The 70,652-nt window shown below is 41.8% G+C and overlaps 4 protein-coding genes and 1 long non-coding RNA gene across 10 annotated transcripts in view; 3 read left to right on the top strand and 2 right to left on the bottom strand.

Annotated features, from left to right (window-relative positions):
* LOC127640214 (uncharacterized) overlaps positions 1–24 on the top strand; it is a 13,998-nt gene extending 13,974 nt beyond the window's left edge. Inside the window, exon 18 of the mRNA XM_052122669.1 lies at positions 1–24. This exon is cut by the window's left edge and continues 967 nt beyond it. The gene's annotated coding sequence lies outside the window, so the exon portion shown is untranslated.
* A 9,241-nt stretch (positions 25–9,265) lies between these two features.
* On the bottom strand, positions 9,266–10,203 carry LOC127640261 (uncharacterized). Its single transcript, XR_007970084.1, has 3 exons — positions 10,068–10,203; positions 9,809–9,926; positions 9,266–9,725 (listed from the first exon to the last, which is right to left on the bottom strand). It is a non-coding gene; the product is annotated as an uncharacterized LOC127640261 (long non-coding RNA).
* Positions 10,204–19,739: 9,536 nt separating this feature from the next.
* On the top strand, positions 19,740–43,189 carry LOC127640215 (uncharacterized). The gene is made up of 12 exons (XM_052122670.1): positions 19,740–19,757; positions 19,839–19,958; positions 22,023–22,151; positions 28,677–28,826; positions 29,075–29,100; positions 29,364–29,398; positions 35,149–35,233; positions 37,376–37,420; positions 42,506–42,563; positions 42,714–42,789; positions 42,946–43,087; positions 43,156–43,189. Exons 1-12 carry the CDS (start codon positions 19,740–19,742, stop codon positions 43,187–43,189), a joined length of 918 nt encoding a protein of 305 aa, XP_051978630.1.
* Positions 43,190–43,233: 44 nt separating this feature from the next.
* LOC127640247 (NACHT, LRR and PYD domains-containing protein 12-like) lies at positions 43,234–51,655 on the top strand. 6 transcript variants are annotated; one of them, XM_052122700.1, is made up of 10 exons: positions 43,234–44,473; positions 47,800–47,973; positions 48,157–48,330; positions 48,601–48,774; positions 48,954–49,127; positions 49,397–49,570; positions 49,750–49,923; positions 50,194–50,367; positions 50,547–50,720; positions 51,083–51,655. In XM_052122700.1, exons 1-10 carry the CDS (start codon positions 43,239–43,241, stop codon positions 51,192–51,194), a joined length of 2,739 nt encoding a protein of 912 aa, XP_051978660.1. In that variant the 5' UTR covers positions 43,234–43,238; the 3' UTR covers positions 51,195–51,655. The 6 variants fall into 6 exon arrangements, with proteins under 6 accessions (XP_051978660.1, XP_051978661.1, XP_051978664.1 ...); XM_052122701.1 differs by lacking the exon at positions 50,547–50,720; XM_052122704.1 differs by lacking the exons at positions 49,750–49,923; positions 50,194–50,367.
* A 13,955-nt stretch (positions 51,656–65,610) lies between these two features.
* On the bottom strand, positions 65,611–69,581 carry LOC127640258 (E3 ubiquitin-protein ligase RNF19B-like). The gene is made up of 4 exons (XM_052122718.1): positions 69,424–69,581; positions 67,029–67,132; positions 66,783–66,932; positions 65,611–66,699 (listed from the first exon to the last, which is right to left on the bottom strand). The coding sequence occupies exons 1-4, from the start codon at positions 69,500–69,502 to the stop codon at positions 66,247–66,249; spliced, it is 786 nt and encodes a 261-aa protein (XP_051978678.1). The 5' UTR covers positions 69,503–69,581; the 3' UTR covers positions 65,611–66,246.
* Between the last annotated feature and the right edge of the window lie 1,071 nt (positions 69,582–70,652).

Consider the following 70,652-nt stretch of genomic DNA (forward strand, 5'->3'; position numbering starts at 1 on the left):
ATGTAATGCTGAGAAGACTGACTATTCCACTGAGATGGAAAAAATAACATAAATGTACCTTAATAAATTATGAGTTTTTTTGAAAACATTCGTGATGTCCTTTTATTTATTTATTTATTTTATTATTTTCAGTTGTATTTTAATTTTTGTTCTTACAAAAAATAGCATAAATTAATATACATTTTAGTTCATATTTATGAATAGGTTAACTTAAGAGAAATCAATATGAGGACAATTTTCTTAAGATCATGCAGGTCTTACTAAGAAGATTTATTATGGCATGGAAATTAGAATCTGATTAATTTCATCCAACAATAACTGATTATTAGTACCATAGTCCATAACATTTTTCCTGACGTTTTATGTTTGAGATTAAGCTTCTTGTACATCTTGTGGCATTCAAACTTACATGGCAGGTCTTGTGTTCAAAGATAATACTGATTAACATGAATAGTTTCTCTTCTGAGAAACAGAAACTGAAGACCTGCAGTCCCTGAGTCAATGTTTGTTATGTCCAGTGAAAGGTTTTTTCTGCTGGAGGAGTGTTTCTACAAACAGGAAGTGACCTTGATTGAATCTCGTTCCCTCTGTTTGTGACACATTTGTTCCTTCGTCTTCTTGTATTACTGGTTCCTAAAAATGTTACTAAACAAGTAGGTAAAATTAGCTTCAGGAAAGGTGAATTTGGCTGAAAGGTGAGAAGTTTTCATCCCTGGTTTAAATATCAGCCCAAATCTGATATTTCCTGTCAGAGAGATCTGTTTGAGTTTGATGGGGTGAAAGATTTAATCATTTAAGCCAAAAAATGAATGCTTCAATGATACCAAACATGGCACAAACCAGAAGCGACACAAACGATGGAGACAGACACGAGTGATTGACATGGGTTTTAGCCTGTGCAATTTCACGGCTCCCAAAAGCTATCTTTTTAAATACAAAGAAAGGAATATGGTATGATATTTCTTTTAATGGCACAAATCGAGCACATATTAACAACACAGGTTCAGAGCGATTTGGACTTGGAGACTGACGTCACTGCTCCCAAATACAAGCTGTTATTTCTAGATTGGAGATTCAAGATTAATTTTAACAGCATAACTCGAACACAGACGTACAACACCGGTTCGAGGCGATTTGGATGATATGAGGTGAAGAGTGACGTCACACAGTCAAATAAAATTACATCTCAAACACCGAACAAGCACAAAGAATTGGTATAGATTTGATAACTAATTAATTATATGGGGTGCCAAATTCATGAAGGTTATTAAAGCAATTGCCTCTGCACAGCCGGACCTTACAGCAATTGACTTGTTTCATTACTGTATGACTGCTCTCTCTCTCTCTCTCTCTCTGCCATATTTGTGAACAAAGCCCATATAATGTACTTCTGTGCACTGTGAGATCATCGATCATAAGCACTGGGACACAATGAAACTTTGCTAAACTGTTTCTGTTTAAAAAGCTTAATAATGTGTCATCTTTCATTTACACAACCAGAAGGTCTTTTTTTACTTCCAGTAAAAGATGTTAAGTGACTGTTCCCCTTCTGTAACTCACTCGACATTGTGTCGAATGAAGTGACACAAGGGGTCTTCCTGGGACGCCAAACGTACCTCTGAACCTGAGAAAAGGCCAATGTCAAGTTGGCAGACAGAATTTGCATGCCCCACCCCGGACATACGGGTATAAAGGGAAGCGGGGCAGCGAGTGCCAGTCAGAATTTTTCTTCGGAGCCGAACGGTTGTGCAACAGCAATCTGAGTTCACCACTGTTCCACTCACCTCTACTGGCAATAAGCACTGCTGTTGGATCTATGGCGTGTTTCCAGCTGGCGTTGTCTCTCTCTCTGCACGCTGTGCAGTCTACACCCCTGGGCACTTCGACAGCGCTTTCATTGCATGAAAGAGTGTTTCTCCTCCTAAAAAGAGTTTATTTCCTCTAAAAGAGTTTGAGTTCCCACTCATAAAAGAGCAATACACAGTAGGCGTTGAATGTCCAAGACGCGTCTTTTTAAAGATGTCTTTCCGCCTCTGTGTAGTTCTTGGATGCAGTTGATTTCTCTCCACTTCTGACGGTCATAAAAGCTGCCTCACGTGCCTGGGCTGCGATCACACGCAGGTAGCATTTTATGAATGGTTCAAGTTCTCAGTGCGAGAACATAGCCATGGCAACATTGCTGTTGTGGCTTTCTTTTCTCACGAGAGAAAGCCACTTCATCCGCCCCTGCGTCGTTCCTTCTTCCCACGGGATTGAGGACGACCCGGCTGGCGATGAAGGCGATTTGGGGATGGCGACAGGGTTGGTTTCGCCGGGTAAATCTCCACGAACCACCCGCCCCCGGCACGCTTGCTTGCTGACGATATCGCTGCTGCATCGGAGAGCATGCTGATGAATCGTCTGGGCTGCCACCTTCAGGTCTGCTCGCCCAGCCTGAGGATGAGGGGAGGAGAAGCCTTAGGGCTGCGGCACACACATTCTCAATAAGGAGCGATTTCCTCACTCCCTGGGTCATCCAGCCAGTGTGCGCCGTTCTCACGGCACCCCATCCCCAAAAATCTACAGTTGTGGCTCCCCGGACGCAGTTCCCTTGCCTCTGGCCCCACGACTGCTCACCCCTGGCAGGCCAACGCTGACGAGTTCCGAAGATGCCTCTCTAGGACCTCTTCCTCAGTCTCTAACCCGCCCCCTGCCGGGTGCACGGAGCAAGGTAAGTGCTTTGAGTCTTTTCTCAGCACCCAAGCCTCGGGACCCTCTTCTGCCTCCCGACACGCTATTATCTGCTCCCCCCCGCCACAAAGCCCCGCCCGTGTTCACGAAGATCGCAGAGGCAGCACTTGCCCCGCTAAGGGAAGTGGGGATCCACATACTCTACCGCATACACTACCTCGACGACTGGCTCATCCTGGCTCACTCTCGAGAGTTACTGTGCGCTCACAAGGCCCAGGTGCTCAGGCACCTCAGCTCCCTAGGGCTTCAGGTCAACTGGGAAGCAAGCTCGTCGCGGTTCAAAGCATCTCTTTTCTCGGCATGGAGTTAGACTCAGTCTCAATGACAGCACGTCTCACCAACGAGCACACTCAGTTAGTGCTAAGGTGCCTTGCTCTCTTCCAGCCTGGCACAGCGGTTCCTATAAAACAATTCCAGAGGCTCCTGGGGCAAATGGCATACTCAGCCGTGCCCGCGCCACTCGGGTTGATGCATATCAGACCGCTTCAGCACTGGCTAAAGACTCAAGTCCCGAGATGGGTGTGACAATCACCCCTTCTTGCCGTCAGACTTTCAACCCTTGGACAGACCTCTGCTTTCTTGTAGCAGGTGTCCAGACATGTCCTGGTGACCACAGACACCTCTTGACAGGGTTGGGGCGCCGTGTGTAACGGGCACGCTGCCCCTGGCCTCTGGACAGGACCCCGGCAACTGCCTAGAGTTGTTGGCTGTATCTCTTGCCCTACGGAGGTTTCTCCCACTAATCCGGGGCAAGCACGTCTTGATTCGTTCAGACAGCACAGTGACAGTAGCGTACATAAATCGCCACGGTGGCGTGCACTCTCGTCATATGTCACAACTCGCCCGCCATCTTCTCTTTTGGAGTCAGCCGCGACTCAGGTCGCTGTGCGCCATTCACATCCCTGGCAACCGCAACACAACGGCAGACGCGCTGTCACGGCAGGTTTTGCCCAGCGGAGAGTGGAGGCTCCACCCCCAGATGGTCCAGCTGATATGGGACCAATTCGGCAAGGCACAGATAGATCTCTTTGCCTCCCAAGAGAACTCCCAATCTCCGCTCTGGTACTCCTTGACAGGAGCTCCTCTCGGGACAGACACGCTGGTACACAGCTGGCCCTGGGGGCTGCGAAAGAACGCATTTCCCCCAGTGAGCCTTCTTCCACTGGTGCTGTGCAAGATCAAGGAGGACGAGGAACAAGTCATCCTGGTGACCCCTTACTGGCCCACCCGGGCCTGGTTCTCGGATCTTATGTTCCTCGCGACAGCACCTCCATGGAAAATTCCCCTGAGGAAGGACCTTCTTTCTCAGGGACGGGGACCCTCTGACACCCGCACCCAGACCTCTGGAACTTCCACCTCTGGCCCCTGGACGGGATGCGGAAGATCTAGTGGATCTACCACCTGCAGTCGTGGACATGATCAACCAAGCCAGAGCTTCCTCCACCAGGCAACTTTACGTCCTAAAGTGGCGCTTGTTCGCGAATTGGTGTTCTTCTCAAGCCGAAGACCCACAGAGGTGCGCAGTTCAGGCTGTCCCCCTCCAACATGATGCAGTAGATGGATTATTATCCATTGATTATCAGGTTCCTGAAAGGCGCCCGAAGACTGAACCCTTCCCTGCCTAGCCTGTTCCCCTCCTGGGATCTCTCTGTGGTCCTCTCTGGCCTTCAGAGACCCCCCTTCAAGCCACTTTATTCAGTTGAGCTCAAGAACCTTTCCCTGAAGACGGCACTCCTGATCGCGTTAGCCTCCATCAAGAGGGTTGGGGACCCTTTGAGTCTTGTGTGTGTGTACAACGGACACCTGCCTGGAGTTCAGTCCGGCACATTCTCACATTATCCTGAGGCCACGACCAGCTACTTTCCCAAGGTTCCTACGACCCCCTTCGGGGACCAGGTTGTGAGCCTGCAAGCAAGCTGCCCCAGGAGGAGGCAGACCCAGCCTTCTTGTTGCTGTGTCCGGTACGTGCTTTGCATATCTATTTGGACCACACGCAGAGCTCTTGATGTTCTGAGCAGCATTTTGTCTGCTTCGGCGGACCGTGGAAAGGGAACGCCGTCTTCAAACAGAGGTTAGCTCACTGGGTCGTTGATGCTATTTCCTTAGCTTATCACACCCAAGCCGTGCCCGCCCCCTTGCGGGTTCGAGCACACTCCACGAGAAGTGTGCTGGGCAACACCCAATACCTTTGCCAGATTTAACAATCTCAGGGTTGAGTCGGTCTCATCCTGTGTTTTGTCAGGTCTGAGCCGGTAGAACTCGGTAACGCAGCACAACCGACCGGTTGTGCCGCTTGCACACAGCGCCCTTAGCGGAGCAATTCGCGGCCAGACACACTACGAGTCACAGGTGCTCTGTTCTGGGGTCTGACTCCATGGGCTTAGTTCCCTTTTCAGGCAAACTCCCTGTGATGTATTTCCAGTGGTACGGTCCCGCTGCAGGGAACCTAAGGTCTGTATGTGACACCTCTTTGGGGGCGTTGGGGAGGGCTACGTGCAGCCGACATGGAATTTAGCCTATGTTTCGCATCCGTTTCTTGTGCGCAAATCCAATAATATCACGAAAACTGCTCGTACTGTCGTCCAATGACAGGCCATCTTACATCCTCTTCGAGTGACATGTGGGGTCTTATAACTGAGTCAAGTTCATTGTTGCGCCCATGAGTCAACAGTCCAATGGCATTTTATGAACTCGATTCTCAGTTGGTTAATGAAAAGGAAAAACAATTGGCAAATGAATAAGAAAAGAAATAGCCAAATACCTTTTTACAATGCAAATGGTGCTTTTATAAAGCATTAAAAGGTGCATTGAAAAGACTCATTAATGTAATAATTTATTGCTACATTTAATGACATTTTAAACATTAAATAAATATAATTTATTAATGCACAATGTTGTTGTTAAATATAATGACATTTTTAAACATGAATTAAATAAACACATTTAAATGTGTCTTTTTATTTGTCCATTTATAAATTGGTTTATTTATTCACATTTTTATTTTCAGATTAATAGAATGACAATTTATTCCTTTATTCTTTTGTAATTGGCACTCTTGGGCTTCCATAATGTTGAACTTTCAGTTTACAATCAATTACTGGAAAACTGGGTTTGTCATCAGAATCATGTGATTTACAAGAAGACTTCTTATACGAGAAAACAAAACTATTTAATCTGTGTTTTGCAGTTGTACTGGGTGTGGTTTGTGTGTCTTAATGTACTGTACAACATCCAGTTATTTGGAATAGCAAATATCCCTGTTCTGATTACAAAATTTCAGTATTATCTCTCAATATTATCTCTGTTATCTCAGTGTTAACTTATCTATAATCATAAATGTTTACATCACATTTACAATCATAGTGCATTAGTTTTGTTTTTATTCTCCTGAATGGTTTTACTCTTTTGATAAACAAAACTGAAATAAAAAACTGAGCACAAAATCCCCTGGATTTCCTGATTAAATGTTTACTCATCGGTGTGAAAAACTTTTTTTTTTTATTTCAGGTTAGAGCTCATTTGTGGTAAATAGTCTGCACTTATATAGCACCTTTTTAACATCAGCAGTATTCAAAGCACTTTACACTGTGTCTCATCCACACACACACACCAATGGCACAGAGCTGCTATGTAAGGTGCTAGCCTGCCATTGGGAGCAACTTGGTTCAGTGTCTTGCCCAAGGACACTTCGGCATGTGGCTGCTTTGAAACAATATGTTTTGTGAAAAGTGTTTATACAAATAAAACTGACTTGACGTGACTCGATCATACACACATACCACAAAAGGGTTCAAATTTAACATCAGATTGCATGCAGAGTCATTTTCATAATTCTAAAGACAGGAGATTCGGTTTGTGCCTGATGACTAGTTAATGTGATTTCTCCACACAATTCCAAATCTCAATTCAAAATGTTTATTAAGATTACATTCTAAAAAATGTGGTTAAAAACATCCCAAATGTAAAAATGGGACAGAACACATATTGGGCTTAACTTCGGGACAGCTGTAGAATAATTGGTTTGTTCTTTATGCTTATGCCTCATTGGAGTTTGTTTTTGCGGAATATTTTTAAGGGACATTAGAATTATTACATCATCTGCTGCACTCATAACAGCCGGCACACTGATCACTTGGTTGTGTGTCCGTGGAAACTGAACGGATTTATATCAGCTGGAATTTGTTTTGTGGAGGAACACACCTTGGACCTTCGTTATTTTTGTTTATTCTGCCTGTTTGCTGTTGTCTGTTTTACAAAGTATTTTCTGTGATGTAATTTTGCCTCACAAAATTTGTGCAGAAACACCAGACTTGTGCAATCCAATGGCAAAGTTGTCACGGGGGCTCTCGTAGGCGTACATGGACTGTTTGAGTTTAGATGGACGGACACCAGTTGGATCTGTCTTGCGCGGGGTTAATGCGCACGTTTTTCTGTTTGTTTTGTTCGAGGGGAAGTTCAGGGTTATATTGTTGCACTAATGGGGAATGTGGTCTGTATAATCTTATTTTTGACACACAGTTTATTTTTTCTATTATATCAAAATGTCAAATGTTAATATGAGTGGGTTGTCTTTCTCCACATGGAATGTGAATGGGTTGGGGCACCCCATAAAAAGAAGGAAGATTATTTATTTCCTTAAACACAAGAAATATGATGTAGTGTTTCTTCAAGAAACACATATTTCACCTCAGGAAGCTGAAGAATTTGGGATGACATGGGGTGGACATGTTTTCTTAAGTGCTGGCTCAAGTAAGAGCAGGGGAGTCATTACACTGATAAATAAATATCTACAATTCAAATGTCTCATACAGATTATAGATAAATTAGGGAGAATCATTATTGTTTTTGCTGAATTCAGGGTCAAAGGTTGATTTTGGCACACCTATAATATTTACACACCTAATGCTGATGATCAGGGCTTTTTTTATAGAGCTCGATAAATGGTCTGCACTTATATAGCGCTTTTTTTTAACCTTAGAGGTTACCAAAGCGCTTTACAATGTTTCCCAATCAACCATTCACACATACACTCATACACTCATACACCAATGGTGGCAGAGCTGCCATGCAAGGCGCTAGCCTGCCATTGGGAGCAACTTGGGGTTCAGTGTCTTGCCCAAGGACACTTCGGCATGTGGAGTTGTGTGGGCCAGGAATCAAACCGCCAACCCTGCGATTGGCAGCTGACCCACTCTACCAACTGAGCCACAGCCGCCCCTGATAGGACGTTACAAGCTGCTGGCACCCTTCATGATGTAATATTAGGAGGAGACTTTAATCTTTTGATGGACTCAGTCCTTGATCACAGTGAAGCAAAAGTAAGTAAGCCCCATAGAGCAACATTGATGCTTCAAAAGATGTGTAAAAATTTTGGTTTTACAGATATTTGGAGACTTTTTAACCCATTTTGAACTAAGTGGTGGCTCAACTTTTAAGACTTGGGCTTACTAACCAGACGTTAGGGGAGCATGGCCGTTAACTACTCCAGGGGTTTCGCATCATGGCTGACCCTGCGCTCTGACCCCAGCTTCTTAACAAAAAGCTGGGATATGCGGAAAAAAATAATTTAATTGTGCTGTAAAAATGTACATGTGACAAATAATAATTAATAAGTTAGACAAATACATTGTACTAAATGAACCACATAAGTGACATACAGTATACTAAATTCAGAATGGCAAATTTCGCCAAAAGATGCCATTTATATTACTGAAAAACCAGAGAAAGCTAATTACAAACTTGGTAGCAAAGCTGGAACTAATGAAGCAAGCTCTAGGTCTAATGCATATGAGCTGTCCTGTTATGATAACGAAATGAATACTTTGCATTTAGTGTACAATAATTACTTTAGAGATAAAAATATCGAAAACCTTTATATCACTGAATACACCAATTTGTAAGATCTTAAAATATTTGAAATAGTCTTAATTATGAGCATTGACTTTTATAATTTATGATGTGAAGTAATGATAAACATACAGCATAAAGATAATCCCAATACACCTAACAGTGGGCACATTTTTTACGTGTTAACACAAGACTTTTCTGTAGATTATTATTAGAAAGAGACCTAATTTTGCCATAACTTTTGCCAACACATGACTTACGAGAAAAAAAAAGTATTTGACTGTATTCCAGGCAGCTGTACAGGGTATGGCTGTCCTATAATGTACTGTTCATCATGTTGTTTTCTACAATATACAATGTTTTATACAAATGTCTGTTATCTCTTAACTTTGAATAGCAGAAAAAGTTCAGATTTCTGCGACTGTCATGATGAAAACTATTTCATTTCACAATTTATGGAACTGAAATCCAATTAATTTTATCCACCAGGAACTGATATAAACGACATGCCATAGTGTCCCACTTTTGTCCTGAGTGACATATGTTTGAGATCAAGCATCTCTTACCTCTCTTTTTGACATTTCAAGATGCATAGCAAGAGCAGATTTCTCTTTTGAGAAAACAAAAACAGCAACAATAAAACAATAAAAATGAAAACATTCTTTGAGTAAATATTTATTTTTTTTTGCAAATCAAAAAATCTTTTTAGACATTTATTTTTCACGTCTATAATGCATACTTCCCTCTCATTAATTTCCCTCTACAAAACGGTTGAAATTTAACATCAGATTGCTTACACAGGCATTTTCATAATGCAAATGACAAGTTATTATTTACAGTGATGAATCTAATTCATTCCAAATTCAAGTAAACTTTCCAATTGTTGTTCCAAAATCATATAATGTTTTTAAATTATAAGCATTACAGTTCATGCATAGGTACAAATCACTGGTTTTGAAGTACACATTTAAAAATGAACTGTCTAAAATCTAAACAATGCATAGTGTTTATGACATCACAACAGAGGTAATTGTAGATCCTCAAACCACATATAGGAGGAATCCACACATTGGTCCACACTTAGCCACATGCACCCTCTCATCCCCTTTCTGTCAGAGCTTTTAGGATCCATGTTTGTGTTCACACATCTAGAAAAGAGATTTAAATGGATATGTATGTCATGTACAATAAGGTCTTGAAATATCTTTGGTATCAGTGATGTAAGACATACCTCCTCCAGGCATCTTTAAAACAAAGAAAAGGACAGACAAATGTTTAATTTTATAAAACACAAGTGTCATGTTGTCTTCCAGAGGGTTTTCCAAAGATAACTCTTAGGTTTTCTGGATCTATAAAGCAGGAAAAACCATCATGTATCAGAATCAAGAGATGCTACCAGTTTAAAGATGTATGAAGAAGTCATTTCAGTAATCAATGCTGAAATATTTAAAGTCGCTTCAATGTTCAACCCTTTCATCTCTTTCGCTTACCTGGTGCTCCAGTAATTTTTTCCGAGAATTTTCTCTTCAGTTGCAAGACTGTGGTTTTGTTAAAATTATCCTCACTGTCCGACACTTCTAGAGGTTTATTCTTTTTCTCATTAAAATTAATAAGCACCTGATAGACCATTTTGACTCAGCAGAGGTTAGAAATATCAGATCAACTAAGAAAAAGAAACCTAGGCTTTATTTATTTATAAATGTGGTGCCACCTACTGTGGAAGAGAAGGAGATTGGTGGAAGGTGTGGCTTTATAAAAGATATAAAGATTTTCAGTTTCGGTTTTTCCGTCACTTACTCAGTTACATTTCTGTCGAAGCGATATGTCCGTTTAATTTCTACCCTTTGAATGCCTGTTTGCAGAGAGACACATGTAGTCTGTGTAGCACATCGTTAAACAGAGGTGGAAACAACGACAACAGATTTTTCGACCAAATGACAACGGATAAACTGGAAACTTGACTGTGATGTGACAATATAAAGGACTTGTATTATTTTCGGGCAAACGGCACTCGAAGATGAGTAAGTCCAAGTTATCATGTCAAACGAAATGTTGCTGTTCAATTGCATATTAGTTACAATGTTGCTTATAAGTTCCGTAGTTCAAAAGAAAGGACAAGATGCCTTGATCTTGATGCAAAAAGAGTGTTGGCTGTTTGTGTGAGTGTGTGAGTGTGTGTGTGTGTGTGTGTGTGAGAGAGAGAGAGAGAGAGAGAGAGAGAGAGAGAGTGTGTGTATGTGTGTGTGTGAGAGAGAGAGAGAGTGAGTGTGTGTGAGAGAGAGAGAGAGAGAGTGTGTGTGTGAGAGAGAGAGTGTGTGTGTGAGAGAGAGAGTGTGTGTGTGTGTATGTGTGTGAGAGAGAGAGAGAGTGTGTGTGTGTGTGTGTGTGTATGTGTGTGTGTGTGAGAGAGAGAGTGTGTGTGTATGTATGTGTGTGTGTGAGAGAGAGAGAGAAAGAGAGAGAGTGAGTGTGTGTGTGTGTGTGTAGAGAGAGAGAGAGAGAGAGAGAGAGAGAGAGAGAGATTGTGTGTCTGTGTGTGTGTGTGTGTGTATGTGAGAGAGTGAGTGTGTGAGAGTGTATGTGTGTGTATGAGAGAGAGAGAGAGTGTGTGTGTGTGTGTGTGTGAGAGAGAGAGAGTGTGTGTGTGAGCGTGTGTGTGTGTGTGTGTATTGCTTTCAATTCTCAGTGAATATAGTCATCAAATGTATGATTACACAGAACTTTATTTCCAAGTGGCCAATACATGCCTCTGCAGAGGAATCACTTTCTGTTTCTAGATTGTGACAATTTAAATGCAGTCACTTATTTGCATATGCTTTTCCCCATGTTTTCATAGGCCACATGTCTGCCAAAAATGGAATGGAAACACAAAATTATGTGCTAAATTATGTAAATATGCTATATACAATTATTGTTGTAAATTAATTTTTATATTTATGATAAGAGGATAGTTTGGCTCGATTTTTTGTCCTGATTTGGTTTCATATGAAAGAAAAAAAAATCCTGTTGTAAAATGATTTTTTTTTTTTTTTTTTCCAAAACACTAAATGGCTACAAAAACTAAAACAGTACGTTTTCTAACACCTTAAATTCAGATCAGCAGTTACAGAAATACCCAAACCGGCCCGTCTGGCACCAACAATCATGCCATGGTCCAAATCACTGAGATAAAAAACGTCTCCATTCTGATGGTTGATGTGAACATTAACTGAAGCTCCTGACCTGTATTTGCGTGAATGTATGCACTGCAATGCTGCCACTTGATTGGCAGATTAGATAATCTCATGGCATAAGTATGTGCACAGGACAGGTGTACCTAATAAAGTGGTCTGTTTTGGCACTTTTCCACTGCACGTTACGGTTCGACTCGACTCGCTTTACTTTTCTGAGCTTGCTTTTCCACTGCAGTTTAGTGCCGCTTCAGCATGGGTGAGATTATAGGCTGATCGTCATAGTTGTGCCGCCTCTACTGCCATAACATCATCTTAAGCACAAACAAACAACAAAGGAGCAATGGAGGATATCGAAGGAATGGTGTTCTTGATTCTCAGCATGTGGCTGTTTTTCACAACAAGACGACAAACTTTGTTTCAAAATAGGCTGACGGCAGCAAGACATAATACCGCTAAAACAACAGGAGAGTTTGGGAAATCATACACCAAAGCGCAGAAGAGGACATCACTGTGCTAGCTCAAAGACAACACACGAGGGTAAGCCAAACTGCCATCTAGCTTATAGCAATGTGTTTAGGGTCTCAATCGCCATACGTATCACTGTCACAAAGCATAGAATGAACTTAGCTGCCAATATTACGCTGGTAGTGACAATCAGTGATCTGCAGGGTTTTGACGTCACATTTAATATCGGCTCGGCTCCCTTGGAACCTCGACCGAGGTGGTACTTCAAAAAAGTACCAGGTACCAGGTACTATCCACAGTGGAAACCCCCAAAAAGCGAGCAGAGTCGAGTCGTACCGTGCAGTGGAAAAGCCCCATTAGTGTATATGTAGTTTAGAATATGTGTTTTTCATTGAAGCTCCACACTCCAGTTCAGTAGGTGGCAGTAATCCACCATGAACGGAGGTAACCATTCAGGCCAGCTCTCAGTGTTTGTTTACTCTACATAAAGCAATAGCTGATAGCATACATTACATTAATGCATTAATTACCGGTGATTATACTTATTCTGGAATGTGAGAGATCTGGGGTGTGAGAAATATGCCTTATAAATCCTACATTTAAAAACTTTTTTTTCAGATCCCTGTGGGTTGATCAATAAAGGGATGACATGCTACTTGAATGCAGTTCTGCAGACACTCTACATGACAAAACCATTTAGGGATAATGTGCTGAGGTAGGAAAACATACAGTATGTCATATATCTAAACGTTATTGTTAAATGTTAAAATTCAGTTTTATACATCATGTTCTTGTGCCCACTGTAGCTAATTGATTTCATTGATAAATTCAATTTTGTTTAGATTGGAAGCACCTGGTTCATCTGTAGACAAAACATCCCCAGAAGAAAACCTCTTTAAGGCATTGGTTAATTTATTCAAGAACTTAAAGCGTGAACAAACAGCTGTTGACACAAAAGAGATCGTTGAGTCTCTTGGCATCATAAATGGTTGGTCTTGTCATATAATTGTTAGTATACTGTTTTGAACTTTCACTGTTAATTCTATTCATTTTAAATGGCCTTGCAATGGAACAAATTATTTTTTTAAAGTACAAATAATATTCCATGTAGTCTCTCACTTACTGTGAGTTCATAAAAGCTGCTTAATAATTATACAAAAGTTAAGAAACTGTGCAATAGAAATGTTATATATGGTGCCTAGTGTGTTCCAACCTTTTTTCCTTGAAGCCCCACTTCCTAATTACAAGAAAGTGCACCCCCACCCACACACATACACACACACATCCCCATCTTAATATATATATATATATATATATATATATATATATATATATATATATATATATATATATATTAGGCAAGGCAAGTTTATTTATATAGCACATTTCATACACAATGGCAATTCAAATGATTTACATATAAATGATAAAGGAAATGCAAGATCAAATTAATGTTAAAACCAATTAATTAGGATAAAAAATCGTCTAGGTTACGTATGTAACCTCCGTTCCCCGATGGAGGGAACGAGACGTTGTGTCAGAGAAGCGACACTAGGGGTCTCTCTTGAGCGCCGAAATATGCCTCTTACTTAGGAAAAAAGGCCAATGAGAAGTTGGCAGACAGTATTTGCATACCCCGCCCCCGGACATATGGGTATTTAAGCGGGCAAATACGGGAGTTCATTCAGGATTTTTCTGAGGAGCCGGAAATGGTCCGGCCACAACAGTGGCTCGGCTCAGCGACATGGCGGGGAGGACACAACGTCTCGTTCCCTGCATCGGGGAATGGAGGTTACATACGTAACCTAGACGTTCCCCTTCTGTCGCTCTCTCGACGTTGTGTCGGAGAAGCAACACTAGGGGTCCCACTTAAATCATACCATGCACTGGGCCGTGTACGTGAACTTCTGATACAGAAGTGGGCAGGTATTCTTACATGCAAACGCGACCAGCTGTATCAGGCTGCACATACCCTTCCCCAATGCCCCATTAAAGTCATCAGAATCCTTCTGGTTACCCTAGTGAGGGGAACAAGGTGATGCTTACCAACCTGGGAATGGGCCAAGCCTGGCTGGGCCTCTTTTCTCTCTATGTTTCTCGCATAGAGCAATCACGGCCGGGGCCCTTACATGCATTAAGGGAAGGGGGTCTTGCCCAGTTTCCTATTCTTTCAGGGGGAGAAGACCCTGCGGAGACCACACCTACCCTGCATTGGAGGTAAAGGTGGTGAATACATCATATGGCCGCTTAGGTCCTATGTGGGAAGGTTGGCGCGGTGGTAGATCCAGCCTCGTAGAGGGGGGAGTTGCTACAGCTGGAACTGCCTAAGGGAGACACGGGAGTCCACTCATGAGGGTACCGTACCGCAGAGATTACACACAGGGGGAGTCCGCGTAGGAGGCCTTTAACCTGTGGAGATTAAGTACCCTTAGTGGATTGGGTCGGCGAGTTCCTCCACTGAACTGCGGACCCACGAGGGCTAGGGAGGAATCAACCAGGGATCCGAGAGATGGGATCTCCTGGGAAAAAAGGCGCACTATTTTACCTTGGCTGAGGGAAAGGGTAGCTAGGCACAAGCAATTCACCCGGCCAGTTCGTCAGCGTGTTACCGAGTTCTATGGGCTCGGACCTGAGAGAACACGAGACGATACCGACTCAACCCGGAGATTGTAAAATCTCGCGAATGTATTAGGTGTTGCCCACCCTGCTGCTCTACAGATGTCTGCTAGGGAGGTGCCCCTGGCCAGTTCCCATGAGGACGCAACACTTCTGGAGTGCGCTCGAACCCGCAAGGGGGGGGGGCACGGCCTGGGTGTGATAAGCCAATGAAATGGCGTCGACAACCCAGTGGGCTAGCCTCTGTTTGGAGACAGCGTTCCCTTTCTGCTGTCCCCCGAAGTAGACAAAGAGCTGCTCAGAACATCTAGAGCTCTGCGTTCGGTCCAAATAGATACGCAAAGCACGCACCGGTCACAGCAACAAAAGGGCTGGGTCTGCCTCCTACTGGGGCAGCACTTGCAGGTTCACTACCTGATCTCTGAAGGGCATGGTAGGAACCTTGGGAACGTAGCCCGGTCGTGGTCTTAGGATCACATATGTGTCTGCCGGACCGAAATCCAGGCAATTGTCGCTGACAGAGAACTCTTGCAGGTCCCCGACCCTCTTGATGGAGGCGAGCGCGATCAGCAGGGCCGTTTTGAGAGAGAGGGCCCTGAGTCCAGCTGAGTGTAGCGGCTCGAGGGGGGTCTCTGGAGGCCCGTGAGGACCACTGAGAGATCCCAGGAGGGGAACAGGCTTGGCCGGGAGGGATTTAGCCTCCGGGCAACTCTTAGGAACCTGATAATTAAGTCATGCTTACCCAGATACTTGCCGTCTACTGTATCGTGGTGAGCCGCGATGGCAGCGACATACACCTTGAGGGTGGAAGGGGACAGCCTCCCCTCCAGCCTCTCCTGTAGGAACAAAAGCACTGACCTAACTGCGCACATCTGTGGGTCTTCAGCTCGGGAAGAACACCAATTTGGGTGTAAAGATGCCTGGTAGAAGGGGCTCTGGCTTGGTTGATTGTGTCTACGACGGTCGATGGTAGACCGGCTAGCTCTTCCACATCCCGTCCAAGGGCCAGACATGGAGGTTCCAAAGGTCCTTCCTCAGGGGAATTCGCCAGGGAGGGGCTGTCGCGAGAAGCGTGAGATCCGAGAACCAAGTCCGAGTTGGCAATAGGGGGCCACTAAGGTGACTTGCTCCTCGTACTCCCTGACCTTGCACAGCACCTGTGAAAGAAGGCTCACTGGGGGGAATGCGTACTTGTGCAGCCACGTGCACCAGCTCTGTGCCAATGCGTCTGCCCAGAGGGGAGCCTCTGTTCGGGCATACCAGAGCGGGCAGTGGGAGGTTTCTTGGGAGGCAAACAGGTCTACCTGGGCCTTGCCGAACCATTCCCAAATCAGCTGGACCGACTGGGGGTGAAGCCTCCACTCTCCACTGGGCAAGCGTTGTCGTGACAGCGCATCCGCTATCACATTGACCGCCGCCTTTCTTTGGTACAATGAAGTAAGGGCTGTAGAAACCCTTCTTCATTTCAGTTAGAGCAACAGGCTCTATCGCATCTTTGAGTAAAAGAGTGGCGATTTCCACGTGCAGGGAATTGGCATGTTCGCCGTGTACTGTGGAAAAACAGATGCCCGCGAAGGGGGGCGGGGGCCTGGCAAACTGAATTGCGTAACCGAGTCGAATGGTCCGGTGCAGCCAGCTTGACTGATTGGGCAGTGAAAGCCACGCCTCTAAACTCTGTGCTAGGGGTACCAAGGGGACGAGTATTTTGGATGTACCTGGCAGGGCTTCGCAGCAGGGTGGAGCAGGTAGTGTGGCGTCGGGAGGCAAGGGTGCGTCCCGAGGCTTTGGTGCTGAGAACAAACTCAAAGCACTTACCTTGCTCCGCGCGCCCGGCAGGGGGCGGGTTCATGACTAAGGAGGAGGTCCGATGTTGGCGTCCTCAAGTCTCGTCTGAACCGGCCGGCCGGGGAACAGTCGCCCCAACAGTCGTGGGGCTGTGAGCGGCGCCCGGACCCCAGGAACCAATCATCTAGCCGTGATGGCTATGGGGAGGATGGAGGGTTCCAATCCAGCCCCACACTAGCGGCGGCCCAGGAAAGCATGTCTGCGCGTCAGCCTCAGCCTGGGCGTGCTGGCCCAAAAGCGGCAGCCCAGGGGATCCCTGGATCGCTTCCAGCACCAGCCACATCGTCCTCAATCCCGTGAGAAGAAGTAGCAATGCGGGGGTGGCTGGAGTGGCTTGCTTTCTGTTGAAAGCAAGCCGTGACCGCAACGTTGTCATGGTCATGCTCTCGCAGTGTGAGCATGAACCATCCACAAACGCAGCCTTGATGTGATCGTTGTCCAGACACGTGAGACAACGCGAATCTGCTCCATGCCATGTCACAGCCACATTAGAGTCAGTTCCATGCCACGTCACAGCCATGTCAGAGTCAACTCCATGCCACGTCACAGCCACGTCAGATTCAGCTCCATGCCATGTCACAGCCACGCCAGAGTCAGCTCCATGCCACGTCACAGCCACGCCAGAGTCAGCTCCATGCCATGTCAGCCACGCCAGAGTCAGCTCCATGCCATGTCACAGCCACGCCAGAGTCAGCTCCATGCCATGTCACAGCCACGCCAGAGTCAGCTCCATGCCATGTCACAGCCATTCCAGAGTCAGCTCCATGCCATGTCACATCCATGGCATGTCCATGTCCCCCCAGCTCCCTCACAGTGAAATTTGTGTTTATGTTTTGGGGCATCGGGAGCTGTCAAGTCCAGAGATGCTGAAGTAATGCTGAAACTTCCACCAATGCTTCCAGAACACAGTTAAGATAGTTGTATGTTTGATAACCATTGGATTCGTTGCAGACAACAATCTTACAAATATATAATGAGCACAATTAGGTTAATGAGTATACAAGTATAGCAGTGGGGATTTCTTTAAGACTGCAAGGGAAGCTCAGCTTCCCCTATAATGTCAAAAAAATAATGGTCAAATATGTACTATTGTGTAAACAATTTATTGACTAAAAATGCGTTAGAACACGCTCATCTCAAGACGAGTTCGTTCAGAATCAGCTACATTACATATAGCAGGTCGGGCTGACTCGATTTACTTCTCATACATTCCCAGAAGCGCCAGTGCATTTCCCTGTTGAAGCCGAGCATCCATTGACTTCAATGGGGCTGCTCTGAACAGTTTTTTTCAGTGCTCCGAAAATAGACGGTCATTGGATAAATGCTGCGATTATGTCCCGCCCACGGACGCCAGCCGCCTCTGGGGGTGAATGAGGAGTGGGCTGGCCCGACTCCGGCTTCCGCGTGATGATTGGAGGATCTGTCGAAAGACTGCATCTCCTTTTGATTGACAGCGAATCTGTACTATAAGAAGTCACTGAAGCTATTTCACGCTCAGTCCCATCGCTGATTTCTCAAGTGTAGTCGAAAGACAAACTGCTGCAACCTATTTCTTTATATTTGTTTGGCTGAAATTGCTAGTCAATTTGCATAATACATTTCACACAATTATACACCACATTCCTTGGTTCAGTTTTACCAAGTTTAATATATTTTGTTTTAGAGCGTTCGTCGTTCGTTCGTTCGTTCGTTCATTCATACAGTAAGCTAGGCTAGCGTCGTACGGGTGAAACTGCGCACGATGGCAGACGGTGCTAATATTGTCGACCTGATTTTGGCGAAGCCATTTGAAAGTCTTCCTTACGAGGAAAAAATTAGAATTAAACAGCAGGGCAGATCAACACCTAAGATTGATTTAGTGCAAAAAATAGGGTAAATAAGTTTATAATGTAGGCCGAATATGAGCTTCCCCTCTTTGAAAGACCAGCAGCCGCCACTGAAGTATAGATCTCTATCATACTGGCATAAAACATTATACTCAAAGCCGTTAATGCTTGTTGATGCTGCAGAATTATGCCAAAATGCTCCGATGCACAATAACCTTCCTTGTGTACATAATGAACTGTCTAAAAAATACACTTAGTGCTAAAACATAGGCCATATCAAAGCATTCATTCAGTTAGTGGTGCAAAAACAACTTAATTTCAATACTTTAGAAGAACTTTAATTATCAAAAGTAAATACAGCAAATTAAAATCAGTTAATCGAATAAAATGCAATCCATCTGTTCAACAATCCAACATCCATTCACTGTTGTCTGGTATGTGTTTCTCCCCTATCATCTGTTCTTGGACTACACTTCCCATAATTCCCTGCTCTCATCACTGCCAGCTGTTCTTCATTGTTCCTCTCCTGTGTTTAATATTCTCATTAGTCTTTGTGTATTTAATGCCCTGATTTCTGTTCAGTATTGTCAGTTGTTGAATGAATGTACCTGAATGTGTTTGACCTAGCGTGTTCTGCCCGTGCCCTTCGTGGATGTTTTCACCTGTTTATGTTTTGATTCCCATCTGGATGTCTTGTTTTGTTCCTGTGTTTACCAGTTCTTTGTTTTGTTAATTGTCATTAAAATCCTTTGCTGCACCTAGATCCAGCTCCGTTGACTTTTTCCCAAGGTTACACCATCAATGCTGATGAAATAGATTACATTTAAATTCTGCATGATAATGGATGTGATGAACGCGAAAACAATGTACCTTTCTCCAAAAAGCTGTGTCTTTCATCCAGTTTTAAAAACTAATTTTAGATATTTAGAAATGCGATGTTGAGTAATTAAAGGCTTAAGAGTCATGTACGAGTTACTTGTGTTATGTAAAAAAAAAAAAAAACAATGGATGATATTAAGTTAATAACTGATTATTAATGTGTAGAAGGGGAAATAAACATATTTGTGGGCTGGGCAGTAACATTCTATTATTTTCAGCCAAATTTACCAAAGTTTTGGCAAAACAAATGAAATTCCAATTCACTGCTTTTCATTGTCCACCTAACATGCTTTGTGTTTCTCATTTAGTTTATGAGCAGCAAGATGCAGCAGAATATCTCCTTAAGATATTACAGATAATGGCTGAGCCATCAAAGGTAATTTCAGACCATGTTATTGAAAAAAAGGCAATTTTCTAAATTTTGACTTAACTGTGACAATCTGCTGGATACTTCTAGATTTTTAAAGGCATCATGGTGACCACCACAACATGTTGTTCCTGCAACAAAGAAAATGAAGCAGAAACAGAGTTTCTGTCAGTACCCCTGTCTATTGATGTCAAAGGAAAATGTGACGTGGTAAGAGCAAAAGTGATGACTTGTATCGAAATAGCATTGATCAGGCAAATATTAAATTTTTTTAAATAAATGCCCCATATTGAACTTGAAACCTGACAATGTGGGAGGTGACTTATACAGAGAAAGGGTGATGGGCCAAGAAGTCTCCAGAATTTGTCAAAAGACATTTTGATAAATAATGATTTACCAAACTGATACTGTTAACTTAAATGATAAACATGGAAACTATGATTCAAATCCTGCAATTTCATTTTCATTTCTCACTTTAGAATTATGCTTGGATGGAGTTAATGGGAATCCATGAAATGAAAGGAGAAGATCAACTATTCTGCGTTAACTGTAAAGCAAAGAGTGATATGGAAACTGCAAGTATCATTGTTTTTATAAACCAAATTATTTTTTTTTTAAATTACCAAATTTGTTAAATAGACTTTTATAAGTATTTTTATTCCAGTGTTTTGTAAGATATGAGAAAATTAGTCTTTAGCTTTAGTTTATACAGTATATTTTCAATACATGTGTTAAATAATTTACAACTCTGTTTCCAAAAATGTTGGGACACTGTGTAAAATGTAAATAAAACAGAATGCAATGATTGCAAATCATTTAAACCATATATTTAATAGTACAATAGTACAAAGAAAATAGTACAAAGACAACATATCAAATGTTGACACTGAGAAATTGTTTTTTGAAAAATATATGCTCATTTTGAATTTGATGGCTGCAACACATTTCAAAAAAGTTGGGACAGGGGCACATTTACCACATTGTTGCATCACCTCTTATTTTAACAACACTCCGTAAGTGTTTGGGAACTGAGGAGATCAGTTGGAGTAGTTTTGAATGTGAGATGTTTTCCCATTATTGCTTGATATAGGATTTCAGATGCTCAACAGTTCGAGGCCTCCTTTGTCATATTTTTGCCAAATGTTTTCAATGGGTGACAGGTCTGGACTGCAGGAAGGCCAGTTTAGCACCCGGACTCTTCTACAAAACCTGTATATATCGTTCCGTGTTAATGGTGCCTTCACAGATGTGCACTATTGCACCATGACGGATGCTGGATTTTGAACTGTGCACTGATAACAAGCTGGATGGTCCCTCTCCTCTTTAGCCCGGATGACACGGCATCCATGATTTCCAAATAGAATTTCAAATTTTGATTTGTCAGACCATAGGACAGTTTTCCACTTGGGCCCAGAGAAGCTGGCAGCATTTCTGGATCTTGTTTATATGTTTTTTCTTTGCATGATAGAGTTTAACTTGCATTTGAGGATGCAGCGATGAACTGTGTTCACTGACAATGGTTTTCGGATGTGTTCCTGAGCCCATGCAGTGATTACAGAATCATATCTGTTTTTAATGCAGTGCCACCTGAAGGCCCGAAGATCATGGCCATTCAATATTGGTTTTCGGCGTTGTCCCAGACTGCTCTATGCCATGTTACAAGCAAGCCTCTGCTCCATGGTCCAGGCCCGCTTCTGCTCTACGTGCCAGCGGTCATGCCTACCATGGCCAAAGAGTCATCATCTACGCCTACCAAGTGAGGATCCTGCCGTACCACTTCTGAAAGACTTTATACCAATCTTGTTACTGACCTGTTGCCAATTAACCTAATTAGTTGTGAGATGTTCCACCAGGTGTTTTTTTTTTTAGCATTACACAATTTCTCCAGTCTTTTGTTGCCCCATCCTAACTTTTTTGCCTTTTTTTTGCTGCCATCAAATTCAAAATGAGCATATATTTTTCAAAAAACAATAACATTTCTCAGTGTCAACATTTGATATGTTGTCTTTGTACTATTTTCATTTAAATATAGGGTTTAACTGATTTGCAAATCATTGCATTTTGTTTTTATTTACATTTTACACAGTGTCACAAGTAAATTAAAATTAAATGCATTATTTGCACATTTTATTTTAAGCATTATTGAATAAAGAAGAATATATTGATACAGTCTAATCTATTTGGAAATAATGGAATCATTCAACAATTTTTGTACACTTTTAAGGATGTTTAATTTGAACATTTAAATAATTATTTATTTTATTTTAACAACAGATAAATGACGTCAAAGAGTGGCCAAACATTTTGACTCTGCAGCTGAAGAGATTTGAGATGATGTACTCAAAAACTGTATTTTATTACTGGAAAAATGAATGCAAAGTTCAGATTTCTTCAACTATTCAGGTAAATAATATTAAATTATTAAACTAGGTTATTAAAATGATCAGGTGGACATTGTGTAGAGTGGGGTCCAAAAGTCCCCATGTTGAAAATCTGGTATTCAAATTGTATTATTTTTTTTTTTAAATGACACCTGGTTAACACGAAGCGCCGAGCCACTGTAACCTACGCTAAGCGCCACTTAAGGTTCAGAAGGCCGCCTATACTTCAGACAGGGACAATGCTACTGACACATAATCAGGGGCGAAATTTCATCAAAATGTTGGGGGGACAATAAACATAACAATTCTCAAGAGCAATTTTTGAAGGGTACACCAAGGTTTTTTTTTGTTGTTGCCCCGCTTGCATTTTGTGAAACGTTTCTCAGAAGGAGGACACTGGAAACAGAGCTTTCAAAAAACCCACAGGTAAGGCTTTAATGGATCTTAGGTTTCTTTCCACAAAACTTATACATATAATAACATGTTCAGCACTTTTCTGGAACACTGAGTTCTCTTGCGCCAGTCTCTCTCTCTCGAGGCTCTATGGCTGCTGCCTTTTTATGCCGCTCTCCCCATGCTTACTGAAATTAGACACAGGTGTTAGACATAATTTAGCTCAGGTGTAAGCGCCCTACCGCTTTTCTCTCCTGGACAGGCGCTTGACCACACCCCCGCTGCCACATACACCCACTGCCCGACTCAGGCCGGGGCGCCAGCCCCAGGAACTGCCTCACCCCCTTTTTGGTCTTGGGTCTAGGGCAAGTCGCAATCACCGCGGTCTTATCAATTTGGGGACGCACCTGGCCATTACCCAAGTGGAACATCAGATACTGAAACCTCCACACGTACAATCGCGCACTTCTTGGGGTTTGCCGTGAGCCCCGCCCGCCACAGCGACCTCAGGATGGCCCTCAGATGCCCCAGTGTGTGGAGTTTTGCTCGAAGATCAAGAACGTACTGAATTTCATTCTTACTATTCAAAGGTCCCTCCTCCCAAGCTTCGCGGATGACGTCAAGTACTCCGCTCGGGCAACGCCCATACAGCAGCTTGAATGGTGAGAAGCCAGTGGAGGCTTGCAGGACCTCTCGTACTGCGAATAACAGGGGGTCGAGCCACTTATCCCAATTCCTAGCGTCTTCGTGTTTGAACTTACTAATCATATTTTTGAGCATTTTATTAAATCGCTCTACTAGACCTCGATCAGTGGAAGGGGGCGCAATGGCGCTTTTGGGGTGGCCGGTGGGTTTACCAGCTGACATTCGCGGCACGCCACACACCACCTGCGGACATCACCGCCAATGCCCGGCCAATAGAAATGGGCTATTAGACGGAGCAGTGTCTTCCTTTCTCCTAGGTGACCCGCCATGGGATTATAGTGAGCCGCCTGGAAAACCATTTCCCGGCAGCTCCGTGGAATCAACAGCTGTGTTACATTTTCCTTTGTTTGAGCGTCCTGCGTCACTCTATATAACCGGTCACTTATAATGGCAAAATAAGGGTATGAAATGGCGATGCCCGTCTGGAGTTGTTGACCATCGATTACTCTCACTTGGTCAAAGGCGTGCTTAAGGGTTTCGTCCCGCGACTGCTCCAAAAGGAAATCCCCCTTAGGGAATTCCCTGTGGGGAGGTGTGGTAGCCCCGCCCCTTCTCTCGTCATTCCGACTTGAAGCGGTCAAGGACGGCCCCGGCTCCGCCTCCCTTGCAAAAGCATCGCACATCTCCTTATTTTAGTGCAGGACCCATCCGTGCAAATTCCCTCTAATACTTTTCTAAAGCACGGCCAATCGGTCCCCAAAATCAGCGGATGAGTGAGGCGGGAACTAACCGCTGCCTCCATTCTATGTTTTTCCTCCCGGAATTTGATCACCAAGGTCACCATAGGATACTTGTGAACATCCCCATGCACACACCTCACCCTCACCAGTTTAGCTGTGCCCAAAGCCCCGGGTTGAACCAAGCGTTGGTGGATGGTGGTCTGATTACACCCTGTATCCAGCAATGCTTGGTAAATACCCCCCTTGATTCTTACCGGAATCCGGTATGCTCCAGCCCGATCAGCCTGCTGGATATCGGAGACCCGCACCACCGTCCCCACCTCCATCAGCGGACACTGATCCCGGAAGTGGTCCGGGTCTCCGCATCTCCAACACGCTGGCCCAGGCGCTACGGCCGTACCTGCGGCGGCACGCACCCCCACCTGAGGGGGAGGGCGGCTGAAGGTTGCGGAAGGGGAATGTGTTGCTTCCCATGGCCGGGAAGCTGGTCTCGGGAGTTCTCCTCGCCTACGTGGGGCAGGAACGGGCCCTGGGGAGAGAGCAGAGCGAGAAGGCAGAGAGGAAGGGGAGGGAACAGGGGAAAATACAGGGAAAGGGGGAAGAGGGAGAGAGAGAGAGGGCGGGCTCCTCCGCCCTCGGGATCGCTGCCATGTAGTCCCCGCAAGCCGGACGGCTGCCTCCAGCGACACCGGGCGGTGGCACTGGACCCACTCCGCCATTCTCCGGGGCAAGCATTGGACGAACTGCTCCAGCACCACCTGGTGGACGAGTTCCTCAACGTTGCGGTCCCCCACTAGCAGCCACTTCCGACAGGCGTCCCGGAGCCGTTGGCCGAAGGCAAATGGGCGGTCAGATTTCTCCAGCCTCATGCTCCGGAAGAGCTGGCGGTTCTCATCCGGACTTCGACCAACCCGTTGCAGGATGGCTCGCTTCAGGTCCGCGTAGGCCAGGAGGTTCGTTGCCGGCAGTTGTTGAGCCGCGAGCTGGGCTTCCCCGGACATAAGAGGGACAAGGCGAGCTGCTCACTGATCGTGTGGCCAGCCCCAAATCTCGTCGGTACGCTCTGGATCGTGTGCTGCCCCCATCTTTTGCAACGCGGGCGGTGGCAACAAGGCGCGGGTGTCTGGGGTCACGGCTGTGGTCGGAACGGCCTCCTGGCTCAGGAGACTCCGGATCGCATGCCGGTCCTCTGCTTGAGCCTGCATGATCTCGAAGAACCGGCGATCCTGGTCCTGCCGGAGCTCAAGCAGGGATTGTTGGTGGGTCTGATGCATTGCAGCGAGGGACTGGAGGACCCCTGCCAACTGGAAGGACTCTACGGGGCAATCACCTTCCATCATTTGATAAATTTGAGTCCCGGGTTTCGGCAACAGTGTGAGAAGGAGAGACACAGGAAACGGAGCTTTCAAAAAACCCACAGGTAAGGCTTTAATGGATCTTAGGTTTCTTTCCACAAAACTTATACATATAACATTCAGCACTTTTCTGGAACACTGAGTCTCTCTCTTGAGGCTCTGTGGCTGCTGCCTTTTTATGCCGCTCTCCCCATGCTTACTGAAATTAGACACAGGTGTTAGACATAATTTAGCTCAGGTGTAAGCACCCTTACCGCTTTTCTCTCCCGGATGGGCGCTTGACCACGCCCCCGCTGCCACACATTTGTATTATTTTATTTCTTAAACAATTATTTTAAGAATATATCATTATATTATTTACAATACACATATTTGAATGATATTTTAGGGGGGGACAACCGTCAGATAGGGTCCTGACCCCCCCGCGATTTCCACCTATGCACATAATGATCGCCTCTTGCGCATAGCCAATGGACTGGTCTTAGGCAACAGTTGGCCTATGAATGCTTATAGACTGAATTTATCGACATTGTGTCTACGGTTGTTCCAGATCCATTTGTCCGTGTAACGTTGTCTTACAATTATTTTAGGATATGTTCCTATGTTTAGTTTGTATAATTTCATTCTCATTTGGCATAAATTACGTTGTGATCGAAGGCTTGTAGCTGGAGGATCACGAGTGTGATATGAATATTTATCACCATTCTACAAGCCAAAATATGATTGATTAAATGTAAAAATTTCATCATTGAAACTTTTTTCTTTAGCATTGAGAAATCTTTCATGATTTCTGCTAATTTATTTGCGTTAACTTCGATCTGTTTTATACAATAGAATTTAATCTGTTATCTGTTTGAATTATTAATGAATTATAATTTATATTTGTTTTTAGCAAAGGCGTGCTTTTTCTTGCAATATAAATGATTATAATATAATCGAAAATAATTGTAGTGTAGTGTGACTAATAATAATCATTTTTGTGCTGTTATTCGTAATTAAATCGTTGAATTCTCGACATCTTAACATGCATTTACATGGAAATATGTTAAGAAAAATAAAAGCTCTTTTTTCTGTGCATGTGTTTACACGTACATGTGCGTGTAATCTGTCATTACCTTGACTATAATTAATAATCAATTAATAAGAAAAAAACATTCATGTATTTTCAGTCTTTAAAATTGTTTTTTCATCTAATAAATTTAATTATTTATGTCAAGATTTATTCTGTTTGCATCAGAATTTCAGAATATTTACGTTCATGCACTGTTTGTACAGAATGTGTGCATTAATTGCAGCCAGGTCCAAGACGTTGTAAAACACTGCTACAGGCCAGCGACGGGATCCACCCTTTACCGAGTACAGTCGTGCCATCTGGTCCATTACATCAACGCCAAATTTAGGGCTATCCACTAGGCCAAGGCGCTCAGAAATCTGCATGGGGGTAGCCCTGATCTCGATGTGCTGCAGGAACTGCGCTCAGCGACCGACCTCGCCCTTAGAGCCACGAAGGTCACAGCACAGTCACTTGGGCAGGTGATGTACACGCTCGTGGTCCAGGAACGTCATCTGTGGTTGAACCTGGTCGAGATGTGTGAAACCGACAATGCTCGCTTCCTCAACGCCCCTGTCTCCCAGTTCGGCCTCTTCGGCGACACCATCGAGGACTTCGCCCAGCAGTGAAGAAGCAGACGGAGGCCATATCTCACATCATGCCCCGCCGCAAGCCTGCCACCATGGGCCATGCCCCGTCTGCTCGCCGAGGGCATCCCCCTGCGTCTAAGAAATACCCTGCTCCACCTTAACCCAGGCCCAGCTCTCAGCCCCAGCGTCAAGCACCCCGCAGGAGGCACACGCCACCTGTCTCACGGACCCTCTCGAGGACCCGGAAGGCTCCCAGGCGCTCCTGAGACATCCGACCCAGAGTCCGAGACGTTAGCTCCGGAGGTGGTAAGACCGCTCCGTCCCCCGGTGGAGGGCTGGGAGGAGAATCTTGTGTTGAAATTATTTCATTAGCCGGTACCCATATTCTCAATAACAGAGCTATTTCCTTTGTCTCTGGGTCACCTGGCCCGCAAATGCCGTTCTCACGGCACTTTACTTCCAGATATCAACAGTCCCGGTTCCCTGAACACGTTACCCTGATAACCCTGGTAACTGCCAATTTAAAGTTTCTTTGGACAAGTCCTAAGGATAGCGAGGAGTTAATAATATTAAGAAGAGGTTCTGATACCTCTACACCGCATGAAGAACACCAATTCCCGATTTGTGAGCATAAAGGCGTTTAGTGGACGATGCTCTAGCCTGTAAAATAGTGTTCATGACAGATTGAGCTAATGCCGGCACTGTTGGGTAATTCTGTTCAACAGCCAAACGTACAGGTTCAAACTCAGTCCAGTAAATCCAACATCTCCTGAAACCATGGCTGATTGGGCCACTTTGGTGTAATCAGTATTATTGTTTCCTTGACTTTGCAAAGGTGTACTGGAAGAAACGCACATTGCGTTACGCTGGCCATTTGTGGGCCAATGGCATCCACCCCTAATAGGACTTGTGACACGGAGTATCAAAGAGGACAGTTTTTTGCCTCAAAATCTTCAGTACCATCTGGGGGTCGAGGGTTTACTCCCCTGACACTGTTCCTGGGTGTGATAACAGGATCATTCATGCAATTCAAGTCATAAGAGGAGACCACAACACAACTTTATTTATTACTTCAGAAAGAAAAGCCTTCAGGGCTAAAAAGACAGCTAGTAACTCCAGGCGATTGATATGTCATGCCCGCTTGGCACCTTTCCCTTGCTTGGTTAATCACCTTGACTTTCACTCTCTTTAGCAGCCAATCTCATCATCAAGATACACAAGTTCTCAGTTCAATTCTTTTTTGGGGGAAAAAATTGTCTCAAGTATGGCTGGTGGTTGTTGGGGTTTTAGGCTTTTCTGCACTATTCTTTGTTCATTACATTTATCATACTGCATCACTTTTCAAGCAGAAATGTCCCACTTTTACAAGAGCAATTTTTTCACACCAATTTTGTCCCACTTTCACACCAATTTTCACGTTAGCTGTGAGAAGTTTTCGTATTCCAACACGTCTCGTGGTTGAGCAAAGTCCAGGTTCATATTTCTTCTCTGTTAACCATTGTGTTTGCATGCCTGAGTATATTTCTGCATTGTGTAATCGGGATCCTGTATTTATGCACGTTAAATTAGCTTCTAATTTCCTTTTGGGTGAAGCTCCTCTCCCCTGCTATCATCTTCCAACAGGATCTGATGGTTCGAGTGAGAATCTGATTGCTGAACTAACAGATGGGCCTTTTCTATCACTAAACTTGCATTATTCTCATTATATATGACTCTTTCTGTTGGAAATGCAGATGCCTTGCTGATAAACACAGTGTGCTCTCTTCTCAACAGCTAGATTCTGTAAAGTATGGAACTTCTCCAAAGTATGAGCTGTATGTCATAATTAACCACCATGGTTCATATGCTAGCGGCCATTATGATGCTCTCATCAAGGATGACAGTGAAAACTGGTATCATTTTAATGATAGCAGTGTTCAAAAGGTGAGCTTTTGTTTGATACATTTACTGTATATACGTAAAGACTTACATACTCTGCATGATTGAGTAGAATCTAGGATTGAATAGACTGCTGTAATGTGCTGAACAGAGCACAGATATCTGGACATTTCCGACAGACCAATTAGGGACATAAAAATGGACAGAATGGACAGAAATGGCGATTGTTAAAGATATTGTATCTCTTAACCTCTCTTTCTGATGAGTTACTTATCAAACCCTTTTCCCACTAGATGCATCGAATAGACATCCGTGACAGGTAGTATTCTTATTTTTCAAATTACAAAACACATGCCAATGATTTTATATGTATTTATTCAAAGACCCTCCTGAGTCTTCAGAAAGGCTGCTGAAAGTACATTAATCGTGTCATTCATTAAAATAAAATAAAAGGTTAGTTTGCACTAAAAGATAAAAATGTGTATGAAATATTTGGGCAATAGGTCTTTCTATATATGGGCATACAATAAGTATATGCATATGAACAGGACCTTTTCATAACTTTTACATTTTTATACACAGATCTCAGTCAGCATACTTGCTGATGTACAGAACAGGTGAGTGTTATTTTATTGAGTGATTCATTCAAACTAATGCTACATATGTTGAGTTCCCCTTCTGTCGCTCTCTCCACGTTGTGTCAGAGAAGCGACACTAGGGGTCTCTCTTGAGCGCCGATATATACCTCTGTTCTATGAAAAAAGGCCAATGAGAAGTTGGCAGACGGTATTTGCATGTCCCGCCCCCGGACATACAGGTATTTAAGCGGGGCGAATACGAGAGTTCATTCAGAGAATTTCTTCTGAGTGTATGTAGTTGCTGCGAGTTACACACCAAGTTCCTGTTTAAATCCTCTGACGTCTGCATGCTGTTGGACTTTATGGCGCACAACAGCGGCTTTCTCCTTTGTGCACAGCTGTGCATTCTTGCCCCTGGGCGCTTCGACAGCGCAGACAACTCGAAATAGTTATTCTAAAAGAGTGATTTCGCTCTAAAAAGAGCAAAACACAGCGGCGTTGAACGTCCTTCTCAGGACGCGTCTTTTTAAAGACGATTTTTCCACCCCTGTGTAGTTTCTGGATGCGGTTGATTTCTCCCTACCTCTGACGGTCATAAAAAGTGCCTTGCATACCTGGGTTGCGATCACATGCAGGCAGCGTTTTTATGAATGGTCTATGTTTTCAGTACGAGAACATAGCCATGGCAGCATTGCGGTCGTAGGCTTTTTCTTGTAGTGAGAGAAAGCCACTTCAGCCGCCCCCCGCACCTCGCCTCCTTCCTACGGGATTGAGGCAGGCGTCGCGGGCGATGAAGACGATCTGGGGACAATGACGGGCTCCGTTTCGCCGGGTGAACCCCCTCGAAACCTCCCGCCTCCCCGGCACGCTTGCTTGTTTCCGTCCGAGCTCGGGATGAGCATTCTCTCCAATAAGTTATGTTTTCAGTGTGAGAACTCAGGATTAGTGCGGTCCGCTTAACGGCCTACCGTACGGTCCCTCGAGCTCCCCGGCATTGGATGATGACATCACCGCTGCATCGGAGAGCGTAACAGCGGCATCGGATGCGGATATCTCTCCTGGGCCGCCACCTTCGGTCTGCTGCCCAGTCTGAGCCTGACGCACGGAGGTCCGCTATGCTTCCCCATGCTTAATTGGTTCCGCAGGCATGTGCACCGCTCACAGCCGCCGCCACTGGTTCCTTCCCTGATGTGCATGACGAGATGAGCAAGCCCAGCTTCCTCGCTCCTCCGCTCTCACTACCCTCGGTGGTAGAACGGTCCCAGACCGCTCCCCCCTGCACGCCATGGCCTCCTCCTGCAAGCCCACCGGGCCAAGGCACTTCAAAATCTGCACTTGGGTAGTCCTGTTCTTGACGTGCCACAGGAACTGCACTCAAACAGGCGATGGCCACCCCCCGTGGTCCAGAAACGCAACGCATGGACAGGACCTGGTCGCAGAACAGGAGGCAGCTCCTCCCAGTCTCCCAGCTCCGTCCATTCGGCAACACCACTTGACGACTCTGCCCAGCAGGCCTCAGTGGGGAAGAAACAGACGGAGGCTATTTCACACATCCTGCCCTGCCGCAAACCTACCGCCAGGGGCCATGCCCTGTCTGCTCGCCGAGGGCGTCCTCCTGCAGCTTTCAAGAAAGAAAAAAATTGGTGCTCTGCCTCAACTAACAAAAGAGAGTGGGCCCAGCTCTCAGCCCCAGCGTCGAGCTCCCCGCAGAAGTTGGACGCCCCTCGTCTCACGGACCCCCTCGAGGACCTGGAAGGCTCCCAGGCGCTCCTGAGATGACTGACCCAGAGACTGAGACGGTAGCTCCGGAGCTGGTAAGATCGCTCCGTTCCCCGGTGGAGGGCCGGGAGGAGAATCTTTTGTTAAATTCATTACATTCTCTATAATAGAGCTATTTCCTTTTGTCTCTGGGTCATCTGGCCCGCAAATGCCGTTCTCACGGCACTTTGCTTCCAGGTCTCAACAGTCTCGGCATGCTGGACGCGGCCACAATCCGCCTTCAGCCCCCTGACTGTTCCCCAGCCGGCCGGTTCAGACGAGTCCAGAGTACGCCAACATCAGAACTCCTCCTCAGTCACGAACCCACCCCCTGCCGGGTGCGTGGAGCAAGGTAAGTGCTTCGAGTCTGTTCTCAGCACCAGAGCCTTGGGACGCTTCACTGCCTCCCGACGCCGTATTACCTGTTCCGCCCCGCTGCAAAGCCCCGCCGGGTACGTCCAAAATACTGGTCCCCTTGGTGCCCCTAGCACGGAGTTTAGAGGCGTGGCTTTCACTGCCCAACTCGTCACGCTTGCTGCACCGGACCATTCGACTCGGTTACGCAATTCAGTTTGTCAGGCCTCTGCCCCCTTTGCGGGCGTCCATTTTTCGCAGTATACGGCAAACATGCCAAGTCCCTGCGTGAAGAAATCGCCTCTCTGCTAATCAAAGACGCGATAGCCCCTGTCCCTCCGAAACGAAGAAGGGTTTCTACAGCCCTTACTTCGTTGTACCCAAGAAAGGCGGCGGCTTACGACCGATCTTGGACCTGCGAGTTTTGAACCGGGCTCTGTCAAAACTCCCGTTCAAAATGCTCACCCAGAAAAACAATTCTGGCTGGCATCTAGATTGGTTCGCAGCGGTAGACCTGTAGGACACGTACTTTCACGTCTCGATCCTGCCACGACGCCGACCCATTCTACGGTTCGCGTTCGACGGTCGGGCGTATCAGTACAAAAGTCCTCCCCTTCGGCCAGTCTCTGTCCCCTCATCCTGGCCCCCTCGCGAGAGTTACTATGCGCGCACAGAGACCGAGTGCTTAGGCACCTTAGCCGTTTGGGGCTTCAGGTCAACTGGGAAAAGAGTGAGCTCGCCCCGGTTCAGAGCATCTCTTTTCTCAGCATGTAGTTAGACTCAGTCTCAATGTCAGCATGTCTCTCAACGAGCGTGCACAGTCGGTGCTGAAATGCCTCGCTTCCCTCAATCTAGGCACTGTGTGAGAATCACCACCGCCTGCCGCCAAACCTTCAAACCCTGGACAGACCTCTGCTTTCTACAGGCAGGAGTACCCTTGCAGCAGGTGTCCCGACGCGTCCTGGTCACAACCGACGCCTCCAAATCGGGTTAGGGCGCCGTGTGCAACGGGCACGCAGCCGCAGGCTGTTGGAACCAGGCCCCGCTGCGTTGGCACATCAAATGCCTCAACTGCGACTCAAGTCACTGCACACCACTCACATCCCCGGCAACCTCAATGTGATAGCGGACACGCTGTCACGACAACGCTTGCCCAGCGGGGAGTGGAGGCTCCACCCCCAGTCGGTCCAGCTGATCTGGGACCGGTTCGGCAAGGCCCAGGTAGACCTGTTTGCCTCCCAAGAAACCTCCCACTGCCCGCCCTGGTATGCCTGGACAGAGGCTCCCCTCGGGGCAGACACTTTGGGACACAGCTGGCCCTCTGGGCTGCGCAAGTACGTATTTCCCCCAGTGAGCCTTCTTACACAGGTGCTGTGCAAGGTCAGGGAGGATGAAGGGCAAGTCATTCTGGTGGCCCCCTACTGGCCCACCCGGACTTGGTTCTCGGACCTCACGCTCCTCGCGACAGCCCCTCCCTGGCAAATTCCCCTGAGGATGGACCTCCTTTCCCAGGGATGGGGCACGCTCTGGCACCCGCACCCAGACCTCTGGAACCTCCACGTCTGGCCCTTGGACGGGATGCGGAAGATCTAGCCGGTCTACCACCGACCGTCATAGATACTATCAACCAAGCCAGAGCCCCCTCTACCAGGCATCTTTACGCCCTAAAGTGGCGCTTTGTTCAGAAATTGGTGTTCTTCCCGGGCTGAAGACCCACAGAGGTGCGCGGCTAGGTCAGTGCTCGTGTTTCTACAGGAGAGGCTGGAGAGGAGACTGTCCCCCTCCACCCTCAAGGTGTATGTCGCCGCCATCGCCACGCTAGACGGCAAGTCTCTAGGTAAGCACGACTTAATTATCAGGTTCCTAAAAGGTGCCCGGAGGCTAACTCCCTCCCGGCCTAACCTGTTTCCCTCCTGGGATCTCTTGATCATCCTCACAGGCCTCCAGAGACCCCCCTTTGAGCCGCTAGATTCAGCTGGACTCAGGGCCCTCTCTCTCAAGACTGCCCTGCTGATCGCGCTCACCTCCATCAAGAGGGTCGGGGACCTACAAGCGTTCTCTGTTAACGACACTTGCCTGGAGTTCGGTCCGGCAGACACATATGTGATCCTAAGACCGCGACCGGGCTACGTGCCCAAGGTTCCTACCACGCCCTTCAGAGACCAGGTAGTGAACCTGCAAGCGCTGCCCCGGGAGGAGGCAGACCCAGCCCTTTCGTTGCTGAGCAGCTCTTTATCTCCTTCAGGGGACAGCAGAAAGGGAAAGCTGTCTCCAAACAGAGGCTCGGCCACTGGGTTGTTGACGCCATCTCACTGGCTTATCACACCCAGGCCGTGCCCCCCCCTTGCGGGTCCGAGCTCACTCAACCAGGAGTGTTGCGGCCTCATGGGCACTGGCCAGGGGCACCTCCCTAGCAGACATCTGCAGAGCAGCAGGGTGGGCAACACCTAACACTTTAGCGAGATTCTACAATCTCCGAATTGAGTCAGTATCGTCCCGTGCCCGAGCCCGTAGAACTCGGTAACACGCTGACGATCTGGCCAGGTGAATCGCTTGTGCCTAGCGCCCTTTCCCTCATCCCGAGGTAAAATAGTGCGCCTTTGTTCCCAGGAGACCCCATCTTCGGATCCCTGGTTGATTCCTCCCTAGCCCTTCTGGGTCTGCAGTTCAGCAGAGGAACTCACCGACCCAAGCCACTACGGGTACTCAATCTACCCTGTACTGGAATAGGTGCTTCACAGGTTAAGGCCTCCTGTTCGGACTCCCCCTGTGTGTAAAATCCGCGGTACTGTCCCCTCACGAGCGGACTCCCGTGTCTCCCTTAGGCAGTTCCAGCTGCCTCGGTCGCCGTGCTGTAAGCTTCCAACTGTCCCACATAGGCCCTAAGCGGCCATGTGACGTATTCGCACAGTAGGTGTGGTCTCCGCAGGGTCTTCTCGCCCTGAAAGAATAGGAAACGGGGTAAGACCCCCTTCCCTTAATGCATGTAAGGGCCCCGATCGTAGTTGCTCTATGCGAGAAACATAGAGAGAAAAGAGGCCCAGCCAGGCTTGGCCCGTTCCCATGTTGGCAAGCATCACCTTGTTTCCCTTTCCAGGGTAACCAGAAGGATTCTGATGGCTTTAATGGGGCATTGGGGAAGGGTAGGTGCAGCTGATACAGCTGGTTGCCTTTGCACATAAGAATACCTGACCGCTCCTGTATCAGCAGCTCACATACACGGCTCAGCGCATGGCACGTTTAAAAGTGGACCCCTAGTGTCGCTTCTCTGACACAACGTGGAGAGAGCGACAGAAGGGGAATGTCTAGGTTACGTATGTAACCTCCGTTCCCCGATGGAGGGAACGAGATGTTGTGTCAGAGAAGCGACACTAGGGGTCTCTCTTGAGCGCCGAAATATACCTCTGTTCTATGAAAAAAGGCCAATGAGAAGTTGGCAGATGGTATTTGCATATCCCGCCCCCTGACATACGGGTATTTAAACGGGGCGAATACGGGAGTTCATTCAGGATTTTTCTGAGGAGCCAGAAATGGTCCGGCCACAACAGTGGCTCGGCTCAGCGACGTGGCAGGGAAGACACAACGTCTCGTTCCCTCCATCGGGGAACGGAGGTTACATACGTAACCTAGACGTTTTGTTTTGCATAGTAAATGACTGAACATTTTTTGGTTACTAGTCGAAGACATGAATGACGATCTGAAAGCAAAAGAGTCTGCTACAGCAGACTACGGACTACTGACAAATACCAATGAAGGCAAAAGGTAAGAGAGTCTATATTAAAAAATATAGCAATCATACAGTGCACTCAGGTTGGATACATCCAAAGAGTCAGGCTTTGGCTGATTGACTTAAGCCTAGCGCACACTACATGAGTTTCAGTCGGCGCCCTGCACACACTACACGACTCGCAGTCTTTTGTTCTCAGCCATGGTGGTGCACACACTACACAACTGGGTGTATTAACTACACGATCATTCATTGTGGACTAAAGCCCTGTTTATTTGGGATGATCTGATCATGTGGACAAACAATATAAACATCAATGTTACACCTGCTCATATGTGTCTCTTTTGATCACTTGCATTAGAATTTCGTTCATGTGTATTTCTTCATGATAATATAACACAACAAAGTAGAAAAAAGAAGAAAAAGAAAGCATGTAAATCCACACACCTGCAAATAGACTACAGAGTTTAAATGATTTTTTTTAGCGCATCAGTTGATTGACTTGAAATTTGGGCATAAGTGAAAGATTATGAAACATGAAACATTTGTATTATTGCATGATACGATGCAAAAAGTAAAATAATTAAAAGGTGAGTGCACACACCAGACGACCATCGGTTGTGAGATCTATGACTTCTCATGGACAGACGCTGACTTTTAGCAGGCGAGCTTGAGTCATGTAGAGTGTGCTAGGCTTTAGTGCCTGCTTTTTGATGTCCTATCCACACCAAGGGCCACATTAAGATACTGCTGGGTCCCAGGGCTTCTTCTACATGAACTTGTGCTGTACAGACAGCTTTTGCACACCATGGTTGCCATCTTTTATTCTATCGTATGCATTTGAGGACGGCCCCTAGAGCTTAAGCCTGTGTGTTAATGTCAATACACCATTCTGCTGGTAAAAAGGATCTTACTCAGTTGACTAGCAAAAGATTTTATCTTTTTTTACAGAGCAGAAAGATGGTGCATTTTAAATGTGAATATCTGCTATAAATGTAATTATGTCAAATTCTAGGAATATATGAAAAAAAATGGGTCAAGCCCAAAATGGAAAAACATGAAGCTTTTTATTTTCTTCAAAAGAAATCATTGGTCAGGAAATTAGCACTCCTGAGAGCTTCTGTTCCACCTTCTGCTGGTTAACTTTTGCTGCAGTAAAGTGTTTGGAAAATGCTGGAAACTGGAACCAGGAATGAAAGAGCAGGGAGAGATCTAGAGTGTGCAGTGTTTTGAATCCCAAGATAAAAGAGTGAGAAAATCTGCTCCAAAAATTAGCAAAATATCACACATGGGTTGCTGCCAGAAAACCCATAGCTGGTCTGCATCAGGCCAACAATAGCTATTCAGTAGTTTACAGGACCCTTTATTTATCTTATTTCTCTATTACCTATTGCTTAATGCTTTGAAACAACAGGTGATGTTGCCAGAAAGAAAGCATCTGGATGGCCCAAAGCCTCTTCATGCAGGGATGATCACAATTTATAGTTCTCAAAGACAGGAAAAAAGCCTGCATAAGTCATAAAAATGTGTCCTGCCCATACTGCAAAGAGCACCAGGAAGTGTCTTGAGAACAAGTCCATCAGGCTCATGATTTGGCCTGGTCAGAGTTAAGATTTTAACCTTAGAATATTTGGACATTGAACGCAAACTAACCGGTGTGCAAGTTTACCCACAAGCCTTAAACATTTAAAGAAACCAAAGAGAAAACCATCCCATGCAGTATCTCCACTCCACTCTATCCTCTCCACCAATACCTGGTGTGTGGTGAGTGTACTGGTACACTGTGGCTGCCATTGAATCATCCAGGTGGATGCTGCACACTGGTGTTTTTTGAGGAGATTCCCTGTTCGCTGTGTAAAGCACTTTGAGTGTAGTATCAGAAATACACTATATAAATGCAATGTTCATTCATTCATCTATTTGTTAAATTGGTGATGAAGATCATTAAAAACCTAATGTTTTGCCATTTTGGGTTAGGACCATTTTTTCAAGTACAGATGAACTAAAATTAAAAGACATGAACTAAAAGACAAAACATTCCATTACATTTTGAAGACAAGCTTTTACTGCATAAGTGCACTAAGTGATTCACAGTAAGACCAGAAACATGTATTGGACAATAAAACTGTTTGATTGCATGTTTTACATATGATAATCATTTACATATTCCCCAGCAGGATTTTCAGCATGTTAGACAAAACAAAAAAGAAGGATCATGAAAGGTGAGTCATTTTTTTTATTATTATGGCTTAACACAATTGAAAAATTTAAAACATTTGTAAAGAAACTTAAATGTGATATGGTGTGATACTTTTATGCAGACAGACAGACAGACAGATAGATAGATTTTACACCTAGGTGTGAAATTCTGAAGGATTGAACTCTCAACTCCTTTTGGATAAAACGTATGACAGAACACATCCCTCAACCATAATGTCAAAAAAAAAAACCTGGAGATTCTTTCTAAGCCTTGCTTCCAGTGACAGTATTCGCCGTGTCTAGTTGCAGCCCTGTTGCTCCCAGGTGTAGCCTCGCTGCCCAAGGAAGTAACGTACATACCTGAACTTTGGCCATACTATCTCCATCTCGCTGAACGAGCTGAGATTCTCCGTGTTCCACCGAGCACGCTAATGGATCCGAAGGAGACCATTGAGCAATCCGCGTCTCACACTTTTGCTGCAGAAGTGAAGAAGATTTATCTTTATACTTCAACCGAGTCGACTGATCTCTCTGCCGCCGAATCGAGAATCAGCCGCCGTACCGCCCACCGACAGAGTGTGGAAATGGCCTCCCGTCATCTCCCAAACTTTGAGGAACCGAATTTAAGTCAAGCAATGGACGAACACACATTCTACCCATGTCCTCATGCAACTCAAGTAAGAGGTTTACGTCTGGGCAGAGAGAGATTATTACAGTGTGTTATTCTTGTGAATCAAGGTTATTGCTTGTACAGATTATGGACCGATCATTGCTGCTAATAATACTCAAGGTATTACTGTAACTTCTGTTACCACGAATTAGATTTGCTGTGTTTTCGTCCAACCATGTTGACTGTTTGTGTATTTCTGCCATCGCGGGTGAGACCGGCACATTGAGTTTATCCATTAAACAACCTACGACTGCGGCGGACAATTTACGAGCTTTTCATCGTGTCTCTGAATGATAAAACTAATGGTTGCCGTCTCTCCCACAATTGCTAAACTGGCTTCGGTGCCATCACCCTGTTGTCTCTCTCTCTTGTACTAACTGCACACACACACACACAAAACCCCTGACAAACATATCCGCACATACATTTACATATAACTTGAGCTCTCTCCCCAAGTTATCATGTTACACGTGTTAAACAGGAAGACACCATTAATCAGTCTCTCTGCCCACATTCGCAGCCACAATCTCTGGCCGGAAACCTCGTGTGACACTCTCCACCAGAGCCACAGCCGCCATTTTGTGCCTCTCTGGTTGTTAGGTAGTTACCAAGGTGAAACTCAAAAGGCTCCTTGCTACCCTGAGTTAAATTAAATAAACCGGAAATCTCAACAATGTTCTGGTGCAGAAATATATGATTTGTTACTTGGTTGCTAGGTTAACCCCCATCTGGTTGCTAGGCAGTTACCAAGGTGATACTCAATAATAATATAATAATAATAATAATAATAGGTTTGAATAGTAGACCAGTAGGCTAATAATAATAATAATAATAAATATAGCCACAAGCAGCAATCATTGGGGTCCAAGCAAAATAATCAGAATTGACACAAATTATCTAGTGGATGCCAAATAATACAAATTGTCAGAATAGATCCTGCCTAAACAAAATTTGTTGAAAACTGGGTACCAATATTTTGAAGCTGTAAAAAGCACATAAATGCAGCATAAAATTAATCCATACGACTCCAGTGGTTGAATCCTTATCTTTTGAAGCAAAATTGTAAATGTCAATCTGTTCAAAAGTTATGACCGTTTTAATAAAAGTGGCCACACCCACTATGTATGTTTTGGCATACCGTTTGACGATGAAACGTTCAAAATTCCTTTGATAACTTATACATTGGGCCTCTGCTGAATATTTCTGCATTGGTTGGGTTCCGATTGGGCAAACGGCCTACGACTAGTTTGAAAAGTATTTATTTATTTTTTTTATAATCTCAAGCATTTTGTCTCACACCAATGGTATATGAGGCAGAATTGTTCAGAATGAAGAAATCTACAGTATGGTATGAATAAAGATTTTCTTTGTGAAAATTCAATTTACATGCATGTAAAACGCCATAGCGCCTCCTAGTGTGCAATTTAAAAAAAAAAATTATATTGCACATACCTCTTGGACCAACAGACAAATAGGCCTTCCAGGTTTTGTTCCGATCTGCCTTATTTAACCCTATTTAAAAGCTGCTGAAAGACGATTGGCCCATATTTATTTATTTATTTTTTTCAAAATATGCGACTCTCTCATAGACCTTGATGGCACCTTGGACAAATTAACTACATGCACAATTTCAAGTTGGAATGGACCAACGGTTCAATAGTTAGAGGCATTTTTGTTATTAATTATTATAGGATCACTATTGGAAAATTCCAGAAAATTATGTCAAGACTTTAGGCAATTAGCCAATTAGCTTCTGATTGGAGGTGTACTGAATTGGGGATGTACCTGTGGATATATTTTAAGACATACCTTCAAACTCAGTGCCTCTTTGCTTGACATTATGTGAAAAAATAGCAAAGACCTCAGAAAAAAATTGTGGACCTCCACAAGTCTGGTTCATCCTTGTGAACAATTTCCATATGCCTGAAGGTACCATGTTCATCTGTACAAACAATGGTACGCAAGTATAAACACCATGGGACCACGCAGCCATCATACCGCTCAAGAAAGTGACACATTCTGTCTCCTAGAGATGAATGTAGTTTGATTATTTTATAACAGCCTATAAAAATGAATAGATGATACACCAGAACAACAAGATGCAATTCAGCAGCCAAAGAAGTTTGTCAGGCATGTTATTATATATACAGTTATGTACATGTCATTGCCCATCGAGTACTCCAGTAGACAAAATGAACAACAATGCCCATCCCTAGCAGCTATAGGGCTAAAGCTAAATGCACAGGTGCTCAGTGTGAATGAATGGGCTTTTTGGATTATTTGTTATTTTATTTAGTGGTGTAAACAAACTATTATATAATTTAAGACAGAAAAATATATGTTTGTTAGAAATGTGAATAATTACTGGCTTCCACTGCTAAAAATAAACATTATAACCATGCATTATAAATATTATTATAATAATTATAATCTATAATTCAATTATATAATGTTTTGCTTTAAAATAGGGTCCTCATATGTGGTTTGAGTGGTGTTTCTGAAATTCAAAACATTTCTGAATTACTTTTTACTCTTGCACCAATGGAGTTCTGATTTCATCCGGTGGCCAATTTATAGAATAAAAGTGCATTGAATTTTAATTTCAATAAACTTAAACTTCTATAACCTTTTTAAAATTAACTTAAATAACTGATTTCACTTGCACAATAATCTCCCATGTGTCTTTAAAAAGAGTAAATAAATAGTGAATGATGGCGATGCTATAGAGTAATTTTTTTAATTTGACTCCATTTAGAGGAATGAGTGAAAATGGTAACAAGAAAGAAGTGTTTTTGGTATTATTAGTTTTTTTGGTTTTCAATTAAACTAATAACGGCAGACAGGAAGTTTGGCCGACCATGACTAATGTGGTATCGTAGAACTCGGCTTGACCCAAGGAATCTATCAAGGCCAGTGTCATAGCATTTTCATATATTTTGTTATTTGTTTTTACCACAAGCTAGCGCTGTCCTAAAACTTGTTGAACACCTTCAGGGCATTGTGCCAATGACACATACCGAGTTTCGTTACAATACACTAATGTGTTTGTAAAATACAGCACTTTACAAAACATTCCAAAATGGCCAACATATTTAAAATTGTCAATTTGTATCAATCCACACGGTATGCCTCACAGAATCTAAAGAGTTTAGTTTCGTGATTTTAAGCAAAAATAGCCATTTTTTAATCTCTTCTGACCTGTAGGGGGCACTGTGCCGAAGAACTGCAGGTCACCTCGGGCCATGATGACTATGACACATACCAAGTTTCGACACAATCTGTTAAAGTGTCATGGAGATACAGCCTCAAATTAAATTTTTGCGCATTCTTCGTTGAATTTGTTGAAACGCCATTCAAAAATGGTTTGGACTATCAGAAGTCTTTAAATAACTTTTTAGTGTCTCCAGATGACGCATGTCAATTTTCGAAAATTCTAAATGTCTTAAAATCTATTCGAAGAAATTTAAATTGAAACCATGGTATGCTTTTGACTCCGCATGAGCTCAGGAATAAAGGGGGGGAAAATAACTTTGTCTCTAGGCCTTACGGTCCAAAATTTATTAGCATAAACATGAGAAACATTTAACTGTTGGTGGCACTAGAGGGTTTGAGATAAAGACTCCCAATTTGCTATGGTAGCACTTCATACTGTCCTCTACCTGTATGCAAAAAGCATCATGCTCTGCTAACTAAGTGAAAAACGTTCTTTGCTCTGCACAGAAAACAAATTGCAGAGCCTTAATATATCACCAAGTCAAATGGATAATCATAACTTTCCCAAGAACTGTTCTATGGGCTGCCATAGGAAATGTATACAGAATAATAATAATAAAAAGAACACTAACAAACACAATAGGTGTCTACGCACCTAAATATCTTGGCCACTAAAAATCCTTACACAAACAATTAGGTTTCTAGCCCTTTGGGCTTGAACCCCTAATAATAATAATAATAAGAAGAAAATCCTTCAAAAACAATAGGGTTCCAGCACTTCATGCTTGGACCCCTAAAGAACACTAACAAACACAATAGGTGCCTATGCATCTTCGGTGGCCCCTAAAAATGAGTACAAATGCAATGGGGTTCCTGCACCTTCAGTGTTGGACCCCTAAAAAGTTGAAATAATAGATCAGTAGTAAATTTCTACAATGGTATCTGAAACTGAAAACTATTGATTTTAAATGATGCTGCATCCACGCCACTAGTTGTCCAAGATAACCAAAAATGTACTGAGTGCACCTTTAATGTGATTATTAAAGAAAAGATCATTGGTTCATAAAAAAATAAAACAACAAGAATCAAGAAAACGCAGAATCTAATAAAAAATGTTTTATCAATTTAAGGGAAATGCAAGTTTAACAGGCTTAGCACCATCAATTAGTTTCACTATGTCAACTGTCAGTTTTCTGAAAGTGATCAATTTTATTTTTACCTGCAGAAAGAACAATCCTGGGCAAGCACAAGGGGATAAGTCGAAAGAGTCTGGACAAGCACGGGTGAATAAGAACAGACCTGCTCCTGGATTAAACCTTAAACATAAAATATAGTAATCTTGGACAGTGCCTATTAGTACCATATAATGTAGTTTCTTTGTCTTGATAAGCAGTTTTTATGTATTTTGTTTATTTTTGCTTTTTGGACTGAAGAATGAAGCAACCCAAACCACAAGTCCCTTGTCCAACCACCAGTGTTCAAACAGTGGTATGCAGAATAACACTCCAGGTAATCCATGAACAAAATAACAAACTCGTTCTAGTGCTCAGCATTATTATGCAATGTACTGTACCTTAAATAATAAATAAATAAATATTAGGAGAGTCAATATAAGGGAGAAACACATGCAAAGTTGTTAATATATAAAATGTTGATTCTTTATAGTATCAGTGACCTTTTCTAAGACATTGAAACAGAAATTGAAGGAGGAGTTTCAGTATCTGAATGAAGGAATAATACCTGGAAGAAGACAACTGAAGGATATTTTCATAGAGCCCTACATCACAAAGTGTGAACAAGAGATCAAGTACAATACAATCTTTAAAAAAATCAAAACCGTTCTAACAAAGGGTGATGCCGGAATTGGAAAAACAGTGTATGTGCAGAAGTTCATACTGGACTGGGCTGAAGAGAGAGCGAACACTGACATCAAATGTATATTTCCTATAAACTTTCAGATGTTGAACTTTATCACAGTGAAGTGTAGCTTTATGGAGCTTCTGAAGAGATGTTTTGGAAACACAGAAAGTGTGGAACTTGATGGCAAGATCATGTTCATCTTTGATGGCCTAAATGAATTTAGGCCATCAAAGCCTCTAGATTTCCAAAAGACGAAGATCACTGATGTAAAGGAGTCAGCCTGGGCTTCTGTTCTACTAGCAAACCTCATCACAGGAAATCTACTTCCTAACGCTCTCATCTGGATAACCACCAGACCAGGAGCCGCCAGTCAGATACCTGCTCAGTTTGTTGATCGTGTGACAGAGATTTGGGGATTTTGCGACCAACAAAAGGAAGAATATTTTAACAAGAGCTTAAGTGACCGGCAAATGGCCAAAACAGTCATTGATAATATCAAGAAATCAAAGCATATCAACAGCATGTGCTACATTCCAGATTACTGCCGGATCATTGCAGCGATTTCAGACACAATGTTCAGAACGGAGTGTGCAGAGGTCCCCACGACACTTACTCACATGTATGCAAAACTTCTGGGAGCTCAGAATGAACTGAAGAAAGAGAACATCATGGCTCTGGGAAAACTGGCTTTTCACCTGTTAGTTAATGGCAAGTCTCTCTTTTATGATGAGGAGCTGAGGGGATGTGAAATTCATGATAACAGTATTAGGGCAGACTCAGCATTTATAAAAGTGATTGAAGACAAAATTTGTCAACCCAAGAGGATGTCATTCTGTTTCGTGAATCACAGAACTCAAGAGTTTCTTGCCGCTTTGTATGTGACAGAGATTATGAACGGAGGCCTTAAAAGTCAATACACTGCCAGAGATTTCTCCAGTCTAAAACTTTATCCAGAAAAGAAAGAAAAGTGCTTCACAGACTTCCACTTACTCCGGAATGTTGTGAATGAGACATTACAAAGGCAGATGGATCTTTTCCTCTGCTTTTTACTGGGTCTTTCACTGGAGTCCAGTCAGAGTGTTTTACAAAGCCTCCTGATGCAGAGAAAACGCAGCTCTTGCAACAAACAGGACATAGCTGAACACATAAAAAAAATGATAATAGATTCCTCTTCTGAAAAATGCAGTGTCCTGTTTGACTGTTTGAAAGAACTAGATGACCATTTCTTAGTAGAAGAAATCAAATCCTACCTGAAACGTGGAGTGAAACTCTCTCCTGCTATGTGGTCAGCTCTGATGCCTCAACATGTGGTCGAATCATCTGGAGACGCTGAGTAAGTAATTTAATACAAGCTGAGTAATGCAAGAAAAAAATTACTTTAGGTTCCACTTTATATTAGGTGGCCTTATCTACTATGTTTACTACATATAACCATTTGTTATAATGTACATAGTATGTAAATACATGTTGAAACATTTTTATTACAGTTAAAGAACTTGCATTTAATCAGATTTGTAGTTGCAATGTTAACTCTACCCCTAACCCAACCCTTACCCCTAAACCAAACTCCAACCCAATCCTTACCCCAAAACCAAACTCTAACCCAACCCTTACCCCAAAACCAAACTCTAACCCAACCCTTACCCCAAAACCAAACTCTAACCCAACCCTTACCCCAAAACCAAACTCTAACCCATCCCTTACTCCTAAACCTACCCATACCTCAACTTCAGTAGCAGCAAATGTGGGAATTTTGCAGAACAACATGTAGTTACACAGTAAGAAAATAACTTGCGCGTGTGTACAGATCTGCGCACGCGTGTGAGACCTATCATGACTCGTGGTTTCGTTATTTCTGCTCGCAAGTTGTTAATTTGTGTGCACAATCGAGATTGGGATTTGCAAGTTCTGCGTGTTTACATTTTCTGTGCGAGCTGCGTCATTGTGCTCACACTGTTGTAACTCACTTGTGCGCTGTGTTTATGCGCTTGCGCTGTTTAGTCTAACATTTAACGCTATACAATAGCATCTCCCCGAGAATAAACAACAACTTACATTACAGTATATTCGTGTTATGGAAATAATTTGATGCTATATTAGCACCTGACATTTATTTAAATAGGTAAATGTGCCATTTTAGCTTGTGCAGAAGGTAACCCTCTCATGTCAACATTTTCACGCATGCGCCCTGCTGAAGTCTGAAGTCACGCTAAACTGATAAACACATTTGTGTGTGCAGCACTAGCAAGTCCTGTTTTTATAGCTGGTTAAAAATAATTTGCAATACTTTTGCGTTAATAAATTTGCAATAAAGTTAGCATGTTAAAGATATAGCCTATATCTTAGTGAATGTCTGAATGTTTCTGAAAAGGACTCAAGATGGCGGCGAGTATGGCTGCTGCGTTGCGAGCTCCGACACAACACTGCAGTTTATTGTTTGTTTTGTTTACAGTTTTTAGTTTTTTTGTCTTGGATGCTGTCTGCCTTATTGTATATGACAGACAAATGGTTTTGGTCATTGGTTCTGCAATTACACACCGAAAACCGGACTTCAAATTCCTCAATGCCGACCCGCTGTTTACAAACCCGTCAATTTGTTTAGAGGAAGTGTTTTAGAAAGTAACTTAAAAGTAAAGTAATTAGTAATGTGATTATTTTCCAGTAAAGTAATTAGTAAAATAATCTGATGGTAATTTAGAGAAGTAGTCATTTGTAGTGGATTGTTGTTTTGAGTAACTTACACAGCACTGGTTATTACTATAATTTGTCAAGTATTTAAGTGCTTGAATTTGTAATCAGAAATGACTGTTTATCAACTAAAATTTTAAGTAATGTTTCACTGTGCACAAACTAATTATTATTTGTGTGTTTAGCCACTTATGAGCATGGCGAACACACCAACAGTATGTGCATGCGTGAGAAACTTGACATGAGAGGGTTATCTTCTAGACACGACCCTTTGTCACTGGAAAGGGTTCATGTGTGTATGAGCATTTACACACGAACACACTCAAGTGACACCATAACAATGCATTTTTTTTTTCAAATTCAAATTTGTCAAATAAAGTCAATTAATCAGCCTGAGAAACGAGGGGGTGAAACAATAACACACCCACAATGTAGAACACACACACACACAAATGGGTGAGACTAAAACAGGCAGGAGGCAGAAAACACAAACTTTAAGAAATAATAGTTTAACATTGTTGAAATATACATGTACATCCAAATGATAAAATATACAATTATTACAGCAAGCAATCTGACTACACAGTAGTTTTGGCGCCCCTGAATGCAGATAACAGTATTACCGTTTTATTCTTTCATTTTTGCATAAATGCTTTTGTTGTATTATTTGTTGCCATTTATTTATCTGCAGGGGCACCGTTTGTATTTTCAGGCCCCTGACAACTTTTTACTCTGGACACCAGAGTGTTCTCGGAATTCATAAAATGTTTTATTTTTCATAAACATTATCATCATTACTAATCATATATGCATGATTACACATTCAATATAATTAAACACATTTAATTTTGAGTAGTTTAGATAACTTGTTGTTTAACTACATTATGAACATACAGTAGCTAATTTACAGATCTTCATTTCAGTGAGCTGGAACTGTCCTACTAAAGGTAATTTAGATTTGTTTTATTTGTTTTATGTTGATTTAAGTCATCTCTTGGGAAATCTGAAGGCAAAGAAAACCCTGTATCTACCTAATCAGAGAGCAGTAGAACTGAATCGAATTTCCACATGAGAAAAACTGATAGTTTGGTCCATAATTTATGGAGGTTCAGATTTTAAAGATTTGCATGAATTATTACAAGTTAGACCATGGGTGATTCATCATTGAGTGGGTTAATGTAACAATGGTTTCTATAAAACGAATACTGTTAATAGCTGTTGCTATATTTGTTAGTGTTAACACATTTCAAATATATAATTAAACCTGTCATCGTTGGCCTATAATAAAAAACAAAGCAGACTCTTCTTTTCCCTTTTATGTAGTTTTAATAAGAATCAAATTTCTATCAAAATCTCTATTACTTCCTTTAGTCAGTGATGCTATGGCACATTATGTTCTAGTCTTTTCTCATCTCGTAAGTGCTGTTTATATCTGGCCTTATGAGATGTCTGACACTCAGTGTTTGAAAGTGGAAAATTGTTAGTTTAATTCTAGTCTGACAGGTTTTTTGGTCTAAGCTGCGCTGTTTGTCATCTGCTTGGCATGATCAAGCTTAATTTATGACACGTCTAGTGCGAGGAATCACGCAAAGCACAATACGCTATTTAAATTTAAAAAGAAAGCATGATTAGTGCTTATTTAAAAAGGCCTTTGGGGATAAACCACTGAACGTCTTAAGTGGGCCCATACACAAGAACACATTTTTATTATCAAGTAAGAGCATTCTTCATTTTGCTTTTGCAAAATTGTCATTATCACAAAATCATTTAGGAACAATTCTGGGCCCCTGGTTTGCTGTCCTGTGGTGACTAAAAGGGCATCTTTTTTTGTTTTTGAGTTGTTTGTGGTCTCACAAGCCACAGGTTACAGAGTACCAAGGTCCTAGAGTAACATACGAGATGTGATATCTGGAACAGTAATATTTAATAATTGAAACCCTGATTTTCACTGTATTCTGACTTTAAAAACAGGTTGAGATCTTGTCATAATAAAGAGGAAGGCTGTGCTGTTCTGAGTTCAGCTCTGAGATCAAACCCATCACATCTGAGAGAACTGGACCTGAGTCAGAATGACATTAAAGATTCAGGAGTGAAACAGCTTTCAGATCTACTACAGGATCCTCACTGTAAACTGGAAAAACTGTGGTATGTCTGTGCTTTGTTTTGATGTTGTAGATTTTTGGTAACAGGGATGAAGAGAGCTTGGGTCTTTCTGACATCAACAGTTTATTAACCATTTATAATTTCCAATATTTGTGACTAAAAGCCAGATGGTACACTTGTATCTATGTGTCCGATTGAAAATATTTCCCTCACACACACACACAGGTTGAGATCTTGTGGTATCTGCAAGATTAGTTGTGCTGATCTGAGTTCAGCTCTGAGATCAAACCCATCACATCTGAGAGAACTGGACCTGAGTGAGAATGACATTAGAGATTCGGGAGTGAAACAGCTTTCAGATCTACTTAAACATCCTCAGTGTGAGCTGGATAAACTGTGGTGAGTTTCTAATTCTGATATTGTATATTTTTGGTAACAGACCAAAGGAGCATTTCTTTCTGAAATCAATAGTCTTGTGAAAGTAGTGTTAAAATGGACAGATAGACATGCAAAAAAATCTTTAGAAAATGCATTATTCAGAAAATTTGGACACGAATGCCAATCCTTATTGTAGTTAAAAGACCATTTCTGAATATTTTTGTGACTAAAAGCCAGACGGTACACTTGTATCTGTGTGTCCGATTGAAAATATTTCCCTCAAACACACAGGTTGAGATCTTGTGGTATGCATGAGATTGGTTGTGCTGATTTGAGTTCAGCTCTGAGATCAAACCCATCACATCTGAGAGAACTGGACCTGAGTGAGAATGACATTAGAGATTCAGGAGTGAAAAAGCTTTCAGATCTACTTAAACATCCTCAGTGTGAGCTGGAGAAACTGTGGTATGTCTGTGCTTTGTTTTGATTTTGTAGATTTTTGGTAACAGGGATGAAGAGAGCTTGGGTCTTTCTGACATCAACAGTTTATTAACCATTTATCATTTCAAATTTTTGTAACTAAAAGCCAGATGGTACACTTGTATCTATGTGTCCGATTGAAAATATTTCCCTCAAACACACAGGTTGAGATTTTGTGGTATGCATGAGATTGGTTGTGATGATCTGAGTTCAGCTCTGAGATCAAATCCGTCACATCTAAGAGAACTGGATCTGAGTCAGAATGACATTAGAGATTTAGGAGTGAAAAAGCTTTCAGATCTACTGAAACATCCTCAGTGTGAGCTGGATAAACTGTGGTGAGTTTCTAATTCTGATATTGTATATTTTTGGTAACAGACCAAAGGAGCATTTCTTTCTGAAATCAATAGTCTTGTGAAAGTAGTGTTAAAATGGACAGATAGACATGCAAAAAATCTTTAGAAAATGCATTATTCAGAAAATTTGGACACGAATGCCAATCCTTATTGTAGTTAAAAGACCATTTCTGAATATTTTTGTGACTAAAAGCCAGGCGGTACACTTGTATCTGTGTGTCCGATTGAAAATATTTCCCTCAAACACACAGGTTGAGATCTTATGGTATGCATGAGATTGGTTGTGCTGATTTGAGTTCAGCTCTGAGATCAAACCCATCACATCTGAGAGAACTGGACCTGAGTGAGAATGACATTAGAGATTCAGGAGTGAAAAAGCTTTCAGATCTACTTAAACATCCTCAGTGTGAGCTGGAGAAACTGTGGTATGTCTGTGCTTTGTTTTGATTTTGTAGATTTTTGGTAACAGGGATGAAGAGAGCTTGGGTCTTTCTGACATCAACAGTTTATTAACCATTTATCATTTCAAATTTTTGTAACTAAAAGCCAGATGGTACACTTGTATCTATGTGTCCGATTGAAAATATTTCCCTCAAACACACAGGTTGAGATTTTGTGGTATGCATGAGATTGGTTGTGATGATCTGAGTTCAGCTCTGAGATCAAATCCGTCACATCTAAGAGAACTGGATCTGAGTCAGAATGACATTAGAGATTTAGGAGTGAAAAAGCTTTCAGATCTACTGAAACATCCTCAGTGTGAGCTGGATAAACTGTGGTGAGTTTCTAATTCTGATATTGTATATTTTTGGTAACAGACCAAAGGAGCATTTCTTTCTGAAATCAATAGTCTTGTGAAAGTAGTGTTAAAATGGACAGATAGACATGCAAAAAAATCTTTAGAAAATGCATTATTCAGAAAATTTGGACACGAATGCCAATCCTTATTGTAGTTAAAAGACCATTTCTGAATATTTTTGTGACTAAAAGCCAGACGGTACACTTGTATCTGTGTGTCCGATTGAAAATATTTCCCTCAAACACACAGGTTGAGATCTTGCGGTATGCATGAGATTGGTTGTGCTGATTTGAGTTCAGCTCTGAGATCAAACCCATCACATCTGAGAGAACTGGACCTGAGTGAGAATGACATTAGAGATTCAGGAGTGAAAAAGCTTTCAGATCTACTTAAACATCCTCAGTGTGAGCTGGAGAAACTGTGGTATGTCTGTGCTTTGTTTTGATTTTGTAGATTTTTGGTAACAGGGATGAAGAGAGCTTGGGTCTTTCTGACATCAACAGTTTATTAACCATTTATCATTTCAAATTTTTGTAACTAAAAGCCAGATGGTACACTTGTATCTATGTGTCCGATTGAAAATATTTCCCTCAAACACACAGGTTGAGATCTTGTGGTATGCGCAATTTTGGTTGTGCTGATCTGAGTTCAGCTCTGAGATTAAACCTGTCACATCTAAGAGAACTGGACCTGAGTCAGAATGATATTAGAGATTCAGGAGTGAAACAGCTTTCATATCTAATACAGGATCCTCACTTGAAACAGGAGAAACTGTGGTAAATTTTTATATTCAAGTGATGAATAGTTTTATTCCTAACAAAAAAAGGCCAAACACACAGATCTCTCATCATTATAGCATAGAGCTTTGCTACATAATTAAGTTACTGTAGAAGTTACTGTGTTGTGACTCTCTGTGTGATAATTTTATAGTTATACTGCGATTAAAAGATACGTTTTACATTTAAAATGTGGGAGATAAATTACCACATAGCTCCAAGTGAGTGTGTAGTTAAATGTAAAATATAACTTGTACAATTGGTATATCACTGGATTTTTGTTATTTAAAGCATTGTTATTTGATCAAAAATAATTTAATAAATGTATTTGATGGTCAAATATTTTTTTATTCCTCTCACAGGCTGAAGTCCAGCTATATCAGATATGTATACTCTCATGACCCAAGCTCAGACAATGTGCATCAGAACAACGCAGAAGAACTGGTTACCAGGTTCAGCAATCTTCATGTTTAAGAAAGCATGTAATAGGATATATGCAAATCACACCTGTTTCTCATTATGGATTGCAATGTGCATCCTGTTCTCACACAGCTAAGTGGCTTACACTGCCATTCTAAGCCCAGAGCAGTCTAACATAGGAGGCTTTCAGAAGATTTCATCAGAAGCTCGGAAATCTTTGGATATTATTGTGTTTAACCGCAATTTGTTTGATTATATTCCAAAAATATTTGGCTAAGTGACATTGTACTATAGCTTTTATAGCTTTTTTATAGCAGTACATATGTACTGTAGATATTTTGGATACCCAAAACCTAACACTTCTCAACAATACAAAAAAGTAACAGGCAGATAAATTAACAGCCACAATAACATTAATATATAGATTTATTTGAACACCAACCCGGAGTATAAAACTAACTCTTTTGCCCACCTGCCAAAGTGGTGTGTGGATGCCCATTTTATCAGCAAGGTAATTTTTTACCAACCATATATTTAATTTGAACAAAAAAAAAAAAAAAAAAAAAATATATATATATATATATATATATATATATATATATATATATATATATATATAATTTTAACAATGTATATAACATACTGTATGTCTGATTATATTATACATTTGCAACATCCAAAATGGAGGCTAAAGAGCAAGCACAGAAGAGAAACTGCTTGTTCGAACATCATTTTTGAGGCTGTTATTGTGATTTATGATGTAACACATGACAATTCACCTGTAGCCCCAATGTCATTGCATGTTATTTGCTTTGCATGGTAACATACACAGACGCAAATATTTGGAATTAGGCAATGTCAAAATGGAGAACTTGTAGTTGCGTTCAGGATGCATACTATTCAAAACCTGCATTGCTTTGAGACAATAAAGCAATCTAAATTTCCAAGCACCTTCCGAGATGGTTTGAGATCATATGCACCATTCTTATATAGAACACTATTCATACAAACGGTTTTCAGATGACTGAAAACAGAGGACAAAAATTTTAAACTCTTCACATGCGCAGGTTCCACTTGACACCATTGCAGCTAAACAATTGCAAATTAAGACTTTTTCATCATGTCTTAAATATAATCAATTGTCTTTGTGACACTGTGTCAGGTCGATGAGCAAAGTTACCCGCAACAGTGCATGAAATACCTGCATTTGGTGGGTGGCAGATGCTAATTTCATACCCTGACCTAATCCCACTCCTACGCCTAAACCTTACCACTTTTCGGCTATATTAATAAGTAACAGGCAAATGTATGAATATTAACAATAACATATACATTTTTTTATATGCCCCCCCCCCCCTCGCACCTTAAACATATTCCAAACAACTGTGTGTGAGGAACAAAGTAAAACTGAGGGTTTTGATTGAAAAATGTTCCTCTCCGTGAAGACAATCATATCCATGGAGCTCTAAAAACAGGTCATATCTCATTCATAAGATAAATTATAGTCAGACTTTGGCATGTTGCAATCAGTCAAGACATGCGAGAGGCAATGGCATTTGACATCGCAGACATCAAACTGGTTTCATAATGCTTCTTGAGGTGGCAATTTTATTTGTTATGGTGGATTGCGATTTATCACACAATACAGATTTAAATTGGGGTCTGTTCCTCACACAAAGCAATTGTATGGCCTTAAAAGGCTTGGAATGCAGCGCAAGGTATTGTGTTTTTTTTGTTAATTTTTATTTTTTATTATTGACTGCTGTGGACTCTGTGCAGGGCAGCTAGCCTACATATTTTTGGTAAAGTCTGCGCTAGATGCAAGTGCACCACCTGAGGCAAAACATGGAATCAACCGTGCATAGTCTACATTTTAAATATTTGATATTGTTGAAAAGTGTTTTGGTTACAAGATAAGGGTGGGGTTAGGCACAATAAGCATAATAATTGTACTAGCACTATTATATCAGTATTTTTGTGGCTGACTGTTTAAATTAAATATCATACACAAACATAACATGTCATGAAGACAAAATGATGCCCCAACATGACTTATGAGATTATGATTTTATGATAAAATGTACTTCATGTCAGTCTATTGACACCAAAGGTTTCCGACCATGTTGCAATGAAGATATTAGGATGTGCTTTTATGAGTTACATACTTGTCACAATTCTGCAAGTGCAAGATGCTATTTTTGGGTTCAAAAATGTTCTGTTTACATTCAAATATATTTTATTTAAGTACAAAAATGATTGTTGTGCACTCAAAACATATTGAATGCACAGAACTTTTTTGTGTGCTCAAAAATATAATTCGGTTAACTCAAAATATAATTTTATGTGCACGGAAAATGTGCGCTCAATATCATCCAGTTTACACAAAATCAGATTTTCTAGTACCAAATTATCAATTTATCATGATTACTCAAGGATGAGGTGTTGGAGTGATGCTACTGTCTAGATTTGATCAAGAATTACTTTTTTCAAATAGTGATGATGCTGTTTTATACATCAGTAATGTCCTGATTATACTCTGTGATCAGTTGAATGCCACTTTGGTGAATAAAAGTACCAATTTCCTTCCAAAATAGCAAAATGTGTTTATTTTTACAAACGTTTGACCACCAGTGTATATAGTGATGGGAAAGGCTGGAATGAGAACAGGTTGGCATGTGTGAATGCCACTAAACATACAAAGCTTAAGATTGGTTTATTTGTTTCAAACAGAAAATAATTGTGAATAAAAAAAATTATATTATTTTTAAAATGTGATCTTATACAATATGAGTCTTACAGTATGTTCATTATATTTCTAATGCATGTGAAGATTAACTTTCAAAAACACCACAATCAGTTGGGCTGCATTTAATAAACTTTTTATGCCATTTATATTCTATGTACAGGATATGGATCCTTATTCTTCAAATACTGTGTGAAAATAAACAAATCATAATAAATAAATAAATGCAATGTCATTTTTTGTGTATAAGCTTTTATTGAAACATTCTTTAATGAATCATAGTTATATAATGTTTGCATGGACTAATATTAATTGAAATTTGGCAATTTTCACTTGTGCATCTTGTAAACACTTTAAACCTATTCTGCATGATTTTGTTGCCAAAATTCTCATGGCCTCCCTTAAAATATGGTATTAAAATGGAATTATAAAATGGATAGTTCTGGTCCTGGATGCTGATTGGGCAACCACTGTGGTAAAATCATGATAAAGCATAGCTCTGACCTCTTCACGGAACTTCTATTTGTATCATTCCACACTCATAGCTAGGGGTGCACCGATCGATTGGTCACCGAACGGAATCGGCCGTGTAAGGCTGACATCAAGAGGTCGTAAAAGTAAAAGAACTCTGCGAGAACCAAGTCATAAAAACTCTCACACAGAAGTACATCTTCACCTGAGTCAACACATCCTACTGAGCAAGGACAATAAAACACAAATCTCACATCCGACCTCTATCTAACCTCAGGCCAATTTAGGCACAAACGTCTGCCCCCCCAGTGGGTTAGGAATAGGATTTCAAGTTATTTTGAAAAAATGGTCAAAAAAGAAAATCACATACCCCACCTTTAATGACAACAAAGTTATAAGGTCTTTGCCAAATGCTTTATAATTCTGGAGGTCTGTCTCCGTCCCTGCTTGTATGTTAATGAAGTATGTCCCCAGGACTTCCAAACCTAACCACTCCCAAAATTCCCTTTGTTCATGGTTTGGGTATTTAAAGGTGGGGTATGTGATTTTCTTTTTTGACCATTTTTTCAAAATAACTTGAAATCCTATTCCTAACCCACTTACTGGCTGTAAATTAGAAGCACTGAAATGAAAATTAAGCAATTTAATCATCTGTGGAACGGGCAGGACTCGAAAAACTCCAGCCAATCATTTTCAAGACCATCTAGAATCATTGGACAGAAAATGTGTCAATCAAACGGTCGTACCATGCCCCCCTCCCCCCACCACCCTGGCGCGCGTGTCCCGTTCGTGCGCATACTTAAAGCTCGTGACCCAGTAACAGGAAGCGATTGTATTTATGTATGGAGAATAGAGCTTTTATAGTGCTAGTGGGGTTGTTCCACATTTCTATGAATCCTGTTTTGAATAGAAGACCGCTGTACAGACGCCAGGGCTGGCTATGTTCTTTTTTTTACAGTTATGAGAAAATCAGCTCTACACCTTTCAAGAGTGGTATGCGACCCCCTCCTCCTGCTGTGTCAACAATTTGCTCTGAAAAATTGTCTGACAGGTGAATGCACTGTTTGACTAGTGAGTCTAGAACACTGCGCATCTGAGTTTTCGCTCGTGCATGATTGCGCGTCCATGTTTTTCGAATGGGTGGAGTCAGGGCCAGCGTTGGAGGAGAGAAGGTAGGACCTTATGAATTGTGTATTTTCAAAATCTGCCGGCCGTTTTGCAAATCACATACCCCACCTTTAAGGAATTGTGACACATTGATCAGGGTTCTCTGTAGTCAGACGAGCCCACACAGTTTACTGTGTGTAGTTTACATCAGGTCATTGCAATTTGAATTTCTTATGTTCTCATAAAATGTCTAAATTTGACTTATCAGTGTTTAATTGGATTGATGAATGTATTATGTCACCTGGTAAATAAATTGTTACATTTGAATTTATTATGATTGATTCTTAAACTATTGTCTTCAGTAGATTACGTTAAGTCCTTGTTTCCGCAAATCTTCGACCAGGTTAGCAGCGGACTAAAACCGGTTGAGTGGAGCATGGGGCGCACCGACTGAGACTTTAGAGCTCCCACTAACTAATAGGCATTATTTCTAGTGTACTTAGTGTGTACAGGCTCGATAGGGAATTTCCGTTTAGTGTCGACCAAGCTTAAATAGGGTGAAGTCTAAACCTCTGGTTATTGTAATATTTTCTAGCTAAGTGTACATAAGAAACTATGGCATGATCATATACAACAACTTTAACTTGGGTATGTTGGTCTATCTTTGTAAATTTAGTGGTCGTGACCTCTGGGTAGAAATGTTACTCTAATTAAGTGTTTACTATCTAAGGGGACTAAACAAAGTACTTGTAGATAAAAGGGCAAGCAGGAGCAGCCATCTAATTACTATTTAGTCAATTACTGTTTTAATGACCAATACTGGCGTATTTGTGACCGTGAGATCCGCGTTCACGGCCGGCGCGAGACTCTCTAAGCGACAGGAATCCGAATGAACGAGCACAATATAAAATAGAGTTAAATATGATGATTCAATGTTAAATAAAATTTTATAATAATAACTAAGATTAGAATATTAATATATCCTTAGAAACTTTTATAATTGGAGTCATATAAAATAAACGAGGATCTTAAAATGAATAATATAGTTATGTAATTGGAATTAAATAACTTAAACTGAACGCGCAGGAGACCTTCATCCACGCTGTTGGAAGCCGCCATTGGACCAATAGGTGGACCCCCTTACAGCCGATATTCGTCTTAAATCCGTGTTCGGCGATTGGCCAATTGTGCCTAGATTTAGGGCTGATCTTTTCTGCACCATGCAGGGAATAACGCATACACTGCTCCTCTAATGAAACAGAGCTTGCTCAGCCCTTGAAGCATATAGTGTAGTAGTCTCTGGAGGGTGAGTTGGTGGCAATTCTAAGCATTCATGAATTTAAACTTTCAGACATGCTGTAATTCAGATGAATATGCTGAATGAATATTCAGATGAATTTGTTTTTAAAAACATGTAAGAATTACATGTGTATGAATATTAAGCTTCCCATTTTCTAAAGTCAATATGGTAGTTATTCTGGCTCGCTGCACTACTTTTATGGTGTGGGGCATAAACATAACTGCAGCATATAACTAGCAAAAGTGTGGCAAAGGGCGCTTTTTTTTAATTGTTATGACCAATCATAGTGTTAAAAAAAATAGGATATCATATTGCCCAAATTTCCTGATCGGTGCACCAGTAGTGCTGAATATGCAGTTGTTGCCTCTAATTTCACATAGCTATAGATAATTTTTTCTTTTAAGGCCAGTTTGGCCTGTAAAAGAGTAAATAAACTTTTTTTTGATGAACTCTTTCATTCTCTCTTGTCTGTTGCTTAATCAAAGGCCACTTAGCTTCACGGAGTGACAATTCTTTCAAAAATATGCAACACATTTAAGGAAACAGGATTTATACATGTAAAGGTATTTAGAAGGGCAAGGAGGAGGCGAGAACCGGCTTGACAATATAAATCATATTTATATAATAAACTTAACAGACAAACACAAACATGACGGACATGTCCGTGAACGATCTCTCTCTCCCGCACGATCCTCTGCAGTCGACCTTTATCCCTCTCGGAGGCTTGATTAGCCTAATACGGGACCGGGAGTGTAGGGTCACGACCCGGCCCCGCCCTCCGCCCTGCCACATTTCTCCCTCGTTCTCTCAGGCTGAAGAGCCCCCGGCATGACGTACATCCCTCCCCCTCTTTCCCTGGGGGAGGGCGTGCCCGAAGCCCCGTCTGCCGGCAGGTCAACCCCGTCTACCTGGACGAGGGAGGGGACAAGGGGAGGGAAACAGAAATAATTAAAAATGGGGGGTACTTCCTGTAACAGTGTAGTACCCCCCCCAAAAACACTGTAAAATTTAAAAGAGAGGGGAAAGGCCAACGCAGAGCAGCAGTGAGAGAGAGAGAGGAGAGAGAGATGAAAAAAAAAAATTTACTCGCCAGTTCTCTGATACGCCGTAGCTTCTTCCTTGGCCAATCCTCCACCCTCTAATGGACGACAGCTGCGCCTCTCTGGGCGGATTGGAGGCAGACCTCCAGCCCCTGGCTGACGGAATGTCCCGCCGCGTTCACGGGGAACGGAAGGGGTCTCCCCCACCCCTGGCAGCGGTTCTCCTGCTCCAGGCGGTCGGCTGTGAGCCCCTCCCCGCTCGCGGTCGAGGGTCTCCGACCTCGCCGCGTTTCAGCGGCTGGAAGGGGACTCCTCCACCCCTGGCAGCGGCCCTGACCGCTCCAGGTAGTCGGTTAGGAGCCCCTTCTCACCTCGCGGTCAGCAGCCGTTCCTCCGCTTCCAGGGCTGGGCTCCTCGTCCCCTGGCAGATGGCCGCGGGTGATCCGTTGGGGTGGACGATAATGGCGAGAACTCTACTATGGCGTATCCCTCCTCCTTCCCGGATTTCGGCACCAGTGTAAAGGTATTAAGGGAAAGGAGTAGGCGAGAACTGGCTTGACAATACAAATAATATTTTAATAATAAACTAAAACAAAAGACACAAAACACTCATGACGGAGATGTCCATAAACGATCTCTCTCTCCCGCACGATCCTCTGCAGTCGAACTTTATCCCTCTCTGAGGCTTTGGAAGTGGATTTTTTGGTTAAGTCTAAAGATAATTGACAGGATGTCAGTTTCCTACAGGTGGAAAACAAGTGGTGATGACGAAGGTAAGCTTGCAAACATCCAACTACTGTAGTGCATTTTTTCTTTTGATTATAACATGTAGCTAGCAAGTTAACACCAGAAACATTAGCTCGTTAAAATTATACTGTATATTAAAGATGCACTTTGGAAGATCAAATTAGATTCAAATCAGTGTTCTTGCCTTGACACTATGGTAAGCCTACAATAATAAGTTATATTTTAAGCTGTTGAATTTGGTGGGAAATTACAGGTTTATGTCATTTATCCTTGTGTGTTGAAGTCGTTCAAAATCACCAAAAAGGAGGACCAGCTGCTGTGTCATTAATGTGTCGGCTATTTTTACAACAGTTAGCATTTACATTGACTTCTCCAGAATGCATCACTATGTTTGTACCCTGCATTTCCTCACAGAATATCACACCTCTCACCCCTGCTACAACAAACAACAACTCCAGTAAGTTATCATGGCACCAACACACCACATTGTTACTTGCACTACATGCTACATGTTTATAATAGCTTCCTCCATCAACAGTGAGGAATTCACATGTGATAGATGTAGGGAAGTAGTTTGGCTGATCGAGAACGTTAATGAGTTAGAATCGTGCATCTGAATGCTTATGGAGTTTATTGAGAAAGAGAAGCCGGTAGATACTCTTTCAGATGCAGCTAGTACAGCGAGTGTTACACACACTAACCGGTTCTGGCAGTTGAGCCCTCGCAGTGGGGCAGTTGGGTGACTGTTCAGCAGCATAGGCAGAAGCCAAAGCGACACCACTCTCACTTTCCTATTTGCCTTCAAAACAGATACACCCCACTCAGTAACTCACCCACTGAGGAGACTGTTGAAAGTGCCCTGGTTATGAGAGATTCTGATTAAGGAATGTGAATCTAGAGACTCCAGCTACCTTAGTTGAATGTCAGAGCATCTGACATCACAACCAAATTGCTGGCTAAAGGTTAACATACATTTTCTAAGACTGTCATTCACATTGGCACTAATGAATTCCGGCTTTGCCAGTCGGAGATCAATAAGATAATGTTAAAGGGGTGATTGAACTTGCAAAATCTATGTCAGACACTGTAATATGCTCCGGTCCCCTTCCTGCTTATCGCAGTGCCGAAGTTTATAATAGATTATCAGCACTGCATGGCTGGATGTCTCAGTGATGTCTGGCACATAGCATAGATATATAGACAATTGGAAGAGTTTTTGAGGTAGAGTTTAACCTGACCTGTTAAAAAGAGATGGAATCCATCCCACCCGGGAAGGTGCTGCTCTACTATCTACTATCCACTAATTTGGCTCATTATATTAATAATGCTAGTGTTTGACTAACTGGGCCCAGGTCAGGAAGCAGGCAAACTGGCTTAGTCAATCATCAGCTATCTGCCTTGAACAGTCACTCAGGTCACATAAATCACAACACATAGAGACAGTGTCACCTAGATATCATCACACAGAGACTGTGTGTAAGCACAAATTGTTAATGAAATCATTACTGGTCATAGTCTTGACATGCTCTGCTTGACAGAAACCTGACTAAAATCAGATTAACATATCAGTTAAATGAATCTGGTCCCTCCGGTTATTGTTATAAATACAAGCCCTGTCATGTTGGCAAGTTACAATAATATACAGTGATGTTTTTCAAGTCACTCAGAGGCCGGATACAAGTTTAAATCTTTTGAGGTGATGGTGCTTAATGTGGCATTATCAGATATATGTAAAGAAAATCCTCTTGCCTTTTGTTCTTGCTACTGTATACAGATCACCAGGGCCCTATACAGACTTCATTGGAGAATTTGTAAGTTTACTGTCTAATTTTAAAGTTATGGTAGATAACGCTTTGATTGTTGGATACTTCAACATTCTACAGCAGGGGTGTCAAACTCAGTTCCTGGAGGGCCAAAGCCCTGCAGAGTTTAGTTCCAGCCCTGCTCCAAAATGCCTCCTTGTGATCTTCAAGCACTCCTGAAGACCTTGATTAGCTGCTTCAGGTGTGTTTAATTAGGGTTGAAGCTAAACTCTGCTGGACTGTGGCCCTCCAGGAACTGAGTTTGACACCCATGTTCTACAGGGTTATTTAAGGATCCAGTCAATTTACAATGAAATTTCACTTACTGCCCTCTGAAAGTAAACAGGTGGTACTACAAGCTTGCATTCTTGGGAATCTCCCTTATTATGGTCCGGGGGCATGCGATAATTTTTTGTAAAATTAAACACATTTTGTAAAATGATAGCACATCAGTCTCGAAAGTGTATTGATCCGCCCAACCCTACTGCACACGATCAAGCGAATGGCAGTTATTTACACTTAACTTGTAACTTGGATGTTTAGTTGGATTTATTCAGTTAATCCGCCTGAAGTAGCTGAGATAGTTTCCAGTACCCCACGATGGCACGTAGTAAATGCATAAATACTCCTTTTGACATGCGAGACAAAGCACACTGATATATTGCTGCACTGATTTAAAAATGTACACTTAACAACTGATGTCATAAGAGTCCAATTACAGAAAAAAACATCTCATTACACAGAAAAGCCCGTGTTAGAATTAGAGCTAAAACTTACCTCAGCGTGCTGCCTTAAGTTGTAGCTGTGATTTTAATCTTGAAATATCAGTCTTGGTGTTAAATGAAGGCATTGCATAACGATTTTTCTGATGATGCTGCTGCACTGATGAATGACAGTCTGTGACACCTGCTCAGCGCACGCCGCTTTGTGAATTTCCGCTGTTGTAAAAGTCCCATTCAAAATCTCTCAAAAAATTACACATTAATTAGAATTAAACCCAGTAATGTAACGACAGTAACGCCACCTATTGTAAAGAAGTAAAAGTGGTGGTGGTGTAGTGGTCTAAGCACCATAACTGGTAATCTGGTAATCAGAAGGATGCTGGTTCGAGCCCCACAGTCACCACCATTGTGTCCTTGAGCAAGGCACTTAACTCCAGGTTGCTCCAGGGGGATTGTCCCTGTAAGTCGCTTTGGATAAAAGCGTCTGCCAAATGCGTAAATGTAAAAGTAAAAAATATTTATTAAAAATTTCTTGAGTGAGAGTAAAAAGTACACACTTTTAAACCTACTCTAAAGGTATTTTCCCCGAAAAGGTTACTAAAGTAATTGGAATGTGTTACTACCCACCTCTGCCTAGGTGTTATGTTTAATAGCAATCTGTCTTTTGAAAAATATTTCTAGTGTCTGTAGAACAGCATTCTTCTCAGAAATATTGCTAAACTACGACATATGCTTCCTGTTTCAGATGCTGAAAAACTAATTCATGCATTCATAACCTCAAGACCAGATTACTGTAATGCACTGGGTGGGTGTCCTAATAATAAATAAGATCCAGTTGGTTCAAAATGCAGCAGCCAGGGTGCTGACAAGAACAAATACATTTGATCAGCCCAACTTTATCATCGCTACATTGGTTACCTGTTAGGTTTCGTATTCATTTCTAAATTTTGCTAATTACATTCAAAGCTTTGAATGGTCTAGCCCCCAATACCTAAGCGAACTTTTATCGTGCTATAATCCATCTCATTCGCTACAATCACAAAATGCCAGCCTGTTGATTTGACCTAGAATATCAAAATCCACTCAAGGAGGTAGATCATTTTCCTATTTGGCTCGTAATCTCTGGAATAGTCTTCCAAACCCTATACGGGATTCAGATATAGTCTCTCTGAAAGTCTAGACTAAAGACTAATTTCTTCAGCTAAGCATACACCTAGTTGAATCCCTAAATCCATAATTATGCTGCATTAGTCAGGTCTGCCGGAACCAAAACACACTTCTCACATTCTCACCCTACTTAAAAATGAAGTGAATGTCATCTACACTAATATTATTTATTCTATTTGATTCCCTGTCTCATTCACAGGACATTAATCCCAAGGACCCTAGAGCATGCCAGATCCAGCTGACGGCCTGCTTGCTGTCCTACACCCACCATCATCTGTTGTTGATTGATGACCAGGGCTGGACTGGTAATCTGGCATACCGGGCATTTTCCCCATGGGCCGACACACTTTGGGGCTGATCAGGGGCAGACTGGCCATCGGGACGACCGAGCGGGCTGGTGGGTCGGTTGCGAAACAGGCTGAATGGTCCGTTATAAGCTAAAATGAGCCGCCGTGTTATGCAGAACGGACCACAAAACGGTGCCACGATATGCAGAAAGAAGGACAGAGAAAAAAGCGACAAGCTGCCGGGTGGCAACTTACAAATGAGGAGAAAAATAGAAGCAGTTCATCCAACAAAAGGACAGTAATCCAATAAGTGCTGTAATTCAAGTCTCACAGATGTTAGAGCAGAACACAGAGCAAGGATTTTTTTTTAAATACATAAATAAAGCAGGTGAAGGTAGTGCATTAGTATGAATAGGTTAAGTGTTCCTGAAAGAGATCTGTCTTTAGCTGTTTATCGAAAGAGGCTAAGGACACAGCCGCTCGCGTGGAATTAGGCAGGTCATTCCACCAGAGGGTACAGTCAAGGAAAAGGTACGGGACAGTGTATTTGTGCCTCTATGAGATGACACCACAAGGCGCCATTCACCTGCAGAATGCAGGCTTCTGGAGGGCACATAAGTCTGAAGTAGTGAGTTTAGATAGTGGGATGCACTATAGAGCCAATTCTTGATCTATATACAAGCAACAATGCATTGAACTTAAAGTGAGCAAATACTGGCAGCCAGTGCAATTTGATGAAAAGAGGCGTGACATGCACTCTCTTGGGCTTGTTGAAGACCACTGTTGCTGCCACATTCTGGATCAGTTGCAGAGGTTTGACAGTATATGCTGGAAGGCCTGCCAGTAGTGCATTGCAATAGTCCAGCCTGGATAGAACAAGAGCTTGTATGAGGAGTTGTGTAGCATGCTCAGATAAGAAGGGCCGGATCTTCCTAATTTGTACAAGGCAAATCTGCATGAGCAGGCAGTCATTGAGATGTGGTCCATTGTGATGTGGTTGTTGAAGTTCAATTGATTGTCGAACACACCCCTAAGGTTTCTGGCTGTCCTGGATGGTGTAATCATTGAGGAGTCTAGTTAAATGGTGAAGGTGTGATTAATTTTCTATGAAAATAGCAGCTCTGTCTTAGCAAGGTTCAGTTGGAAGTGATTATCTTTCATCCAACACAAAATGTCTTCCAGAAAGGCTTAGTTCCATGCAGCTACTGTCGGATCATCTGACAGTTTTAAGAGGTAGAGTTGAGTGTCATCAGCAATGTGCCTCAATGACAGATCCTAGTGAGAAGAGGAGTGGTCCAAGTATGAACCCTGAGGCACCCTGGTAGTTAGCTGGTGAGACTTAGACACTTCTCCCCTCCCTGAAAGACCCACCTGAGAGGTAAGACTTGAACCAGTGGAGAGCAGTTCCTGTGTTGCCCTTTGTTGTGAGGGTTGACAGGAGAATCTTGTGATTTATGGTGTCAAAAGCAGCGGACAGATCCAGCAGAACGAGTATGGATGATTAGGATGCTGCTCTCTCCAGTCTCCAAGCTTCAGAAACTGACAGCAGGGCAGCCTCTGTAGAGTGTCTGCTTTTGAAGCCACACTGGTTGCTGTCTAGCAGGTTGCTCTGTATAAGAAAATACTTGTTTTGCAACGATAGGGAGGAGCGATACTGGTCTGTAGTTTTCTAAGAGTGCAGGGTTAAGAGTGGGTTTCAACATTCAATCCCTTGTTATGCTTTATCTCTTAGTCCTAAACATTACAACCAAATATTTTGTTTATTCCAACTATATTACTTTAAATATAATACACATGGCTAACTGATATTGCACTATATCCATGCTGTTTCCCAATAGGTTTTTCTTTCTTCATTAATCAACATCTTATGGAGTTTGGTTTTCCTGGCAGCAGTCACCTTTGGCTTGCCCACTGGGGGTTTAAAGACTAATATATTTTATTCATAAATTCTACTTATGTCTTTTTGTGTTAGAGATTTGCATATACATTTTTTACTATCCACTTAGTTCTGTAAAGCTGCTTTGAAACAATGTTTTGTGAAAAGCGCTATACAAATAAAACTGACTTGACTTGATAGTGATATACACTTCAAATCAAATCAAATCAAATCAAATAACTTTATTGTCACACTACCATGTACACATGTGCAACAGTAGGTGAAATTCTTGTGTGCAGTTCCGAGCAACATAGCAGTCATGACAGTGACGAGACATTTACCAATTACAATAAACAACATACTTACACAACACAATTTACATATCAAATGTACACATACTTACACAACACAATAATTATATACAATGTACAGTAAACAATACACACAATATAGAATACACAATATGCAATACAATAAGTAATATATATATATATATGAAGTAGTATATTGAGGAGAATATGTTGACGGTCCAGTGTGAAATTATAGATGAATAAAGTGCAGTGCTAATTATTGATCTTGATAGATCAAGTGTTCAACAGTCTGATTGCTTGGGGGAAGAAGCTGTCATGTAGTCGGCTGGTGCGGGTCCTGATGCTGTGATACCGCCTGCCTGATGGTAGCAGTGAGAACAGCCCATGACTTGGGTGGCTGGAGTCTCTGATGATCCTCCGAGCTTTTTTCACACACCGCCTGGTGTATATGTCCTGGAGGGAGGGAAGCTCACCTCCGATGATGTTTTTGGCAGTTCGCACCACCCTTTGCAGGGCTTTGCAGTTGTGGGCGGTGCTATTGCCGTACCAGGCGGTGATGCAGCCAGTCAGGATGCTCTCTACAGTGCTGGTGTAGAACCATGTAAGGATGTGGTGGTTCATTCCAAACTTCCTCAGCCGTCTCAGGAAGAAGAGGCGCTGGTGAGCCTTCTTCACAACGGCCACTTGTTCCCTATACCATTTGCATTGCCCTTCCTACTGAACATACAGTATAAAGCATGCTCCCTTCAGATTGGAATCTCACTTAAAGGAATAGTTCACCAAAAAATGTAATTTTCTCTAATTGTTTACTCACCCTTCTGCCACCTCAAACTCATATGACTTTCTTATATGGAACACAAAGATATTTTCATAGATGTATGAATTTTTAGTCCTCATCTAACAAATTGTTCACAAAATATTTATAAAAAACCGCATTGAGACATACAATATACCATGGCAATACCAAGCAAATAAAAAGAATGTAAGAATAGGAATTTATATGGTCATTCTTAGAGACTTTGTGTGGGTGGGGTTTGGCAGAGGGCTCCATCAAGACCCTAGCTTTGCTTATGCATTTCAAAAGATTGATCCCACTTGTGAAATTGCTCAATTTTGCATTTTTAACACTTTATTTTTCCATTTCAAATTATATAATCAGCTTGAGAGTTTGTTGTTTTCACACTAGTCTTTGATTCAGACATTTTTCAACCAAACTACATACATTTACAATGAAGTCAATGCATTTTCAATACATATTTTATTTAGCTTTATTTAATTTTGTTCACACAAAGCACAGACCAAATGTAAATGCATGTATGTGGTTCCTACATGTAGAAATGCATATATGAAAAAATAACAAGGAGACACTCAAACACAGAACACACAATCTGCAAATGGTTAAGCACTGATTAAATAATATTTAATCCTTTTAGTGATAGTCTTTTAGGTTTAAATGCAGTGGTCCTTGTAATGCATACTGTATGCGTGGTAAATATTGTTCAACACAGTTGTCCCATATGTGTTTATAATTTATTAGTTGACTTTCCAAAATGGAGTTGATGTCTGCCGTGGTGCCACACCATCTGAACAGAGAATATACCAACCACCTGCTTTACAACAGTCAGGTGTGAGCTTCAGACAGACAAAACAAAATTCTTTATTGCATCTAGGACATACAATGTTTTTACATTTCTCTGTGTTGTGTGTAATCATTATGCCACATGTTGGACATGCACGAACAGCTGGACATTCAATATTTCCAGCACCTTTTAAAATTATATTTGCACAATCTCTCAGTAAATCCAGATCTTTGTTGCTGCATCCGTCATTGTCACATCGATCAGAGCGAGGACGGTGTCCTTTCCATTCTTTCTGACATTGCCAGCAGAACTCAAAGGTTTTCCCATTTTTAGCAGAACACACTGTGCATTTGACACAGATATTAGAGGAGTCGGATCTCTCGATGAACCAGTTACAACCAGGACACTAGAAAATATTTCAAAGTGATTCAATTATAAGAACAAATCTGACGTTATTCAGGTTTAATAAGGTATAAGGCATTTACTTACATTCTTGATGTCTACTATCTTTCTTGTAGCGTTGTTGGCAAGTGTTTCCTCAAAGTATTGTTGCTCTTCAAGTGTAAGTTTGGCTAGATTACGGACTTCAGTGTAAGACCATTGTTCATGACACAAAGGGCACCTCAGATCCGCTTTTCCCTGCAATTCATTATTTTGAAATTTGTGAAGGTTATTGCATTAAAATAAGCATTTAGTGTTTAAATAAAAACTGCTTAGATTAAAAACTACACTTACCTCGGCCAGCTGTATTCTACAGTAGTCTGTGAGTGTTTGCGGACCAGTGACATGCCCACAGGATAATAACGCTCTTAATAAGTCTGGCTCATCATCATATGGATCTGATGGGGAAATTGAAAAAAAAACAAAGGGTCCATTTTTTTGCTCCTTTTATGTCTATGTCTAGTCTCTGTTGGTCACCACCTATATGTCCTATATACAGACCTATTTCAAAGTCTCGTTTGGCTAAAGTATGCACTTTGGCTTCATTATAGCTTACTTTGAACAAAGAACAACAAATTATTATTGTTTTCACAAATTGCCTCGAGTAGGCAATCATGTTACATTAAAACACATTTTTAAACCAAAATGTAAAAAGTTACTTTATTGTTTTTTACATAAACGTTGTAAATATGTTGAAGGAATGTTCCAAGTAAACATGTTAAAGGAATATTCATAATGTTGATTATCACAAAAAATCATTTTGACTCGGCCCTCGTTTTCTTTAAAAACGGTCTAATGATGGGCTACACTCTTATAATGGACTACATAGACTATCAATTAATTCCCAACAAAACCTTTCATCAGCCAACTAACAAAGGACAATTGCATCCATGTGAACTTCTGCGGTTAAAGAGTGCCTATTGTGGTTTTTCAAATATTACCATTCATGTGGTGTGTTATATAGCTGTTTGTGAATGTAAATATGCAAAGTTTTATTGACACCCAAAAGAAAGAACCGATTCTGAACACCTGTAACGAGTCGTTAGTAATTCTTGACTTACTTCCTGTACCTATGTAATTTTGTAAAAAAAAAAAAAACACCATTGTTCTGTTTACATGTACAGCCAGAGCACGCTGTTAGCCTGTTAGCCTCTGCTAACTCATGTTAATGTCAAACTACATATAAACTTACCATTGAGAAACGTCCTGTTCTCGTTGTGCTTGCGATGGTGGTTCAGGTTGTGAAAGGTGCTATACAAATAAAAATTACTTGACACACAAAAAATATTGCACAACTTTGCCTCTTGGTGGCGCTATAATAATAATAAAAAAAATAATGGCTCTATCTATGAAATTTTGCATGCAGTGTTTTTGTACAATGTGCCATCAAGGTTTACGAGGTCAGTCGCATATCTTTAAAAACATGGCCGCCATCTTTTTTATAGGGTTAAATAAGGCCGATCGGAAGTAAACTTGGTAGGCCTATTTGTCTCTTGTCCCAAGAAGTCTGTAAAATTTTAAAATATTGGCCACCGGGAGGCGCTATGGCATTTTACATGCATGTTGGCACACATGTGGCTATATTGTTGTTTTTATGGTTGTTTTAGAGTTTTGACTCATTGTTGAAATTAATTTATCATGACAACTAAGCTGTTAAAATTGTATATAACTTTCGACAGTTGCAGTTAGTACCGTTAAGTGATTTTATCACACTAAAATCATGTTAACTTATTTATGATATGTGGCTATACTTCTAAAACATTGAGAATTTTAATGTTTACAGATGGGCCCTATTCACTTCCCTTGTAAGTTCAGCTTTGCTATTTGTGTCATTCATTGTGTGACTGTCATAGAAACATTTTCTACATCTCATTTAACCGCATCCGTCATAAAGGATTTCGTTTAATTTATCAGTGTAAATAATATCTGCCATTATTTGCACTTAGGTGTAAACAGCATCTATCAATATTCTGTTTAACTTAAAGCGTTCAGACCAGCTCAATTCTCATTTCAAAATCCTGGTTGAAAACCTCACCTTTGATCAATCATTGAATTCATATCTGTATGATAGGCCAACATTTATATCTGAATAAAGTTGCAAAAGATATAATCTTTTCAGTATCTACATAATCATAAATATATTTCCTAATCCCCAAGGGTAAAGCCTGAGCCTGAGTCTAACACATTTTTAGGGATACTAATATCTGTATAAAATGACTGAACGTTTACTCACAAAACAAGTCTTGTGCTATATAAAGAATAATATTGTTATTGAGTGTCTTACAGTTGGTTTTATGTCTCTAGGTCACATGGTCATTGAATTTAATGGAATTAGAATATTACAAACATACACACTATATTTATTTGAACACACATAGAATGTAAATTCCATAAACGGAGCATTGTGTGTTGAAACGGATATTTTTAAGAATATTCCAAATGTGTTGTGATGTCATAATATCACATGGTTAAATAGTTTGATGTGAAAAAAAAAAATTCTTTTTTTAAATTCAGCGTTGTGCTAGGAAAAGAAAACCAAATCATTCATGCATTTCCAATTTGATTTGACTAGAAAATGTGATTTGCACGGAGAGTTTAATGGGTATTGTCGCGAATGTTAAATATAAATCCAAATTTAACCGCACTTCTCTACCTTCAAACATTCAACAACATGTTAGAACAAACTCACCAATATCGTTGCTCTTTTTCACGAGGTTAATGTCGAGGTTACGGTCACTTATTTCGTAACGTTTTTCGACACCTGACATTCTGGAAGAATAAGAAAATCCCAAACAACTCCAGTTTATGTCTTCGTACAATTTTGACGTGACACCAATCAGAGAATACTTTCGTTTTCCTTTCTCCGAACACGATTACCGAAAATCATGTGGTTGATCTGGAAGACGAGTTCACTTTAGAAGATAAAAACACGAATGCCTCTTTCATGTAAACGAGTAATATTTAAACAAATCTTATTGAAGGTGTTGCAGGTTCATAACAAGATGGGAGGAAAACAAATATGATATGGCGGTTGTCTAAAGACTTTTGGATGGATGAGTGTGCACACCTACTGATAGGCTTGAAAAAAAGATAACACAGTTTAAAAGTCAAGATATAGCCTTAAAAGAGTGGTGAACATTTCATTTGATTCTTATCAATCAGACCCAGTGACCGAATTGTAATTTTTCATTTTGTGGTTTAAATTATTAGTAGTTTAGCAACTTGATTCACTCACACAATAAATTAATTATTTCACTTTAAACATTTCATTTTGATAAACTGGGCGGAAAATGTGTCATTGTGATACAATTATATGTAAAAACGTATTTTCTTAAAAAGTCTCTTTCAATCTCTGAAAGTGTCCCGTTTTATCTCCATTGCAGTCGTCCGGTTGAATGTGCGTTTCTACTGACTCATGCATTAACATTATGAACCCCAAACACCTGAGAATGAATCAAGCTAAACTACTAATAATTAAAACCATTAAATGTAAAATTAGACCATCATTTTATAAAATATATATTTCAATAAAAATCATCCCCTCGGTGAACCAAGGAAGCGATAATATAGGTGATTCCTCACCCCTTTGATAAGAGCATTTTACATCTGTGTAACTGTCTGGCTAATTTAGACAGACCAATAATTTTAAACAAAAAAAAATAACTCCAGTTGTTACACGACAATGAATGCCATATCAAACATATATAACCTGATTTTGTCTTAAGGTTTGCAAACCCTTAAATATATGTATCATTCAACTACATAAAAACAGAGAAAGCATTAAAAGCATAAGATCACATGTTTACTGATAGCGGCACCTGGTGGCCACGTTTGGTACTGCATGCATTTTATTATATTTTTTTATTGTATTTTTAAGAGAGAAAACAAAATTTATTTTTTCCCACCTTGTGGTTCTTA

The sequence above is a fragment of the Xyrauchen texanus genome, chromosome 49 (assembly GCF_025860055.1).
Source record: "Xyrauchen texanus isolate HMW12.3.18 chromosome 49, RBS_HiC_50CHRs, whole genome shotgun sequence".
In the NCBI taxonomy this organism is placed as follows: Eukaryota; Metazoa; Chordata; class Actinopteri; order Cypriniformes; family Catostomidae; genus Xyrauchen; species Xyrauchen texanus.

What these genes read in the sequence shown, in the direction of transcription:
- LOC127640215 (XM_052122670.1), top strand. An exon ending in ATGATAGCAGTGTTCAAAAG is followed by an intron (nt 28,827 to 29,074) that starts GTGAGCTTTTGT and finishes TTTTCCCACTAG; the next exon opens with ATGCATCGAATAGACATCCG. An exon ending in AAAAAGAAGGATCATGAAAG is followed by an intron (nt 37,421 to 42,505) that starts GTGAGTCATTTT and finishes TTTTACCTGCAG; the next exon opens with AAAGAACAATCCTGGGCAAG.
- LOC127640247 (XM_052122700.1), top strand. Translation starts at nt 43,239, where the DNA reads ATGTTGAACTTTATCACAGTGAAGTGTAGCTTTATGGAGCTTCTGAAG. An exon ending in TGTGAGCTGGATAAACTGTG is followed by an intron (nt 48,331 to 48,600) that starts GTGAGTTTCTAA and finishes TCAAACACACAG; the next exon opens with GTTGAGATCTTGTGGTATGC. An exon ending in TGTGAGCTGGAGAAACTGTG is followed by an intron (nt 48,775 to 48,953) that starts GTATGTCTGTGC and finishes TCAAACACACAG; the next exon opens with GTTGAGATTTTGTGGTATGC.
- LOC127640258 (XM_052122718.1), bottom strand. Translation starts at nt 69,502, where the DNA reads ATGTCAGGTGTCGAAAAACGTTACGAAATAAGTGACCGTAACCTCGAC. An exon ending in GAAAAAGAGCAACGATATTG is followed by an intron (nt 67,133 to 69,423) that starts GTGAGTTTGTTC and finishes TTTCCCCATCAG; the next exon opens with ATCCATATGATGATGAGCCA. An exon ending in GTAGAATACAGCTGGCCGAG is followed by an intron (nt 66,933 to 67,028) that starts GTAAGTGTAGTT and finishes AATGAATTGCAG; the next exon opens with GGAAAAGCGGATCTGAGGTG.